We start from the raw sequence: 62,244 nt of genomic DNA, 5'->3' as shown, positions 1-62,244 counted from the left end.
TTAATTCGTGAAGCAAACACCTCTCCAACGTGCTAGACGCCATCGAGCGCAAGCATTTGCCCACGCAAGTCGGTTACGACGAAGAACTGCAGTCAGGTTGAGACCCCGATGAGAACAACGAGCATGCAGATGAGCTTCCCTGAGACTGTTTCTCGTAATTTGTGCAGAAATCTTTTGGTTATGCAAACCAATTGTTGCAGCAGCTGTCTGGGTGGCTGGTCTCAGATGATCACGGAGGTGCACCTGCTCGATGTGGAGGTCCTGGGCTGGTGTGGTTACACGTGGACTGTGGTTGTGCCAAATTTTCTGAAAACGCCTTTGGAGATGACTTATGGTAGAGAAATGAACATTCAATTCATGGGCAACAGCTCTGGTGGACATTCATGCAGTCAGCATGCAACTACATGCTCCATCAAAAATTGCGACATCTGTTGCATTGTGCTGTGTGATAAAACTGCACATTTCATTGTGGGCAACCTAAGGCACACCTGTACAATAATCATGCTGTTTAATCAGCATATTGATATGCCACACCTGTGAGGTGGGATGGATTATCTTGGTAAAGAGGAAGTGCTCACTAACACAGAGTTGTGCACAATATTTGAGAGGAGTAGGTCTTTTGTGTATAAAGTTACAGTTTTAGATCTTTGAGTTCAACTTGTGAAAAATGGGAGCAAAAACAAAAGTGTTGCATTTATGTTTTTGTTCAGTGTATGTGTACAGGTAAAAGCCAGTAAATTAGAATATTTTGAAAAACTTGATTTATTTCAGTAATTGCATTCAAAAGGTGTAACTTGTATATATATATGATCTACAAAACCAATGAAGTTGGCACGTTGTGTAAATCGTAAATAAAAACGGAATACAATTATTTGTAAATCCTTTTCAATTTATATTCAATTGAATAAATGACAAAAAAAAATTATTCCCATAATACATCCCTTTTCTACTGCTATGCTAGTCTTTCTCGGGGTCGCAGGGGTGCTGTAAAGATGAAAATATGTGATGCATGCAGAAGGTCTGGGCAGCACGGTGGAAGAGGGGTTAGTGCGTCTGCCTCACAATACGAATGTCCTGGGTTCGATCCTGCGCTCGGGATCTTTCTGTGTGGAGTTTGCATGTTCTCCCCGTGACTGCGTGGGTTCCCACCGGGTACTCCGGCTTCCTCCCACCTCCAAAGACATGCACCTGGGGATAGGTTGATTGGCAACACTAAATTGGCCCTAGTGTGTGAATGTGAGTGTGAATGTTGTCTGTCTATCTGTGTTGGCCCTGCAATGAGGTGGCGACTTGTCCAGGGTGTAGCCCGCCTTCTGCCCGAATGCAGCTGGGATAGGCTACAGCACCCCCGCGACCCCGAACGGGACAAGCGGTAGAAATGGATGGATGGATGGATGCAGAAAGTCTGAGGAAAGTTAGATCATCCAAATTCACAATTCTGGTTGTGGCTTGAGGAGGATCCTCTTAAGGTGGGGTCTTCCTCGACCGCAAGGGCAGGTTTTTGGGTCTGCTGCAAACCCCGAATTTGGCCAGGGCCAATAAAACCCATTAGCTGGCTCTCCCTTCATGCATTTTGCTTAAAAATAGTAAAAGACACAATAGTGTTGATTTGAGGTGGGGGAAATAATCGATTTTTAGATGCATCGCAATTCGGACATGGACGATTATAAAATCAATTAGTATATGTCAACAATCAATTTATTTATTGTAAATAAAGTAATTTAGACAGTTCTAAAATTTGGCTGAATGCAGCGAGCCTAATCACAGACCCGACCAGCTCCTTTTTTATACGGCACTTATGTTCAAAATGCAAATGAAAATGCACTGTTTTTAAAAGTTGCAAGTGATAAATGCTTATGTAGTGAAACGAAAATAAATGTAAAACTGTATCAATATACATAAATTAAAGGTGCATTAATAATCGATTTTTATCGAGTCGTAGCTCCTGAATCGTAATCTTAATCGAATCGTTAGGCGGCCAAAGTCTCCCACCGCTAGTGTTGAGGATTACTACTGAAATTGACTGAAAGGTTCACCTGTCAAACTTCACGCAGATTTGAGCTTTGTAGTGTAGGAAAGGGTAAGGGGGTCTGAAGTAGGGATGCCAACCTTACCTTGAAAGACTGAATAGTCCCATATTTAGAAACAAAAGTACGCTTTCCGTATTGAACTGTCAAGGGACGCACTTTGAGTCATATTTTTTTATTACTGTAAGAATGAAAAATAGTCATACACACTACAAAAGACGTCCTAGAATACGCTCAAGATGTCTTGACTCAGTGATGAGGACCGTAGAAATGATAATGGTAATGATAATGGGTTGTACTTGTATAGCGCTTTTCTACCTTCAAGGTACTCAAAGCGCTTTGACACTACTTCCACATTTACCCATTCACACACACATTCACACACTGATGGAGGGAGCTGCCATGCAAGGCGCTACCAGCACCCATCAAGAGCAAGGGTGAAGTGTCTTGCTCAGGACACAACGGACATGACGAGGTTGGTACTAGGTGGGGATTGAACCAGGGACCCTCGGGTCGCGCACGGCCACTCTTCCACTGCGCCACGCCGTCCCCACATAAACAGTGACGATGAAGGCTTCCCCAGATCACTCTTTTATCAGATGGTTGACTGTCTGATAGTTGAGTTGAATAGGTGTTTTTCAAAGAAAAGTTGTGAGATTCTGTAAGCTATGCATGCAGTCTCTGAACCCAAACTTCCTTAATGATGAGACTCTGTTTGCATTGATTAATTTGGAAAACATTCTGCTACTTCATACGGCAACAGAAGAATTATGCTTTTCTGAACCTGTATAAGGGAGTTAGACCGTCTCTGCTCATAATGTGCCTCACTATGTCCCACTTAGGCATATACTGTATAGAGTTTGGTAGTCAGATAGTACCTAGTTAAAACCTGCTCTTGTTCCTCATGTCTAAATGATGTCCAATTGTTGCTCAATAGATGTGTTTTAATTGATGTTTAAGTAAGAGTAACTGAGTGCATTTTCCTGTATGTAGAAGTGGTTATTAAAATGTTCTCAATTGTTTTTGTACATTAAAAAAACTGCTAAATACATACACATATCATCCCCTGTGTACTTACATATACTGAATGTCAACATTTACAGACTCCAATTGCAATTTGTTGTTCAAGAAACCTACTAATTGTCATAGTCGGTGCACCAACTGAAAAAGCTTTGGCTACCCTTTTGGCAAACCCATACATTTTTAAATTTACCAAAGTTTGTGTTGTAAGTTGGATGTTTTATTTTCATCCTTTCAATAAACCCATGTAAAACTAGAGAAGCACTCCACGCCAGGCTCTACATCCCAATAGAAAAAAAAAAGGTCACGAGTCCAGACAGCGATCTAAACACCCCCAAAATTTAGGATAAATATGAAACAAGTGGGGCAGCACGGTGGAAGAGGGGTTAGTGCATCTGCCTCACAATACGAAGGTCCTGAGTAGTCTTGGGTTCAATCCCAGGCTTGGGATCTTTCTGTGTGGAGTTTGCATGTTCTCCCCGTGACTGCGTGGGTTCCCTCCGGGTACTACGGCTTCCTCCCACTTCCAAAGACATGCACCTGGGGATAGGTTGATTGGCAACACTAAATTGGCCCTAGTGTGTGGATGTGAGTGTGAATGTTGTCTATCTGTCTTGGCCCTGTGATGAGGTGGCAACTTGTCCAGGGTGTACGCAGCCTTCAGCCCGATTGCAGCTGAGATAGGCTCCAGCGCCCCCCACGACCCCAAAGGGAATAAGCGGTAGAAAATGGATGGATGGATGAAACAAGTGATGAAATCATCACTTGATCCTTATCCCATTTCTGAAATTTACTGAACATGTGTTATCTAAACTGATCCAGATCCGAACCTAAATGTAATGACTTGCTTCTGTTCCCATTTTGGACATTTAGTGAAAGTTTCTAACTACCTGACAAACAAATGGCAATGATTAACATCCTGGTGGAGGTAATAATGAATGAAAGTGACTCGAAAAAGGAATAGTTGTGATATTTTAATCTTATAAAGTACAAATATTATAAATACGGTATATACACTATTTGACTTATTTATCAATTACAAATACAAATTAATATTGTACAGAGCAGTTTGAGGAAAATACAAGTTCAACTTTAAATTGTAAGGTACTTGCATCCTATTTTGACTTTTTGCATTATAGTAAATTGACTCAATAAAATGTTAATGTAGTGAATTGACTAAATAAAATGTTAATGTAGTAATCACTGTATTAGCATGTGTGGTTTACTTGATAGACAATTGTTCACATCAGTTGCTTTCCACTATTGTGTGTGTGTGTGTCACTCATTAAAAGTAAAATAATGCCAACCTTGATTAGTTTAATACACTCAAATCAAAACCAAATATTTATTTATATTCCCTTGAAAGTGACGTGATTTAAAAAAAGATAACTTTTTCCAAATTAAACTCCAGTGATAGACAAGTGGCATAAAATGTTTCACTTCCAAAATGTACATTCAGTTAAATAAAATCAGTTTAATGAAATGAAAACACAATACTGCAGTTACTTGCTATGGCTTACAAATGACTGTTATCTTAAAAATAATTGCTGCAATTACATTTGTTATAGTTTTTAGATTAGGAGAGCTCAATCAAATAAAGTAATGAAACAAAGAGGCAGACTGAGTTAATGTTGAAATCTTTCAAATAATGTTCCTAGAAAGGATTTCAGCATTGTGGTTAGTCTCAACTAAAATTCTGACTTTACTCCTATATAAATGTAAAGGAAAATAAAACTGTTTAATAGTCAAGAGTTTTAATTTATGGACCTAACTACAAATTAAGAAACAGCATTCTTTATAAAATGCATGTTGACATATTTCTCTTTACCAGCTGCCAAAATGCACATCAAGTACTTGCCCTTGAGAGAGTTTGACCAACAAAAGGTCCGCAAATTCGGGACAGCAGCAGAACTTGAAGCTGGAACCGGGACTTTATGGAGTGTTGTGTGCTCCCAGTCCACATAAAGTTGCAGTGGCAGTGGCCTCCACGCACCTCTTAGCACAGATCCAGGACGGACTTGTTGATCACCGGGTTGGTCCAGTCGTTCCTGAGGTCATCCAAGTGATTGTCAAAATCAATCAAGTCCTCGTAGGACCTTCCCTCTAAAAGAGCCGATGTGATCTTCTGGGCTTCGCTCCAGTCCTCGAAGGAGTCGCTGGAAAGATGACAGAGTTGTTTAAAACTAATTTGAGCCAAATGTTAACAACAAAAGAGGGAATTATCTGAAAAATATGAAATACTTACACAGTGACATCTCTGCTTTTCCATTTATCTTCATGATGATCATAAATAATTACAATGGACTCCTGGCAACTCATTCTTAACCTGCTGCTGTCCACCTGACAACAAACATTGATGTCATGTGGATATATACACTGGAAACTGTGAAAACCACAGCGCATTGAATGCATCAGTTGCAACCCACTAAATTACAATGGAGGAACCAGTGTCCTTTATTTACTTCTTGTCAATGGTAAAAACTAATTGTATTCATAAGAAGACTTAGGGAAGCAACAAAATGGATATTTGTGACAAAGCTGAGACTGTAGAAAAAGTGGAGCCTTAGTTTACAAACCGCTCATTGTATGACCTTTTCGATTTACGAACCACAGACCACAAATGTGCTTTGGTGTACGAACCTTGTCTCAATGTACGTATGTTTCAGACACCTATTGTTTGCCTGCAGCACAGCCATTTTGTGCCCGGCAGCACAGCCATTTTGTGCCCGGCTGCACATCTATTGGGAGTGGGCTGATCGATCTCCGGTGCTTATTCAGTCAGCATAGCAGTCTGTCGTTCGGTACTCTGTGACCTTTTTAAAATGAGTTTTTTTTTAGCCTTTTTATATGTTTTCCAAGTTTTGCTAGCTAAATATGAGTCCAAAGAAAGCAACGGACAAGCGATTTGTGGTTTGAAACATTCAGGAAGTATCAGCGTTTTCGACATTGCTGCCTCCCCCTATTCCCCTCCCTTCCACTGCACACAAAGAAGATTAACCAACAAGGTTAAGTGGATTTATTGTTGGGTTCCTAATCATTGTATTCCTAACCCTTAACTGTGAAAGTTAAGGTTTTTTGTGATTTAGATTGTGAGTGGCGGCTGAATAGGAAGTGGACAGTTGAGCTATTTGTTGTTGTTTTAGATTTGTTATTAAATAGAAAATTGATCCCTCACCCCCTTGTTATGGTTATTTGATATACCGTACTGTAAAGCGCTTTATACTGAGTTCAAAATGTACAAACCTTTACTAAAATATGGACTTTTGTCGAGGCTGAAACTTATATTTACTTTGTTTCGTATGGAGAAAAATTGTGAACTTATACAAACCTTTTTATTTATGAACCCTGTTCAAGAACCAATTCAATTTGTAAATCAATGTTCCACTGTATAATACTTAATACTTTCCTTACCACACAGTAATTACTTTCTACTGGGCAGCATTGACAAATAAATGTTTGTTTAAATTGGGTAATCCAGTTAAAAATGTTTCTTTACCATAACAATCGCAGCATCACTGAAACTCTCAGAAATCCTTGCTGCCACTTTTTCCGCAACCTGGTTGGGTCTACAAAGTAGAGGATGTGGGGGAAAAACAACATTTAACATATGAATCCTGAAAAACTACCGTATTGACTCAAATAGAAGACAATCATGTATATAAGAACATTTTTTACCAAGACTTTGTTGAGTGAAGCTCTGACTCGCTTAGGGAGAAGTTGATTAGTGATGGTTTGCATGTACAGTGGTACTCCTCCTTACGAATAATTTGAGATAAGAGTTGTCTCCTGGCTTTTTGTTTTGCTTCAGTCACGAGCGTAATTACAGTTACCAGCCCCATCTATTGTCAGTTGAATTGTAATTGTTCACAACCTAGGCCTGGGCTGATTATGAATTTTGCTGAGTACCGGTAATGTATTGTCCAACAAATTATTGCCGATAAACAATATTATTGTCAGCAATATTTAGACCAAATTGTAATCATAATATTTAATAATCAAAATAATGCAAGTATTCCACAATAAACACTATAAACTTTTGATTTCTCAGTAGGTTTTATTTTAATCATTGTAATTCAAATGTTACTAACTTTTAATTCAACAATAAAAATAAAATGTACTCTCAAACTTTGTTATCAAAAATTGCACATTGAACAGGAAACATTTTGAAGTGAAGTTTTTGGATTTGGTTTTCGGTCATGTTTTTTTGTTGTTGTTGCTATCACTTTCTAATACATTGGGCATACTTGCTCATTCGTTTGAAGCCAAAGTATTTCCCACACCTGACATTTGGCTTTGCAATCATCTTTTATCCTCCTAAATTGTGTTACCTTGTGGTGCTTCTTACTGGGCCTGGCGAGTTGTAACTCCTGTGTGGGTAAGCTAGCTGTCCCGTCTCTGCCCACGGATACAAAGATTTTGGATGACTGGCAAGAGGGTTCACTCTGTTCATTTATTTCTGCTATCTAATAAATGCGCTTAGGTGCTGAGAGAGATACACAGAGTAAATCCTCTTGCATCTTGTTTGAAAGCAAGAGACGAAAAAAACTAACACACACAGACATGGCAATTTATCGATGAAAGCAAAGTTATCAAGTTAATTTTCATTTATCCTTTGATTATTAATGTATTTGCTATTGGCCCAGGCCTACCACAGCCTACAGCCAGAGATTGACACAATCCTTCCCTCCAATCACTGGAACTGACAGTGCATAGAAGAAGAAGCGGAAGACCGAATTAGAGAAACAAACCGTTAAAAACATGTCCCACTATTTAGCAGTCATACAGCAGTTCAGTCTACATCAAACAAGCTGCAGCCACAAACGGTGGACATTAGTCCATTATAAATATACAGAAGCTGCTGATGCTGTATTAGACATATTTAAGTTGGTTTTTAACTTGACGGTTGAGCATTACTTTTGGTACACAGACACAGCTTTCTGTCAACTCTGACCTCTCCGGTCCCTCACTCAAATACAATATGGCTGCACGATTAATCGACATTGAGGTTTTAATTAGTGCGATTACATAAACGCAAAAGGCTGAGTTTTTGGGTTTGTTTTTCCCCCGCCGTCATCAGCCTTTGAGTGACAGACATATTTGCCAATCAGTATTGTTGAGCCTCACGTTTTTCAAACCGGGAAAAAGACCTCTCTCTCTTTGCATCACTCTGAGCGTGTTTATTTAACAACTAAATTAACTGATCGCATTGATCCCTCTTTTCACTCATTAGCAATCTTTGTCTCGTTGGTGGGCGGAGAGTGGGGCGTCAGCTTTACACACACAGATAGCACGTACAGACAGCTTCCCTACTCGCGCCACGCCGCAGAGTAACAAAAATGTCATCCATCCATCCATTTCTTACCGCTTGTCCCACTCGGGGTAGCGGGGTGGCTGGAGTCTACCCAGCTGCACTTGGGCGAAAGGCAAAATTAGGGGAAAAAAAATATGATTACAAAGCCAAAAGACCCTTTGTGGCAATAGTTCAGCTTCATATCGTATAGAGGTGGGAATCTTTGGCCACCTCACAATTCGATTATGATTACAATTCAGGAGCTACGATTCGATTAAAAATCGATAATTGATTCTTTGATTAATTCCCATATTTTTGAAACTAATGAAAATGTTTGCAAAACTGGAACATAAGTGACCTGTATTAAAGGAGCTGATCCGATCTCTCGATGAGGTGGCTCACTGCAGTCAGGCAAATCTTAGAACTGTCTGCATAACTTTATTTACAATAAATAAATCGACTGACATTTACTAATCGATTCTATAAACATCCATGCCCAAATTTCAATGTACCGGTATCTAAAAATCTATTATTTCCCCCACCTGTAATATCGGATGGGCGTTATTAGCCCATCATCATGAAAAAACGAGCGAAAATGCCGTGATCAGGTGATGGCAACAAAACAAGACAAGGTCCGACCTAGTTTTTCTAACTGGGAAAAAGATGCACTTTAAGATGTTCAATATTTATTTAAGTAACATTTTTGCTTACAGAAATTAATCTATTTTATTTTGTTTGTTTATTTATTTAAGATAACATAACAAAGTTGTTTACCTTCCAATTACTGTAAATTGATAAAAAAATATATATATACAGTAATGAGCAATAAAAGTTTATATCATTTTAAATGGTTACTTGCATTATTATATTCTATGATTACATTACATTATAAACACTTGTTTTTATCGATTATTTATTCAGTCAAGGAGCATGGTGTAGACAAAAGCTTTGAGTCTGCCTGCATAAAGCCAAACATTTTTGAAAGTAAATTATTGAATATTGTTCTATCTAATGTGTGGCACCTTGAGGCAAGAATATGTTGATTGACAGTCTAAAAGTAACATGTCTTCCTTCACTTATGTTCACAGTTTTACTGCATTTTTATTTATAAAATATAAAAAGCGCAAATCAAATCGCCATTGCATTTTTGAGAGAAAAATCGCAACTAGGTTTTTCTCAAAATCGTGCAGCCCTAGTGTGCAACATAAACAACGATTTCCGAGTTCCTATTATTACATTTTTAATTATTATTGTGATGGGGAAGCAGCTTAAATGAGACGCCTACAAAATTCTGCTCCCCAAGGTAAATGCTGAACAATATTACATCATTTAATAAAACTACTCTAGTTGTTTGTAGTAAATGCTATTGTAATGTTTTTCATACAGAATTATCTTAAGTTTGTTTTTCTTTTTTAAAATGCATATAACATTCTTATATTTAACTTTTTTTACTCTATTCTGTATATAGTCAATTATTTTGTATATTTTATTCAACTTAAGTTATTGCTATTTTGGCTTTATTTCTCATGGTAGAATTGATTTAGGTTACAAGTGTTTTGGGCTAAGAGCTCGGTCGTAAGCAGAGGTATCATTGTATTAATATTTTAATGCCAAATATAACAATATAAATAAAAACTCAAATAAAATACTAAAAAAAATAATATCTTATATCCGGGGTCAATACGGTACTACTGTATATACAAGTTTTCACTGGTTGTTTTATCAAAACCCGTCCGCGTCTCAAATATCGTTACCTTGGATCCTTGATGCATTCGTTGGCTTGATAGTAAGCGACAATAACGTAATTATTTTCCTTACACCAAGTATCAATCTGTAAAGCACAAAGGCATTGAGAAGTCAGCATTAAATGACAGACACAGTAGTCATGTAGAAACATATATATTATGTAATTAGTAATTACAGTCTTGTTGTTTTCCCATCTCTGGGTTCTCCAACTAGATTATATCAGGTTCTGTTGTCTTCCACACTATCAAACCACATCTTCAACTCACATTTTACAGAAAATATACAGTGGTACAATAAATCCTTCACTGCATGTTAAATAATATTAAAAATAACTGAACACATCAGTAGAAGCATTTAAGTCCCATCTTAAAACTAATTTGTATACTCCAGCCTTTAACCTACTCAGTGGCATAGTGGTTAGAGTGTCCGTCCTGAGATCGGTAGGTTGTGAGTTCAAATCCCGGCCGAGTCATATTGGCACTCAGCATCAAGGGTTGGAATTGGGGGTTAAATCACCAAAATGATTCCCGGGCGCGGCCACCGCTGCTGCCCACTGCTCCCCTCACCTCCCAGGGGGTGATCAAGGGTGATGGGTCAAATGCAGAGAATAATTTCGCCACACCTAGTGTGTGTGTGACAATCATTGGTACTTTAACTTTAACTTTAACTTTAAATAGACCCCGCTTTTAGACCAGTTGATCTGCCGTTTCTTTTCTGCTCTGCCCCCCTCTCCTTCGTGGAGAGGGGACGGCACAGATTAGGTGACCACAGATGACGCGCTAGCTGTTCAGCATGTTCAAAGTCGGGACCCGGGGTGGACCACTCCTCTGTGCATCAGTTAGGGACGTCTCTGCGCTGCTGACCTGTCTCCACCTAAAATGATCCCCTGCTGGCCCCACTATAGACTGGACTCTCACACTATTAACTAGATCCACTCGACCACCATCATCATCGTTGGTCACTCTAACGAGTATGGTGATCCTCCTGGTAGGGGTGTATCCCTTTATGGAGGATGCCTGTGCGTGACTTAGTTTAATGTGGGGATACTGGTGCACAGACAAGTCACCACACGATCCTTGACAGAATCGGGTCAGGGTCCAGTGGCATGGAGTCCAAGACGACTGGGGACTCTTTTCTGCTGCAGCCTTCTTCCGCCATCGCAGCCGTTGTGGTCGTTCTTAAATCTACCGTCTTCCGCCTGCTCCGCCGTTGAGGTCTTCACCGTATCCCTGGCTAGGGGGCAGTCAGGTACTAGGCCTTTGCCAAGGGCCACCTGGGGTAACAGTAGTAAAGGGGTTAACCTCCTTGTGCCCCAAGACCCCATAGAGGAGCCTCCACTGCCGGATGCACTTTAACGTCATGCCTAGGGCACACACTCGACGTCCATTGCACCGGTCGTCCCCACATCTGCGGTCCCCTCCAAGGTTTCTCATTGTAGCCCAATGGGTTGAGTTTTTTCCTTGCCCTGATGTGGGATCTGAGCCGAGGATGTCGTTGTGGCTTGTGCCGCCCTTTGAGACACTTGTGATTTAGGGCTATATAAATAAACTTTGATTGATTGATCCATCCATCCATTTTCTACTGCTTGTCCCTTTCGGGGTCGCGGGGGGTGCTGGAGCCTATCTCAGCTGCATTCGGGCAGAAGGCGGGGTACACCCTGGACAAGTCGCCACCTCATCGCAGGGCCAACACAGATAGACAGACAACATTCACACTCACATTCACACACTCGGGCCGATTTAGTGTTGCCAATCAACCTATCCCCAGGTGCATGTCTTTGGAGGTGGGAGGAAGCTGGAGAACATGCAAACACCACACAGAAAGATCCCGAGCCCGGGATTGAACTCTGGACCTTCGTATTGTGAGGCAAATGAACTAACCCCTGTGCCACCGTGCTGCCTAACAGAGCACATATATTTTTTAGGTAACGGTTGTTAACACAGACTACATTAGGTTTCCACTATGCATGGTAATAGTGAGCGAAATCGACTCACCAGTGTTAAAGCAACTTCCAGCATGGGTGCCAGAGCCAGAGTGCAGTGGAAGAGCGGTACACAGTCCACACACAAGACAGGGTCGTGGGGGTGACTTTCTTTCTTTTTCTCCTTGCCTTTTTCTGCCACCAGTAAGCCATTCACGGCGTTATGAGGATACTTGGCAGCGTGTAAGATCATTTTACAGTACGCCTGACTTGTCAGCTGAATAGGCATGATGGCGAGAGGAATATGCCAGACGCGATTTTTAACAAGTTAGCTAATATTGTATATCATGCCGGTGATAAAAGTCGTACCTCGGTTATTACGTTAGAGAAAGAACATGAGCTTGACGCTAAACATCCACACGAATATTACATGTAACTACGATAAAGGGATGTCCTTATTTGCATCGTCAAAAATGAGCCGAGTAAGACGATGCGATTGTCAACTTATCTTCCTTTTTTCTTTACGAACTCGTCCACTGCCGAACCGGCGCTAACGTAAACCGTAACGATGTTACCGTCAATTGTGTCGTAAAGGCGTGACCTACTTCTGAAGTACTTCCGGCCTGTGTCACACTTCCTTTCTGAGTATCTGTAGACGGCAGCAAGGACGACACAGTAAGCTATTTAATTGTTTATTTACGGTGTCTTGTCGGTATTTGTCAGAATTTAAGAGTTGTCATAACATTATACTTGCATATCCGAATAATACACGTTTTTCTGACAATTTAAGCCGAATTCCTTTGAGATGAACCGAGTGACTTTGTCCAAGCCGTTCAAAGCTAGCTTTAACTAACTGTTGCCTAGCAAGCTGTCGTTAGCTTAACACAAGATGGATGTTTGTGTGTTTTCCTTTAGGGCTTTTCTTCAATTGTCTATTTGAAACAGATTTGCCACCAGCGACCCAAGTGCTGAATAACACAACCTACAGCAATACTCATCAATTGCGTTTTACCGGGGCGCTATGACCTTGCGTGTGCAGCTAATGCTAAAGCTAGCCAAGAACTGCTGCGAACACAGACTATGCCAGACGTCAGGTTTTGATACTTTGATCGACTTATGTACGTCAAGTATCAGATTTAATATCGGTGCTGTAAAATTAAGTAACTGTGGTTTGACAGTTATCGGGGTCAGTACGTTATGACATTTGAAAAGGCGCCTTCGAATGCAATCTGGTCAGGAGGAGGTTTTATTACAAATTTAATGCATGCAATCAACATACCGTATTTTTCGGATTATAATTCGCAGTTTTCTTCATAGTTTTATACTCTGGAGCGATTTATGTGTGAAATTATTAACACATTACCGTAAAATATTAAATAATATTATTTATCTCATTCACGTAAGAGACTAGGCGTATATCAGCGGGACAGATTGTTTAGTAAACGTATAGCATGTTCTATATGTTATAGTTATTTGAATGACTCTTACCATAATATGTTACGTTAACATACCAGGCACGTTCTCAGTTGGTTATTTATGCGTCATATAACGTACACTTATTCAGCCTGTTGTTCACTGTTCTTATGTATTTTAAATTGCCTTTCAAATGTCTATTCTTGGTGTTGGATTTTATCAAATACCCAGAAAAGTGACTTATACTCTAGTGCAACTTATGTATGTTTTTTTCCTTCTTTATTATGCATTTTCGGTCGGTGCGACTTATACTCCGGATTGATTTATTATCCGAAAAATACGGTATGTCTTCGAGAAGTGTCGATGAATTAGTCAACCTTCAAACTCTGTGTAATGAAGCGCATCATTTTCTTTGTAAATGTTTGCGAGAAACTGAGTACTTAGTTTCATATTTCTCAGGATGATTGATCAAAGCAGTCTAACGGTGTTTGTATCTTACAGCAAAATTTTGTTTCATAATTTTTATTTGTCATTCGAATTATGTTTGGATAATGAATGTTTCTTTTTTTCCCCACAGAATGCTGGCGACCAGAGCCCTGAGTCTTGTTGGCAAACGTGCCATTTCCACAGCTGTGTGCCTACGTGGAAGTCATGGTGAATATTGTAGACAAGGAAAAACAAAGGAAGCAACATGTAACCCCTTTTGTTTAGACATTTGTGTTTTTGAGTTTGCTGATGTATCAGCAATTCAACGTCAAATGTAAACATAATATGTGAATATTATACAACTCATTTTCGAAGTGCGATATTTTGATCATAATGGCTTACAGTTTTTGAAAACTCGAAATCGTCGTCTTTGTCAAACACACATTGCTTGCACGGCAGACATGGCATCAATAAAGCTCAAGTTTACAGTGGAGAAAAGGCTGTTAAAGATTGGCCTGGAAATTAATAACACATAAACAAAGGGATAATTTGATGTATGATGATTTGTAAATGATTAAGTTAGTGTGCACAGCTTCACAGTAAGCATACTGTACATGTTCACATACCGTATATGTCTTAATTTCAGACGTTATTATTGTCTCTGTGTTCTAGCAGGTGTCGCAAAGGTGGAGGCCTATACTCTCCCTGCCTACTTTGACAGTGTGGACACCCCCCTCCCAGAGGTCCGCTATGTGCAGGACCTGAGTGCAGAACAGAAATCCCTCAAGGATAAGGAGATGGGTTCATGGGCTACACTCTCCAATGAGGAGAAGATAGCATGTGAGCATTGGCTACAGTGTTTTGTGTTGTTCTGGTAGACCTTATTACAATACAGTTACCATATTTTATAGACCGTAGGGCGCACTGCCGATGAGCGGTTCTATTCAGCTTTATTTGTATACAAAAGCCGCATTAAACGGGTCATATATTTTTTCCTACATTTAAAACACTTTCTTGTGGTCTATGTAACATGAAACAATGATTTTTTTGGTCAATATGTTGCATGGATTATGTTTTAAAGACCATCTTCAATCTTCTTTCTGACCGTCTCTTCAAGATGTGCCGTTTTATGGGCGGTCTTATGTAAGTGGCCCACTTCAACAGCGTTGTCTCCTCGTCATCTTTGTTGTATTAGTAGTTTTTAGCGCTTCCACAGCGAGTCTACTGACAGATTAAATTAAACTTTATGCTACTTTATATTAGAAATGGCAGCAGCGGAGGATGAATGCCCCACAACAAGAGGTTAGAGAAATATAAAGAACTTGTTGACGACTGCGTGGACGACAATGGCGGCCACGCTCTAATTTTCTGGATTTATGCAGATCTCAAATACACATTAGAAAGTGCCAATAGGTAAGACAAGTAGGTTTTGCATATTGTTGTGAAACAAAACGCTAGATAATGATGTATCCTAAAAGGTGCCATTTCGGGTTCCTTAAACACACACGCACTCGCACCATAACAATACCCGTATGTTGAAGCACATTACGTCTGACTACAGAAGCCGTAATCGTTCCATCAAGCTGTGCGGCTTCCTAGCTTATCAAAGTCAAACAACCAGTGTGACAGATGTTTAAACGCTGTGTGTATATTCTTAATGAAACATAAAAGTTTTGGCGTTGTTTGCTTACTTGTTAGCGTAATTTATTGACCAGGCAAACTTGCATTCCACATGTACCTCTTGTGATTGCCATCTACTGGTCACACTTATCATCACACCATGTATTAAATAAAATTGCCTTAAGTACAACCATAATTGATAAGTACATTAGGCGCACCGGGTTATAAGGTGCAATAACGATTTTTGAGAAAATGAAAGGATTTTAAATGCACCCTACAGTCCGAAAAATATGGTAAATAATGCATACACTACATTTCTAAACCTTTAATTAACTAAATTTGTGCTCAACCATTCTCTGCCCATTCAGTGTATCGCATTAGCTTCAATGAGAGCTTTGCTGAGATGAACCGGGCATCTTCTGAGTGGAAGTCTGTGACTGGCGGAGTGTTGTTCTTTTTTGGCTTGACCGGTCTGGTGGTGCTTTGGCAGAGGAAGTATGGTAAGTTCTTGCAGTATATATTGCTATATTTGATCAAAGTTTGTTTAGATCAATGTAAAAATGCAATTCTTGAGGATTACATTGTTGCTTTCAAGCAGCCAAAATAGGTTGAACGTCTGTCTATCTTTCCAGTGTATGGACCAGTTCCTCACACATTTGATGATGAGTACAAAGCAAAAGAGCTGCAAAGGATGCTGGACATGAAAATGAACCCTGTGCAAGGCTTGTCTTTTAACTGGGACTACGAAAACAAGCAGTGGAAGAAGTAAAGTTACAAGCGGACCATGTCACACACTTGAAAACAAAAAGCAGACCAATTCAAAGATCCAGAAATAACTGCATTACTGTATTTATCCTTTGCCCACTTTACCTCAGTGTGATTATTATGGAAGACCTCTTCCTCTTATGTTCATTGTACATTAGAGAAATAAAATAAAACATCAATCAAAAATGTGCTGTTTGACTGGGGTTTGCAAAGAAAAGGTGCTGAAATGCCAATTAGTAATATTGTAAAAACAGGCATTTAACTGTACGATGCTTTTTAATACATTCAATGTTAAATAATAGACTTCTTTATGATCACAGTATCACAGTACTTCAACTTGACAATGAGGAAAACGTAGGTAACATGGTACACGCTTACAAATTTTATCTGGACCAAATGTCGCCCATACTCATCTGGCAAAGTGCTTCACTGCAGTCTGTTATGATACGTTCAATAACACTCGGGTGTAACCTCTCCCAATACAAAATGTTTTTCAGTTTGATCCAACAGTAAGATTACGTCATGGAACTTAAATTTTGAGGATATAATACAAAATTCCCTTTTCTGTTGCTTTTTCTTTTACGATACTGCCATCTGGCAACCCTCACGTGACGTCACTTCCCGGATAAGCAACTTGTTCCGGTCTAAGCTACCCGGAAAACGACACAACATGTCGGAACTGCTGGATTCTCGTAAAGTCACAGCAAGTTAAGGTCTATTTAAACATCACCAAACAGACAATACATAGCAATGTGTTTTTATCGTCAGCCGTATGTAATTTAAGAATCCAAACTGTAGTCCAGCTTCCTGTTTTCGAGCCTTCGTCATTTTAAGAAACTTGTTAGTTTCATATCACACAAAAAGACATGGGCAATGGAATGAATAAGGTAGGTTCTGATATGTACTTTTTGTGTCGTGTTCTCTTGTTGCAGAGGAATTGTAACAGGGGTCTTTACTCCGTGCTTACGAATCACAACACATGTGGACAGTTTGCGTTAGAGTTGGACCTTATTGTATGATTTGTGTTAAAGTAATTGAGTGTTTTATTATGTCTCCTTGCGTTGACACGAGCCAAAATCATTTAACAAATAACTAGGGTGTCTAGATACAACTAGCGTATATATAAATCATACTTTTTTTGTTCATTTGTAGTGTGGACTGATAAAAGGTTTGATCAAGTGATATTACTTAAACAGAGAGCAATAGTATGTATGAATAACACTAACCTATTTATTAATAACCACCTGGAAATGACTTATGTTGTCTTTATGTAGAAGTAGAGTGTTAATTGGCAACATCTAGTGCCCACAATAATTAAATACGTTAAGCTCATGTAGCAGTAAGTTTAATGATGCGGACACGTCTGTTACTTTCTGGTACACCCCTGCCTTGGGTAGTTTGTATATGTAAGTAATATGCAACACATGTCATGTTTTAGACTACTACAGCCATCCATTTTCTACCGCTTGTCCCTTTTTGGGTCACGGGGGGTGCTGGAGCCTATCTCAGCTGCATTCGGGCGGAAGGCGGTGTACACCCTGGACAAGTCGCCACCTCATCGCAGGGCCAAAACAGATAGACAACATTCACACACTAGGGCCAATTTAGTGTTGCCAATCAACTTATCCCCAGGTGCATGTTTTTGGCGGTGGGAGGAAGCCGGAGTACCCGGAGGGAACCCACGCAGTCACGGGGAGAACATGCAAACTCCAAGTCGCCACCTCATCGCAGGGCCAAAACAGATAGACAACATTCACACACTAGGGCCAATTTAGTGTTGCCAATCAACTTATCCCCAGGTGCATGTTTTTGGCGGTGGGAGGAAGCCGGAGTACCCGGAGGGAACCCACGCAGTCACGGGGAGAACATGCAAACTCCACACAGGGATTGAACTCAGGACTACTAAGGACCTTCGTATTGTGAGGCACATGCACTAACCCTGTTCCACCGTGCTGCCTAGACTACTATATTCAAATTCAATTAAGGACGTGTATTGTGTATGTCTAGCTTGTGTGCTATTGTGTGCTTAGCTGCTGCGTGGCTGCTAGTTCCTTGCAGCCTTTAGCCTCCCGTGTAGTTTTTGTAAATTACTTCACTAAAATGCAAGCAAAGACCAACATTGTGTGCTTATTGAACTACATTTAAATGTCAAATGGCTGTCCAGCTTTGGAAACAAAGACTGCACAAAACTGCTTGTATCATAGCGCTTATATTGGACATTTTAGATCCAAGCCGGTATATTACGATACTTGTTTTTTTGATAATATCGGACCAATATTAATGTTGGATTGGGACACACCTACGAGTAAGAGATGAGTGTCAATAAATACTGTAAGAAATCAAGCGACAACCAAGTGACACAGTATCTTTTTAGATGGTTTGTACCAAGACATTTGGACTTTGCTTACTCTACTTTTGACAATGTGATTCAGCAAGAAACAAAGTCTAAAGACAGTTTGTCTGACCTCTGACCCTTGAACACATAGTCAGACTGTGGGATCCAATTTGTATTGTATTTCCTCTCCTGACAATCATGCTAACATTATGTACAGTTGTGTTAAAAAGTATTTCAGCAGTGCATAGTTTGACCAGAAAGAGCACATACTCCTTGCCAGTCATCGCTTTCTTCTTTGGGATGACGCATCAGTGCTTCAGGCCTTGTATGTCCCTGGGAAATGTTGCCTGAGCTGGGCTTGGTGCTTCTTAAGCCTTAAGCCTCAAATCCAATCAGGCTCAAGTCAGGACAGATTTGCTCCTTTTTAGGGGAACTTTTTTGAAGCCGCACTAGAAACTAACAAGAGCACAACATGTCTGTGACTTCTGCTTCACAGGTTGTTGACGGCCTTTACCTTGGGAATATAAGAGGTAGGACGATATTTATGGTATTTATCTGTTTTTTTATTGGCACACACTGAATTCCACTACTGAAAACATAAACATTAAAACAGTAAGTAAATAGGACAAATGCAATTATTAACTTAGTCATTACTTTATTATACTAATGAACATAGTATAATTTATTTATAGTACTTGTCTAATTGTATTATTGTATTATCAGTATTATCTGATAAATCTTGTACTTTTTGAACAACCCTGTTATTCTTAAGAATTAAATTAATTGTTTGTGTTCTCATTTATTTGACTGCTTTAATTACTGGTGAAAACAATTTTTGGGTATAGATACCTTGTTATTCTAGCCCGTCTTTTGTTATTTCCACCACCATCAGTCTTATAGCTTACTCAGTGAAGGTGACATGACCCAATAATTGTAGAATTATGGTATTAACAGTGTCTAATTTTTTCCACATTACTCACTAAATTACTGTCAATGTGCTCGTCACTGCATGGCCCATTTAAGACGGCATTTGAAGTGTTCTTATTTTAGCCGCTGTGCAGGTGGCATGAACACAAAGTGCCCATGGATGGAACTGTCAATTCGGTCATCAGACTGTCTCCTTTCAAATTCTCTGACAGTATTTTTTTTTTTATACCTAGATTCAGAAAACCGCCAAAGCCTCTCACAGAATGGCATCACCCATATCCTATCTGTGTACAACAACGCAAGGCCTGTGTTTGAGGTTAGTGTATTAAAATGATGTTAGTGTATTAAAAATAATTGTCATCTTCTGGGAACAGTACACACCAAGTAACCAACTTCAAGTATCTTGGGTCTTATATAATGGATGTTGCAAAAGATGCCGCAAAGCCTCAGCATGGACAGCCTGCAATAAGCTGCATAAGTTATGGAACTCGATAATCTGTAATGAGATGAAAATGTGCACCTTTAGAACGCTGATAAAGCCTATTCTCCTCTATTGCGCAGAAACATGCACTCTCACCACATAACAACAGAAGCGCCTGGACGTAGCTTACACCAACTTGTTCAAACATGTCCAAAACATCCACTGGTCCGAGCATGCTACCTTAGAGCGTATATACGGCGATAGTATGCCACTATCTCAGAAGGTAACAACAAATATTTAAGAAGCACTGCTGTAATACCGGTATTTGTTTTCTAATTGTTATCTTCGAAGTGTTCAGTGAGTCTTTATTATTGTGGTGTTTGTTGTTAGCCAGCAGAGGGCAGTGATGCATTACACTTGGTTCAAGAGTGTCCTTGAAGTGTAAATGATCCTGTTTTTTTATGAAGGCAAATCATATATTTGCAATGTGCAGTCATCTCAATGATAGGTTAGGAATAGAATAGAATATAATAGAAAGTACTTTATTGATCCCTGGGGGAAATTCAGCACCACCGTTCGCTCACAATAGACAATAATAATAATATAATATATATAATATATTATATATATGATGTATAATATATGAATAATATAAATATATTCTACATTTAAGTGCAGTCAAGAAGGAACATATGCATTATACAGTCTGATGGCTGTCGGTATAAAGGACCTCCTGTGTCGTTCCGTGTAGCATTTTGGGAGTCTGAGCCTTCCACTGAACGTGCTCATTCTCTCCGCAATGTCCGAGTGTAGTGGGTGAGAGGTGTTGTCCATAATGGCTAGGAGTTTTGCTAGACTTCTCCTCTCTGACACCACCGCCAGAGAGTCTAGCTCAACTCCCACCACGTTACTGGCCTTGTTTACCAGCTTGTCCAGTCTGTTTGCGTCCCTCGCTCTCAGCCCGCTTCCCCAGCAGGCCACGGCGTACAAGAAGGCGCCCGCCACCACCGACTCGTAGAACATCTTCAACATCTTTGTACAGACGTTGAAGGATCCTAGCCTCCTGAGGAAGTAGATGCGGCTCTGTCCCTTCTTGTAGAGTGCCTCAGCGTGTTTTGACCCATTCAGCTTGTTGTCGATGTGTACACCGAGATATTTATAATCCTCAACCATGTCCACATCGACCCCCCTGATGCAAACAGGGGTCGCCGGAGTACTCCTCCTCCTTCCCAGGTCCACAACCAGCTCCTTGGTCTTCGTCACATTGAGCTGGAGATGGTTCTTCCCACACCATGTGACAAAGTCCTCCACCAGTGCCCTGTATTCCTCATCATCACCATCCTCAATACACTCCACTATCGCAAGACATCAGAAAACTTCTGAAGGTGGCAGGACTCTGAGTGATAGTGGAAATTGGTGGTGTGGATGGTGAAGAGGAAGGGGGAGAGGACTGTGCCCTTCGGGGCCCCGGTGTTGCTGACCAGCCTGTCAGACACATAGTCCTGCAGTCGCATGTACTGTGGTCTGTCAGTCAGGTAATCAACAACCCAGGACACCAAGGGGGCCTCCACCTGCATCGTCTTCAACTTCACACCCAGTAGCCCAGGCCGTATGGTATTGAAAGCACTGGAGAAGTAAAAAAACATGACCCTCACACTGCTCGCAGGCTTGTCTAGGTGGGTGTCGGCTCGGTTCAGCAGGTAGATGACTGCGTCCTCCACTCCCAGTCGGGGCTGGTAGGAGAATTGGAGTGGGTCCAGGTGGGACTTGACTGTAGGGTGGAGTTGTTCCAGGACCAACCTCTCCATGGTCTTCATGATATGGGAGGTTAGAGCCACCGACCTGTAGTCCTTCGACGTGCTGTGTTGCGTGCACTTAGGGAAGGGGACCACGCATGAGGTTTTCCACAGTGTGGGGATTTTCTGTAGCCTAAGGCTCATGTTGAAGATGTGCTGGAGCACACCACACAGCTGTGGGGCGCAGGCTTTGAGCACCCTGGGGCTCACACCGTCAGGACCCGCGGCCTTGCCTGTTTGTAACTTATTTAGCTGTGCATTCACCTGTTCTGCAGACAGACACACTGGGGGGTCATCAAGCTGAGGGTGAGGTGTTAAGTGGGGGGAGGTAGTCATTGGAGTTGGGGGGCTGTGAGGAGGGGAGGGGAGGGGGGGGGGGATGGATTGGTTCGCTGAAGTTGTCAGGGAGCCGGCTGGCATGTCTTAGGTGGGGCAGGAGCTTGTCGGAGCCACTGTGTCAAACCTGTTAAAGAACTGGTTTAGCTCATTGGCCCTCTCTTTGTCTCCGTCCACCCCGCTACCCCCGACGGTTTGAGGCCGGAGTAGTTGTAGCTCCGTTTGTAAGCACTATAAGGGCTTTGCAACTGGAAGTCACACTAAATATTAAAAATGTGGCAACTTTTATAAATTTTCCTCAGCAGATGCAATATTTTCTGGTGTCAGTCAATTCAAATTTGAAATGAACCCTGTATGTTGCCCCATGAGCCGCTAATAATGCGTTGGTTTTTTTTATGTGTGTTGTGCAGGACAAGACCTACCTTTGTATTCACGCAGCGGATGCGTCCAGTGAGAATCTGTGAGTATTAACACACATGCAACCTCTGACATTCAGGGATGTGAGCACACTTTTAGGAAGATTGAGAATAAAAAAGGAACATTTCTATCAGCACAAAGTGCTGCCATGCAAACTCCAAAATGCAATTTTGAAAATCAAGACTACATTTCCTGCAACTGGGTGCATTTCTACCCTATAATTTACCTTTAGGTTTATTCTCATCTACCAATGTCTTGTGGCTGTCTATTTGACACTTTCATGTCCCATGTAATGTACAACATAATTTTTTTGGCCAGATGATTTATTAACATTAATATAATTGAAAATGTAAAGTAATATTATATAACATGCATGCAAAGAATTCAGAAAAAGTTTCCCATTCGGCAACTGTATGCTGTAGCCACACCTATTCTGGTAATACACTTCCGGTGTTGTGACTTCTGTTTACAATATGTCACTTCAAAAGTATACCTTTTCGCTGGCTACTAATAAATACTCTAGCGCTACATCTGGATCTAACAGTGTACGAATTGTATCATCCAAATATGATTAGCGGCTAAGTGGACATCCGTCAACGTTGTGGCTCGGGGAGCGAGCGGAGGCGACAACAAGTAAGCTAGCTAGATGGTTCGCTACTAGCTAGCTTGTTTCAGTGCTCCTGAACGTCTCCCCATCCTGCAGCTCTGCGCTGCATTTTCGCAAAAATTCCACATGCCTGGACATTAATACCATGTGACATATTCCCCAAATCGTACCTGAAAGTTAACATTTGCGTGAGTCACACCATGAAATGTGTTATTATTGTACAGAACAACATATCATTTTTGACCTAAAATGTGTCTAATAGTTATCCATCACCTGCTAGCACAGTATATAGACAAAAGTAGTGCTTCTGCAATGTATGTATTTTTCTAAATCTTTGATTGCATGATTAATAATGGTACAGAGATAGCGTATATTCCATGTGTCTTATTCCCTCCAGGATTTTGCTGTCTTTTTTTGTGATTGTTGCGGCCTAAAATGCCTGTATTTGCAGCAGCTTTTTCATAATGTTGCGGAAAAAGTTTTCAGTAACATTGAATCAAATTATGATTTTATAATTTTGCTATTGGTGTTTTAAGTGTTCCTTGTAACCTTAACCTAAAACAGCACAGGATTGCAACAGAAATTTAAAAACAAATACTGGATTTGTTTGTATTTGTTTATTTGAATTACAATCTGCAGTTAAATTAAGAAAATTGCTGCACCAGATTTAGCACCATGCTAATTTCCATCTGTAGTCCATTTATGGTGCATCTAACATCCACAATTAAATTACACAGGATTGAAAATACACAACAATATTGAAAATACATAATGATAAACAATTTAAAATATAAGTACAATACATAAAGGGTATGTGAATTACAAATCAGTGGGCGGTCAAGTTACAGTATTTTAGCAGCTTCATTTAAAGTGCAGAAGTGTATAAAGTGCAGCAGTTTTGATCAAAGTCCACATACAGTGCAGTAGCCTTCAGATGATTAGGGTATCATTAAATAGCCATATACCCCATTGGTATTGCATACGTAAAAAAGGTTGCGATGTTACAAGATTGGAATGGTACTCTGGTGGCCATTAGACTGCTCCTGCCAGGGTATCATCTGATGGTCAACTACCTGCCTGGTATTGATAATGTGAGCAGGACTGGTGGTCTAAAAGCCAGTCTTTGACTGCTTGTGAGAAGCTGTGAAAACTAGAGTTGTTCTTTAGATTGTCTGGGAGTCCATTCCATTCTTTGATGGCTTGGTATGAAAAGGCAGATTGGGAGAAGGCAGACTTTCTTTTTGGAACATTACAGTCACCCCTGGATACAGACCTTAACACTCTACTTGTTAATTGCGAGCGTAGCTGTACGTATGTTTTTAAGGGAGGAGGAGCTGCATCATTTAAGATCTTATGTACCAGGCGGATATTGGAGAACCTGATCAGGTTTTCAAAGCTAAGTATACCGTATTTGTCAAGTGTGTTACAATAGTGGTATCGCCGAGGCCTTTTATCAGAGCCGAGGATGTCGTTGTGGCTTGTGCAGCCCTTTGAAACACTCGTGATTTAGGACTATACAAATAAACTTTGATTGGTTGATTGTGTATCGAGGATTTTCAGTGCTTGATTATGTAATGATCTGAGAGAATTTAAAACAGTCTGTTTGGCTTGAGACCATGATGACATACAGTACAAGATATGTGATATGATCATTGCATTGAAAAACGATTTACAGTAGCTGCTTCCAATGATAAAAAAAACTCCTGATGTGCTGGAAGTTGGCGATGTTATATTTCAGAACGTGACATACCGGTACCTTTTTAACATGATTTTTAAAATTTAAGTGTGGGATCCAGTATCACGCCTAGGTATTTAACTTCCTCAGCATTACTGATCATGTAACTATTCACAGATGTTTGGGATTGTTTATTGATGTTTTAATCATTTTATATCACACATACTTAAAAGTAGACCCTAGGTGGCAGTAAAAGCACATAACTGGAGCTCATTGCCAAATAACGGAGCTGTTGTAGGCATAACTAATAATAGTAATAATTAATTGTAATTAAAGACAGAATGTGGTGTCTGCTCTGCTCTGTCGTCCACAGGTTGTTGACATATTCCATTTTTAATTTTCGTTCAAAAAGTGTTTGTCCATCTTAAACATTAATTTATGTTACAACACAGTTAGCCCCGCACATTAAAAAAAATGTGTGAACTGTAGAGAGCGATATAAAATGGTATTTTTTTTAGTAAATGAGAGCCAATGAGAGATTATCATTACACTTCAACATCTTTGTTGTGTAAAGATCTCTTGTGCACTTGAACGCCGCTCCGAGACAAATTTGATTGGCCAAAATTACGCTAATTGGCCAAAATGTGCGGGAAAATGGTAGACAATAGATGAAGTCGCAAGGCTGCGCATCATTTGCATAGATTAGTTAAATTTGAGTTAATAGCAAAATCCTGGAGGGACTGCGTATTTATTGTAAGCCTCATGAGCTGGCCTTCCACCCTAACAGCGGCCCCATGAGTCAGAGTGTTTATGTTCTGTGTTGCGTGTAGCTTCTGTTTATTCAACTCTAGCGTTACACATTTTAGACCAAACACGCAAGACACTTTCAGAGCGTCCTCCAAAAGTGTCAGTTACAGGATTAATGTCAGTGACCACTTGCTTGCTAGATATTCAAGCCAGTGGAGGGCGACACTGCAGCCTCCCATTGGTCAGACAAGGTTGATGCATCATGAATATAAAATTACCTTCATTGTCGCATTAGGGGTTTCGTGTACCTTTTAATCCTTTAAATAAGTAACTCTGGTTGCCTCATAAAGTAACTGTAAATATATGAAAAGAGGAGGTCTGTTGCTGATTGGGGTGGAGAGGTCTGACCCCCAGTGTTGCAATCAGGCACCTTCCCTCAGGCAGCAGAGGAAGGAAACTTCAGTGACATCTGGCTGTTGCCTTTGACCACCCAGTGTTTTAATGATCCAGACTCTGTCACAATCTCCTTTCTGACTGAGTGGCGAGGCTAACCGCCGTTCAAATCCAGCTCTGGGGCCCCTGCTGGTCTGAGGGCCTCTTCCATTCCGTGAGGTCCACAGCAAAAACTATGATTCCTACAGCTGCAGGGGTGGCACATATAGCTGTAAGGAGTTTCTTCCAGCCCCTAACTACTATCATATTATGGTGTGGATGCAATGTCAGCATGTCTTTACCACTATAACACAGTAGATACATACAATTAGTAGTAAAAGAAAGTTACATTACAGCAATATCTTTAAAAAGAAAATCATAATGACAAAAAAAGTTTTAAAGTTATTAATTTTTGTGGAGTTTGAATATTTGTACATTTTGATGAGTGCCTTGTCAATAAAATGTCATTATTTTATGGGATATATATATATATATATATATATATATATATATATATATATATATATATATATGATCGGATATATATATATATATCCGATCAAATAATGACAGGTTGCAATTCATATATATATATATATATATATATATATATATATATATATATATATATCCCATCAAATAATGACAGGATTGATATATATATATATATATATATCAATTGATGTATATATATCAATCCTGTCATTATTTTATGGGATATCTATATATATATATATATATATATATATATATATATATATATATATTATATATATACACACACACATACATATATATATATATATATATATATATATATATATATATATATATATATATATATATATATACACATATATATATACACACACATACATATATATATATACACATATATGTGTATATGTATATATGTGTGTGTGTGTGTATATATATATATATATATATATATATATATATTTAAAACATTTTTTTTGGAAGGTTTGTGTTTTATAGTTTTTTGTGGTTTTCATGAGTAATTAAGTTTCCGTTTCCATTACACCTTTATTTCCACAGTGTCTTTTAACGAATGGTTTGCTTCTGTACATTTCACCAGATTCAGCTGATTTTAACTTAAATACACTACAAAATTTCTGCATATTAAACAAGATGAGCGGAAGCGTCGGTTGCTGGGAGGACGCAACAAAGTGCTGAAGAGACAAGTTCTGAACTTTGGGTCTCAGGAAGAAATGTTGGTGGAGTCTATTTTAGCCAGAGACTGTTACTGTGTCTGCTGTTGAGTAACAGCAGCTGGTCCCAGGAGTCTGCTATCTGCCTCTTACTTCTTGATTATGTGAAATACTATCAGTGTTTCCCAACTGCTTGCAAGGAGAATTCATGTCCACTAATTGTGTTTGCATGCCTTTTGTCGCAGTGGTTTACTGACTGTTTTATTTTTGTTTTTTTAGGTTAGTATGAATTTATCCAGAGAAACGTGTGTCCGTACCTCGACATGACATTTACCTTCTTTGTGGTCCCCCACACAGTCTCTGCATGAGCAGAACTGTTGGACCTAACCTGGCACATCCATTTATTTAAAAAAGTAGCTTATTTATCATAAGGCACTTTACCTTATATGAGTCATTTGCATATTAGGCTTGTATCAGATCCCAATTCATCAAGCCACAAACAGAAAGTGTGGGCCACATTCTTGTAGTTTCAATTCAACATGCCTTTTCTCAATTCCTATAATTTTTTTAAATGTATTTTTAGTTTTACAACCTTTTAAGCAACTCTGACAAGTAACATATTTCATGAGTAGTACAGTCATTATTTTGTGTGTGTTGATTTGTTTTACAGGTTGCAACATTTTAAAGAGTGCATCCGCTTCATCCATGAATGTCGCCTGAATGGAGGAGCTTGTCTTGTTCACTGGTAGGTGAACAAGTTACATTAGAATATGTACGATGTCAATCAATCAATCAAAGTTTATTTATATAGCCCTTTATCAAAAGCCACAACGACATGCTCGCTTTAGATCCCACATCAGGGCAAGAAAAAACAACCCCAATGGACTGGACTTTCACATATTACCCTTACACAATCTAATGTGATCCAGTACAAGAGCAGTATCAAAATATATATATTTTTTTTACAAACACTGGTGGACATTGTCAGTTATGTTAATTAAAATGTGTTTGGTGTTGTACTGTAGTTTGCAGTACACTGCATCATACAGAGAGCCATATGTAGTAATATCTTGCCCCTTGTGATATTTGAGAAATACTGTACCATAAACCGTACTCATAGGATGCGGCGCAGTTCTACGCTACTGCAAACTGCAGCTACATGCACACAGATAGTTTTTTTGTTTTTTTTCAAACATTTGTTAATTGGGTTTTTGACATATGCAGTCCAGAAATACAATTAAACACCTTGGAAACACCTTAATCCGACCGTGTTTGGCTTTTGAAAAGTCGGACTAACACACCTAGATCATGCGGTTGGACACCTGATCTCTCGAGGAGGTGTGTGTGACCGTAGAGGACCCTTCGTAATCAGGCATGCACCAGTCTGAATGCGCGGGATACAACTCTGAAGCAGATATCATTCAATAAAAATGTCGTAACCACTGCAATGAAGAGGATACTTTTTTTTTTCTTCACAAATTAAAATAAAATATTCATTTAGGAAGGTACTTAAAGAAATGTAAAATGCTGATGAAAGTCAATGAAGCAGGTAAATTAAAGTGTACACACACCTCATGCTGCATTTGTGCACTCCAAACTGATTAACAATAATTTTGTATTCCACACAACGGGATAGTCCAGAACAATAGCAACCTTCATCTGGAACAGTATCAGTCGGGGCACAAACTGTCTTTTCCTTCTGATTTAAAACTCCCTCCATCAATCCAAAGAGACTTTTGAATAATCTCAGAAAAATTTAAAGGTTTTGTTTCCATGTCTCTTGTTAAAAAATGTATTCGAAAAAACTCTGCCACAGGTCTTTCTTTGCTTTGAACCTGCATCTGCCCCGTTACATTCTTGGCAGTCGCGCCATGTTCATAGCACAATCCAAGATAATTTCTTGATGCTGTCTACTATTTAACATCAGCATAGCCATTAGAGACGTAATATTTGTAATATGTGCCAATATTCTGAATCAGAATCAGAAACTTAAAAGTTGTAAGGATCCACAGATGGCTAGTTTGATGTCATAGGTCAACCGGAAAAGGAATTATTTTATTCGCGCTAAAATGAAATAAGCTCTCCCCAGTGTACAGGAGGCACATGGCGTATGACCAATAGTCGCATTAGAGAGTGTGCATGGACACCTGGACTTCACACGTAGGTATGAAAATACAAAAAACACGAACTATTTGAGAAAACAGACTAACACTGTTAAGAGTAGGCACTTTATACAATACATTGAAAAGACAACAAATATTAGAAAAGGAGTGCCTATTCTGAATGAACCCAGTTTGATCTGCATTATTAATAGGAGGGAGAATAGTATCCAGCTGTAAAGCCAGCAGTTTGGATAATAATCTAATGACATGAAGTTATACGAGGTGCATGACAAAGGGTCCTTGCCTTTTTTCAAAAGGAGAGAAATTGAAGCTGAGTTGAGCGTTTGCGGGAGGCGGCCAGATTTACATGATTCAATGTACATGTCCAATAATGGGGGGGCTAATTTATGCCAAACATTTTTTTTAATTCGGGAGATTAACCATCTGGTTCCGGGGATTTTCTGATTTGTAGTGATAATGCTGCAACATTTAATTTCCGCAGCTGTAATTTGTCTCTAACTACCACAACCGAGGGGATGTCTAGATTGGCAAAAAAATTATCACGCTCAGGCGTAGAACAATGAGAAGATGAATAGAGGGATGCATATGCGGAATAGAATGAGATACCGATATCTGGCGTAGTTTATGAGTTTATAGTTTACCAGCTTTATCGCCATGTTCATAAAACTGAGATCTTGAACAAAGTATTTTTTCAGTAGCACGGTCTGTCGCAAGGACATCAAGTTCTGCCTGTAGAGAGAGCCTTTCCTTAAAAGTGTCTGGGTTTTGAGAGTTAGAGTACAAGTTATCTAACAGAGATATGTGTTGTGTCAAACTAGTCAATTTATTCTGCCTGAGTTTTTTTCTCATAACTTGTATCGCATATTCTCTCCCCTCTGATGTATGCCTTCAGCGCCTCCCAGAGTACAGAGGCCGTTGTCCCTGTAGTCTTTTTCAAGAGCACAAAAAAATGTATTTGACGCGAAACAAAATCTACAAAGTCCTCATTGAAAAGTAATTGTATATTTAGTCGCCACACGTGCGTGTGGTTGTCAGGTTTTTAAAGAGTAAATCTATTGAAATTGGAGCATGATCAGAGATAACAATTGCATCGTACACATTGTTAAATGAATACATCAAAACTGCACATCATTTATATTGGTAAAGGTATTTTTTATGATACAGTTCCTGTATTAGATCTCATTAGATTGTGCAAGTGGTATGAAACGCATGGTCACAAAACATGGACAATTCTTTGTGCCCATACAGCCTTGCAGGTGTTTCGCGCAGCACCACCATGGTGGTGGCCTACCTGATGACCGTCACCCACTACAGCTGGGAGGAGTGTCTCACTGCAGTCAAGGCTGTGCGCTCTTTTGTCGGCCCCAACTCTGGCTTCCAGGAGCAGCTGCGGGATTACCAGACAACGCAAGTGTCAGAGGTACAAACAAGTTAATATTCGGGGTGGCGTGGCTTTTGGTAGAGCGGCCGTGCCAGAATCAAATACAATAGATGCAAGAATAAATTACACAAAAACAAATATGGGCAACAAGTGACTACAACCTGTTTAGTTTTACCGTGGCATCCATCCATCCATCCATTTTCTACCGCTTATTCCCTCTGGGGTCGCGGGGGGTGCTGGAGCCTATCTCAGCTACAATCGGGCGGAAGGCGGGGTACACCCTGGACAAGTCGCCACCTCATCGCAGTTGAGACAAAACTGCATTTGCACCGTTTTATCTCAGCTCTTGGGAGGCAACGGGGGAAAAGATTTAAAAATGTTTAATTATCCGTTTGGTGGCTGCGTGGCTCAGATGGTAGAGCGGCTTTCCAGCAACTTGAGGATTCCTGATTTGAACCCAGCTTCCACCATCCTAGTCACAGCTGTTGTGTCCTTGGTGGGCAAGACATTTCACTGACTTTGCTTACAGTGCCACTCACACTGGTGTGTGAACATGAATTAATTTTGGTGGTGGTCAGAGGGGCCATAGCTGTGAATTGGCAGCAAGGTTTCTGTCTGTCTACCCCAGGGTATCTCTGCCTACAAAGGTAGCTTACCACGATTATTGTGGAGTAAATAAATCGGGGGTCCCCATACGGCCCGCTAGCGTTTAGAATCCGGCCCGCGGTAGGTACCATCTTAGAATAAGGCGACAATAACCTTTGTCTGATTGCAATGACATTGATGTCATCTGATGGAATAAATCAGTATTGTTAGTCATTGCATTGACCGTGACCAATTGTGCGTTACATTGTCATGTAGGTGCCATTCAGACAGCCTTTCCCAACCATGGTCTGATTAATTAAAAAAATGAAAATAAAAAAAACACAAAAAGTTCATACATGTCGTACGAAACTTTCCCACTGAACTATGATGAAATTATTAAAACTGTCTAATTGCCACACACAATTAAAAATTATACCCATTTAAATCCATTACCAAACATTATGGATAAAATGCACAACACTGTCGACATGTTTAACACATTTTTGCTGATTGATATTTCTGATGGATTACAAAACTTTAAGGAGATGGCCAGGGAACAATTAAGGTGGAAGTAGTTCACATTCTCTTAAAGGGGAACTGCACTTTTTTTGGAATTTTGACGATCGTTCACAATCATTATGAAAGACATGACGATGGATTTTATTTTTTAATGCATTTTAATTATTAAATAAATTCGATTAAAAGTCTGCTTACAATGGAGCGTATGGGAGCCGTTCAGTTCTGCCTATAGAGCCCCTAAAAAACATCCAAACACTTCCATTAGTGTTTTATATACAACATGTAAGTATAAATGTAACAAGCACATTTATAATAACATTTAATATTTACGTATTTTTATCATTTTAAGCATATGCAGCGCATTAATTTCAAAAGTGCATCACGTTTGCTTTTTTTCTTTTCTTCATCATTGATTTCTGCTCTTTGCAGACTTCAATAGAGCCAACAAACATAATAAAACATCACTTACTGTGCAAGGTCCGCTGTCATTAGGATGCCGACTGCAAGGATGTTCATACATTCCCATTTAGATGGAAAATGTCTTATCCTCACGAAGAAACAGAAATATATATATTTGATTTTTAAATTTAATATATATTATTTTAAATATATTATATATTATATTATATTATGTTATAATATTTTATTATATATATGTATATATACATATTCTTTTAACCCAATGTGACCACCGAGTCAAAAAAGTTTAGGGACCCCTGGAATAAATGATGGGTTCTCAATTTCCTGTGAAGCGCTTTAAGTGCCTAGAAAAGCACTATAAAAATCGTATCCATCATTATTAATAATACATTTTATTCTGTACAATTACAGTATTTTAAAAACTATAAGCCGCACCAGTATAAAAGCCGCACCCACTAAGTTTTAGAAGAAAAAAAATATTTTTCATATAATAGCCACACCAAACTCACAGCCGCAGATATATATCGATACGTTTTGAAATGAGATATTTACGTTGAAAGATTTTGTAAATGTTTAATTACATCTCAATTGTTTCCAAATGGTGCCTGTAACACGTAAGTCAAACGGCTGATCAAACAAAACAGAGAAGTCATTGATGTGTTTATTCATCTTTCATGATGAATACGATTTTCTCCTTTTCTATTATGGTCAAGATGTTGCTGAGGGTTCTTCTTCTTTGTACTTTGTAAACACTTTGAGTTTGAACAATTTCTTAACGTGAATCATTTTAGTACGTTCTTTGATTTATTTGCTTAGTCCATTCCACAATTCAGCTGTTAGCAAATAATAATCCATAGAGTAGCCAGACTTTTGCATAAGCTGCAGAGTTAAATACTTGGCAAAAAAAGTAGCGTCTTATAGTCCGGAAAATACGGTAATTATGTTATCTAATCTAATATTTATGTAATGATAAACTAGGGCTGGGCGGTATATCGAGTTTGTAAGATATATCAATATATTTTTAAACAAGATATGAATTAATATCGATATAATTTATTTCACGTTAAAATGACCAAACACCACTTATTTGTTGTGTTCCTTGATTTTCCCTCGCTCCCCACTCCCTCTCAACACTCCATGGCCTACTTAACCCCTCCCCTTCCTCCTTCCAAGACGTGCTTGCACTATAAGAACATCCATGATTGGTTGGTTGTTCACTATGATGAGTCACGATTGGTTGAGATTAGAGCAAAACATTAGGGACAGGCCAATCGGAGGCAAGATAGGGCGGGTCATGGAACCAGGAAGGGAAATCACAACAGACATACCAAATGACGACAAGAGAGTCGTAGAAGAAGATTCAAGCGGGCGATTTATGTATAAAAAAACTAGTGGAAGATGGCAGAGGGATTCTCTTGTTTAGATTTTTCTTTTAGCGATATAGACGATATAAATCCACAATGCGTCTCATTTGGCCACATTTGGACAAATGTATGCGTGTGGATAAAACATTAATTTGAGTTGTTTACCATGTAATCCCAAATCAAAACTGTTCTCGAGTTGCCAAGCCGGGCATATTTCGCACAAAAAATGCTGCCAAAAATGTATGCCGAAGTGAGAAAGATCATAGCCTCACAATTAAGTAAAGTCACTTCTCGGCGCTGACCAGAACCGTACGTGTGTGACAGTCCATTACAACGTCGACTGGGAATTAAAAAGTGCCTGCCTGTAATTGTACTTTTTTGTCTGAGTTTGATGCATTTTGTATCATTTGCACAGCTATGTTATTTATTTTACATAGAAAGAATATTTTTCAGGTTTTTTTTCTGTTATGTAATTCTGTGCTACTTAAACAGTTTCTTTTCTGTGCTGTTAATACCCATCTTGACTAACTGGGTTAATAAATGTACCACTGACTGTTTACAGTACAGTTGTCATTCAGTTCAATTTCAGTGAATCTCGCTCAAAAATGAATATCTTTATATGTATACTTTCACCGGAAAATATATCGAGGTACTGTATATATTGAATATCAAGTTTAAGTAAAAATATATCGAGATATACTTTTTCGTCCATATCGCCCAGCTCTATGATAAACAACAATAATGCCTTCTCAGTGACAAGTGGTCAGAACAGGGTTATCAATTTGTAAAGTGCTGGGATAAAAGGCTTGAAATTAAAACTATTTGTTTTACAGTAAATTTGCTGGTTCGATTAAGAAATACATAACATGGTGTCGTATCAACTAAGCCGTGTGCATACTGCTATTCAACTTTTACCGCCATCTCTTTTATTCTAATAAAGAATAATGCACAGTACTGTATGAAGCTGTTAGAAACGGTTTCCTTAAGTTACAGCTACGACCACAATAAACATGTTGTTTTCTTAGTAACTTTCTGACAGTGTCATGCAAAACTCATCTTTGCGAGGCCAATGCAGAGTTTTGGCAGGTCTTGCAATAGATCACATTAGCTTGTGTAGGTGTTCCTATTGTGACTAATAAGTAGTATTTTCCCAGCAGCAGATATTCATTATATGACTATTCTTATGTACGTTTTCCATGTACCCCATTTCAAACTGTCACACTTCAGATGTGTTTGCCATTTTCAATTGTTTCACATTTAGTTGGAAATATGCAGTGTGTGTGTGTGTATGTGTTGGCTGCCATGACACTAGCACTGACCAAGCCACAGGGAAGGGGAACCGCAGCGGGTTGGGTGGTTGCTGGGATTGCATTAGCTCGGTACTGCTCATCACGTGTTTTGCATTGCCGTCAGCATCTTGCAAAATGTTTGCATGCATTGATTTTGAGGATTTGACCGGAAATCACACATCTGCATGTACATTTTCCCACATCTTCCAGCGACAGACAGTGAGAATCCGGATTCAAACACTTTAGTGGGCATTTTCACATCCTGACAATGTATCTTGTCTGTGGAAGCTAAGAAGAGGAATGACAAATATAGCATAATACTCACTGTGTTTATAATTGTCAATGCACCGTACCGTCACTCCCCCCAAAAAAAGAAATATATATTTTATATATATGTATATGTATACACTATATACATACATAGATATATACACATGCATATATATACATAAATATATACATGCATATGTATGCATACATATACTGTATACATGCATATATATATATATATACATACAGTACATATATACATTCATATATGTATACATATATATATATATATATATATATATATATACATCCTTACATATACCGTATTTTTCGTACTATAAGTCACAGTTTTTTTCATAGTTTGGCCGGGCTCCAGTGCGATTTATATATGTTTATTTCCTTCTTTATTATACATTTTCGGCAGGTGCGACTTATGCTCCGGTGCGACTTATACTCCGAAAAATACGGTACATATATACACACATATACATACAAATATACATATATACTGTATATATCTATTAGGGCTGTCAAAGTTAACGCGATAATGCGTTAACTAGTTAACTATAAATTCCTTTAACGGCGATCATTTTTTAAATGCACGATAAACATTTTTCAGCCTTGGCCTGTTTTGTAGCTTGGGGAAAAGTGTAATGCCGTCCGGTTACTGTGGAGCCAAAGGCTCGGAAATAGCTCGCAGAACTGCACAAAGAAAGGGGGACTTGATGGAAATCTCAGACCTAAAGCCATGGCAAGTTGTTCTCTGGACATGACAAGACAATTTTACCTTCAATCGCCGTGAGATGACATCTTTGGAGTGAATGTTGAGCGTTCATTGCTGCATGGAATGAGGAGAAGCTTCACATCCATGTTTGGATTACAGTTAAGTGCATTAAAAACATGACATTTAGATTGTTACTCAAACTGCTTTAGTAAGATGGAATACAAACTCAGTAGAAACAAAGACGTTAAGTAGGAAGTCTAAAGTCACTCTTATGGGAGATTTTCGTCAAAAAATATCAAGTATTTTCTCATATCAATCACCTTGATCGGAACATCCTTAATGAATGAGGGAAAAACGGAAATTTCAGTTTTTGGTCCGGCCCTCACTGACTTGGGACCATTGCAAAATTATGTGCGTCCCAAAGTCACCAGCCTTGGCGTCACTATAGACAGCGATTTTAAACTTGACAAACAAGTCAATGGCGTTTTAAAATCGTGTTTTTATAATCTTCATCTTTTAGTAAAGGTAAAACCGTTTTTATCTTTTAACCTTTTTGAACAAGTCGTGCATGCTTTTATTTCAAGTCGCCTGGACGACTGCAATGCACTTTATGCTGGCATTAGCCAAAAAGCTCTCTCCCGGTTGCAGTTTGTCCAGAACGCGGCAGCACGACTTTTAACAGGGCCCAGGAAACGCGAGCATATAACCCCAATTCTTGAGAGTTTGCACTGGCTCCCTGTTCATTTTAGAATTGATTTTAAAACATCGCTGTTTTTTTTTAAAGCTTTACATGGACTGGCACCTCAGTATATCTCGGACCTCATCCAAATTTACACTCCTGCGCGCGCTCTGAGGTCCGAGAGCCACCTCCAGCTCGTGGTGCCCAAGACGAGACTTAAAACCAGGGGAGATATGACCTTCTCTGTGGTTGGCCATAAGCTCTGGAACACTCTGCCCCTCCATGTTCGAACTGCTTCCACAGTGGAGTGTTTTAAGTCTCGTCTTAAGACCCACTTTTATTCTTTGCCTTTTAGCACTACGTGAGTTGTGTGGTCTTCTGTCCTCTGTTGTCCTGTGTTTTTTTTTTAAAGAAATTTTGATTTCTATTTACTGTTTTAATTGGTTTTACCCTTAAAAATCGTTTTTAATCATATTTATTTTTATATTGTTTTTATATTGGTTTTATATTTATTTATTTTTTGTTTTTATTCAGTCATTGGTGGAGCATAATTGATTTTAATATTGTTTTTAACATGGCTGTGCAGTGCTTTGGAAACATTCTTGTTGTTTAAATGTGCTATATAAATAAAGTGGATTGGATTGGATTGATAATTAATACCTCTCATGGTTGCACCTCTTGTACTGAATGTTGTTACACTCTTTTAGATGTATATTTTTGGAATCTATGTCATGCATTATCTCCTCATGTGTGATGTTTTGGAGTCAAAGAAAGGGTAAAGTTTACAGTTACCTTTTATAAAAAATATACTGCACTCCCTTGAATTACGTGGCATGATCCATCAGATAAGGTGAATTACTTTCGTTAGCACCGACTTTTATTAGGATACACAAGGTTGGGCAGATTAAAGCCAAGTTTTATGAAACAATAACCTGAAATAATGCACCTTTAAATTGTGTGAACACAGGTAGTGTGGTGTGGCTCATTACAACCTTTGCTCAGCCTTTATCTTGGGCACCGGACACGTGTCTGTATTCTGCACAGTATAACGGTTTAAACCAAAAAAAATTTCAAGATACAGGTTGAGCTGTGTCTCTTGGAATTTCAGTTTCCCATATGAAACAATGGAAATGTATGTCTAAAATAATCCCTTTTTTCACATTCCTAACTGTCCGTAGATGATACGTGATGGCTAGTGTTTAACACTTCCTCTCCCAATAAAGAAAAATAGTATAGAGCCGCAAAATGTAACACAGCGTATGAACTTTTAAAAGTTTACATATTTTTATTTTACAGGGAAAGCAATCCATTGTCCATGTGAAGTTCAACTTTTTCATTTTCCCTTTTCTGTTTTGGAAAGTGTTCATGGTTAGCTTACCTCAAGGGGTTGCCCACTCAAGAAGCTAAACTGAACACACAGGCTTCCAGTCTCTTTTACTTGCCTTTCTTGCGCCTCAGGACTCTGCCTATGCACATTCACAGCCTCACAGTCAGTTGAAAATGATAAAACTCTTTTTAAAATTGCTAACTTTTTTCACACTTTGGATAAAAAAAATCCAGAGGAAGCCACAACAAGGAGGCAGAAGAGTCGTATGTGGTTCCAGACCCGCGGGTTGCAGACCCCTGTGACACTTTCCAGCCAGGCAATCCTTGAATCAACCTTAGGCGTGTGTGTTTTATTTATTCATAGGAGGCACACAAAACGATGAACAAGCCTGTATTTGTCTGCTTTGTTTAAAAAGGACCAATCAAACACTTATTTACATGATGAGGCGTTCAAGCGCACTGCGTAACTCTTGGGTGTTTTCGGTGACAGGGCTTTCAGATAGTCGCTGTGCTTTTTTTTATTGAGTACGGCTGCAAAATAGGGCCCCAAGAATCCAAAAATATTAAAAAAGAGGCTGCACTTGGATAAAGAAGGTGAACTACTAATGAATTCAAGAAAGAATGCGTTGCAAAAAGCCATGTCTCTCCCTTGAACTCATCACACTATTGTGGAATTATTTATATAGATGCTTAGTGAAATTTCGACTTCCTTTCTTGTGTGTGCAAATTTAGAGGTGTTCCCCTGCCCCCAGAACAAATATATTTTCTTAGCATCCCGCAGCATGTTTTGAGAATAAAATCACACGGCCTGGATTTGAACTTGAAGATGCTTAATTTGTTTGTGTTCCCACAGTATCGAGCTTGGCTGAAGTCCAGTTTCAATCCCAGTCCATTTAACGATCAGGAGCAGGTGGGCGTCCTTCTCGTCCAGTTCACGGAGCAACAGGAAAACCAGCAGCGAGGTGGAGACCAGCGCTGGCGAAACCAAGACATCAAAGGTTGCTCTGTGCCATCAACACCTCCTGAAGGCAGCAGTTAAGACAAGAGGCCAAGATATTTAATTTTTACTTCATGCTAATCCGTCTAGTAATGGGTTAATTTGGATGCAAGCTGTACATACCTCACTTTTAGTACCTCCTTGGTTCCTTCACCGAGCCCATCAGTGCTCAGACGCCTTACTCCCAAATGCCTCAGCACTTTAGCCATGATGACATCACCTGTGCTTCCATGTGGATTAACCTGTTGCAATAGCTCAGCAGCCTTAAAGATGTGCCATAGGTGCACGCTCGGTGATCAAATTGTGTCTTTGGACTACTGCTTTACTGATGTGGTATAAATTACTGTATTGACCTGAATATAAGAAAACTGTCCGAAAAAATTGTGATCTCAGAGATTTATACTGTACATGCAAACTAAGCAAGTGGCCCTTGACAAAACCCAAATTGGATGAAATGTGATGAATTATATGGCAGATATTGAAAACATGACCAAAATAGGTTTGTTTTATCTTTAGAAATGTTTTTCCAAAAAAAGACGGGATTGTCTTATATTTGGGTGTCTATGTTAATCTGTCTTCAAAGTTTCGACAAACCGGGTGTGTATGTTTGGGGGGAATCAATGCACATTTTCCTTGTGAGTAAATCATTAAAATCGCTCTAATGAAGGATCTCTGAAATCCAAACACTAATCTTTCTCATGTTAATGAATCTCCTGATTTTTTTCTTTTTAGTGTCAGGATTATTTTTGTCTCATTACTTCATCGGTACATTTGGTTGTTTTAATTGCACAAATGTGTCTTTTTTTTTTTTTAAATAAAATGCAATCACTGACAGTTACAGAAATATTTGTGTTCATGATGTTAACATATTAAATGGCTGTCATTGGATTAGCAGCCAATAATTAGCATAATACGGTATAATAAATAGTATCTAAAGTTATTTTAAATAACTAAATATTTAAATGTGTTGATATATTTTCTAAACTGCTCATGGCAAAGTTGGACCCTATATAGATAGTGATAACTTCATTGATAAGAATCAGAGTTTAGTCAAGTGGAAAATTACTGACCACGAATTATAATTTATAGTATATTGTTCTCAGAAGAGCGTGGCAAAAAGAAGGATCTGCAGAAATCCCCACGCAAGTTTACTTGTGACTCTACCTGCAAGGATTGCTGACGTGGGCAGCAACTTTATAGCCAGCCTGTATGTCAGCTCAGGCCATTTCTTGTAAATGCCCACAGTTAATAGAACTACACTTCCGGAGTGGGCGGGGCGTGACGTAGCCTGGACGACGATGATTGGCCAGCGTAGACAGGAGCTCGTCACGACCATTGACAACAAGACGTCAATAAACCTGACATGGATGAGTCTTGGCATCATTTGACTTCTGACAGCTCCGGCAACATATCATTGTAAGTACTTTTACTTTCGCTTTTGGGGGGACGTTCGTTGATATCGCTTTCTAAACAACACTTTCCTTTATTCAAAACTTTTTTTCCCCCCCTGCAGTAGAATTGGGTTTTAGGTGCCTTAAACGCGATGTCAAACTCGGGAGGTCGGAGACTGAAGCAGTGGCTGGTGGAGCAGATCCAGAGTACGCACTACTCCGGACTCCTCTGGGAGGATGAAAGTCACACCATGTTCCGAATTCCATGGAAGCACGCTGGGAAACAGGATTACAACCAAGAAGTAGACGCATCCATCTTTAAGGTTGGTACTTTACATATGAATGATGGTGTGGTACACCTTTAAGAAGGACCCCTTCAATGTGGCTGACTACAAATCATTGTTTTGACCTTTAAATATTTGATACAATGATTATATCCTATATATATATATATATATATATATATATATATTCCCCCCCTCCACACCCCGGATTGTAAATAATGTAAATAATTCAATGTGATTATCTTGTGTGATGACTGTATTATGATGATAGTATATATCTGATAGTATATATCTGTATCATGAATCAGTTTAAGTGGACCCCGACTTAAACAAGTTGAAAAACTTATTCGGGTGTTACCATTTAGTGGTCAATTGTACGGAATATGTACTTCACTGTGCAACTTACTAATAAAAAGTCTCAATCATATTGATAATAATAGTCTTAGATTAGTTCAATAGAAATGTGTTGTTTATATAATTTATAGCACAGGTGTCAAATTCAAGGTCTTGCACCCCACGTTAAAGCCTGGAAATAATGTGCGTCTTCATATTTCTTACTAAATGTATTCATTCTTTCGATGTTGCCTGAAAAAAAAACATGTATCGCATTAAACTACACACAATTTAAACCTTAATATTATCTGATTATGCAACATTTATTATATTCTCATATATTCACAAAAACATTTTAGTTAAAATAAATATTTACTTGGCATCTTGAATTATGATTTCAATGCAAGTTTATCCATCAATTCATACATAAAACATATAATAATCAAATGAAAGCGATCGATTATTCATAAATAGTCATATATATTCACTGTTACTAGTGGCCCTCTGAGAGCAGCCACAACTGCGATGGGGCCCTCAATAAAAAACAAAAAGTACCAATGATTGTCACACACACTAGGTGTGGTGAAATTAACCTCTGCATTTGACCCATCCCCTTGTGGAAATGATTTTGATGATTCAACCCCCAATTCCAAACATGAGTTTGACTCCCATGACTTATAGTAAAAATAATTATATATGTACAGTATTATTAGACCAATCAGACAATCTCGTAGCTGGTTTCCTCCAAAGTCTCACTCCTAATATTATTATACTGAACTAAATAATTACTATGATTATATACAGTAATGTTAATTGTACATTGCATATCCTTGTGTGAATTATAGATTGTTCAACAAAAGCTTGTTTACATGTTTATTTCAAGACTTAAATGATAGAAACAGTCATTTTTGAAAAGCAAGTAATTAAAGAGACATTTTTTTCAAAAGTATAAAAGGTGAATAGAAACAATGTGACACATGTATTTAAAAAAAAAAAGTTACATTAATTTAATTTAATAACACATGTCTTTCTGCAGGCATGGGCCGTGTTTAAAGGCAAATTTAAGGATGGTGACAAGGCAGAACCAGCAACTTGGAAGACCAGGCTGCGTTGTGCACTCAATAAAAGTCCTGACTTTGAGGAGGTGACAGAAAAGTCTCAGCTAGACATCTCTGAGCCATACAAAGTCTACCGAATCGTACCTGAAGACGAGCAGAAACGTAAGCTCTAGTCTGGAATGTGCATGTCCATACTGTTCAAATCTCTCATTATGCATCAGCAGGCATGTTGCAGTCATCTGTGACATTTGAATATCCTTCGTTTAGAATATGAAATTGTGTTTAAAGCATGCTCAGTTAGTGTGTCATGAGTACTTGTATTGTGGATGCACAGATGGAAGAAGCTCTGTGATGTTGGCACTGGCTGCCAGCAGCAGCTCTGGCGACATGATCGACATGGACTGCAGCCCTGCAGACATCGAGGGGCTCATTAAAGATGTAAAGCTTTTTCTTATTAGTCATTTTATGTCAAACTACTACTGTGTTAATAATATTTTATTTTTGCAGGAAGAAGGCTGCAGGTTTCAGGCCAGCCCAGAGTACTGGCCCCAGACTAGTGTCAGCAGTAAGAAAAAAAGCACACACATTTTCCGCCACCACAAAACATATTCATGGACTCGACTAGCTTGTCTGTTGTTTGCTTGATGCTGTGTCAAATCAAACGCTGCAGTGGAAGAATTGACTAACATCCTGTTAAACTTTGCTGACTAAGGCGATTGTTTGGTTGTATAAATATTTCTGATGAGAAGGCAAAGTAATGACACAACAGCGTGGTCAGAAGTCGTTGGGAATGTGCCTACAGTCTTAAGTCTTCTCTGTGATCCACAGCCTTCTCGCTGCATCAGGACCCATTACCCTCTGGCACACTCAGCTCAGGTAATTATTGGAACACACACAAATACAATTGTCAGATTTGCAAAAAGAAGGCCCCGTAACCCCTAATTTAAATGTTACAAAGTCTGCCTGATCAGAAACCGGAAGAATTTACATTTTTGAAGTTAACAAAACAGGAAACATGGGTATGGACTATTAGTCAAGTGAGAACACTCTTGAATATTGCATATTAAAAATGTAAACAAAACAAAACCAAAAAAACAGAACACAGACAAGGGAATTTAACTCAGTTATGCAGCTGAGATAGGCTCCAGCACCCCCCGCGACCCTGAAAGGGACAAGCGGTAGAAAATGGATGGATGGATGGATGGTTTCCTTTGAGTTGTTTTTTTTATGTGAAAAACATGAACACAAAAGTACTTAAATGAGCGAAAATAATTTGGTCTCCATATCAACACAACATTCCTTGCAGGCAAAGAATAGTTTAGAAGTATCATTTTATTATACAAGTGAAAATGCATTCATCGTTCATAAATAAATGAAAAACAAATCAAAAGTGCTGTACCTCTCTATTTCATATATATTCATATATATTCATATATATATGATATAATATATAAATCCTTCGACAGCACTAATTATACATACATACACATTCATATATATATATATATATATATATATATATATATATATGAATGTGTATGTATGTATAATTAGTGCTATATATATATATATATATATATATATATATACATATATATATATATGAATGTGTATGTATGTATAATTAGTGCTGTCGAAGGATTTTTTAATAACATTAATCACACTTTAAAAAAATATATAATTGTATATATATTTAATAACTTTTAAATTTGGATTAACCATGATTAATCACAGGTTATTACTTCCTTGCATAATTTAAATTAACAAAAAAAAAAGACCCCAATATTTTGACACAAATGCAATTGTATTGTCAAAATGTCATCCAGTAACATTTTTTAAAGGTTTTACTTGAATGCACGTCATTTATTTGCTAAAAAAAAAAAAGACAGTTTGACCAGTGAGCACACCAGATGGAATCTCCTCACTCATCTTTGCGCTAGCGCATGCTTTGACCTGATCACTGACCGTATAACACACACCATCTGCGGTTAAGTTAAAGGAGCACATACAGTCGAAATTAATTGTGTGATTAATCTGCATGTATACATGTTTAATGTCTTATTTTTTTTGTGATTAATCACATAAGTGAACTTGTTGTTTTGACAGCCCTGCCCCTAATACAATGTGATTAATATTTCTGATATACTGTATGTATTTACAGTGTTACCTCGGTTTTTTGTTAGCGATCTGTTCCAAAAGGTCAGCGGACGACCGAATTGTACGAAATACGAATACATTTTTCCCAGAATAAATGATGCAAAGTCTGGTATAGTAAACACTTGTTTTATCAATTTATTTATTCATTTTTATCGCTATTATTTGAGCTAAATGAAGTAGGAATTAGTAATTATACTTTGAATATTTTCATGACTCTAGCATTAAATACTTGTTAACAACATTCTAAATACAGTTTTTAACATTATGAGAGCCCACTAGACATGAAATAATACCTTCATATTCACCTTTACACTTGTTTGATCCAATATAATAATGTTCCCTGAGGCTGAATCCATCAGTGTCCACTGTACTGAACAACGAGCTCTGATTGGTTTGGGCCAATCTTGAGGCCAATACTACTGCAATATTGTTAATTCTAGATCATCAATGCTTAATTTTGGCCAAAAATACGCAGAATATGCTCTAAAATAAATTAGCGGTATTGAAGCTGCAAGCTTCAAAGGACTTTTAACATCACTTTTACTTTTTGGTGAAGATGGTGATGAGCGGAGAGCTTTGTACTTTGCTACGTGCTCTCTTTTGAATTTAATTGTGTTTCTCACTTTTTTTTAATCACAGTGCTGGCACTTGCGACTTTCTTTGGTCCAATGGTGGTTTATTTTGCAGCCTTTTTCTATAAAAATGTCACTAACGTGCGTGATTCTTTGTTTGGGAACTCGATTCCAAAAAATGATACGCATGCAAATAGTCTAGTAGTTAATTGAGTTGATTTTAATCTGAATCTAAAACACTTCCTTATGGTCTAGTTAATGTGTATTGAATATGCTTTAGTGTATATCATGCGTAAGTTTTGGTCCACAGTCACTTTTGTAACCCGTTTTTTGAGTTTGTCTGCAAGATGTTTCGTTTGTGGAGGCGTTCCTAGATTGAAAACGAAACCACGCCCCACCCTCTTCCAACGTATCTGTTTTTATCTTTTAAAAATGTGCACTGTTTAAATATGTATCCTGAAGTCGTCACCGCTATTTTTCTGTCCCAACAGCTGAAAATAAACTTCCTAAACATATATAGATTCACTCGATCACAACATTAGGTACACCTGCACACTCCCTAATAGATTCAAAGAGTGCCTGTACGTCGCATGTCTGTATTATTATGCGCATGCCAAGATTAGATGAAAAAAATACTTTCTACTACCTTTTATAGTAGGAGCCTCCGACCTCTTTTTTGGCTGAAAGGTTGACTAAATATCTAAATAGGTGCTTCCACCTCACGTTGATGTCACAACGTAGCCAGACTACAAAACCCTGTGAACCGAAGCGTTCAAAACTGCATGCAAGCTCACTCCAAAATGCATGACCTCATGATTTGCCACTTTGGCATTGTTTAACACGAATATTCATCATTGTAACAACATTTACAGAATAAGTCAGAAAAGACAAAAATCATCATATATCTCTTTTAAAGGGGACTTATTATGCAAACCACCTTTTCTTACCTATTAGTACCTGTTTTTGTGTATTTGGGATCTGCAGAACTCCCGAACATTTGAAATCAATCCACGGAGGCATGGCAGAGATATTTATAAAATAATCTTGCCTTCCTTTATACTTTCTCCAAATGAGCAGTTTGGAACTTGGCCAATTTGTGACGTTTTTCCAATTGGTGACGTCAGCAGATAGCTCAATATATGGTAACATTTTACCTGAAGAGCTTTGCGCGAGTCCGCCATTGTAGTCAACAAGTTCCTTCTTTTTCTCTATCCACTTGTTGTGGCGCGGACTGGCTCGTACATGCACATGCACCGTCCGCTGTTGTCATTTCTTATACAAGGTAGCATATTGTTCTAATTTATATCTGTCACAAGACTCCATATAGAAGCGCTAAAAACTACAACCTGGCTGACGGGGAGATGACTCAGTAGTAGTGAAGACACGTAAATAAGACCGCCCACAAAACGACGCATCCTGAAGAGACGGTCAGAAAGTGGCTTGAATATGGCCTGAAAACGAAATCTATCCCAGTAATTCTCAAAATGTGGTACGTGTACCACTAGTGGTAAGCGGGCTCAATCTAGTGGTACACCAAAGAATCACTTGATTAAAGTAAACTACTTTATTTTTTAATTTAAAAAAATGTTACTGTGTGTAATATTACAGTGGCACATATATTAAATATACATGCTAAATAAAACCTCTGCCTTGTTTAAAAAAAACTACTAAGGCCTACTGGCCATTATGGTACTTGGTGAAAAAAGTTTGAGAACCACTGATCTATGCAAAATTTTGACCAAAGAATCACCATTCCATGTTATTGTAGACCACAAGAAAGTGTTTTAAATGCAGAAGAAAAATCATAATATTATCTCTTAAAGTGTGCAGTGTTTGGACGTCTGAGTAGAAAAACACGACTCAGTCGGCTCAGCTTTTAGGACCTGCTCTGTAGCTTCGTGTTGGCTGGGAATCGAACCTGCGCTGTCTGCACGAAAGACAGCAGTGTGCACCACTATATAGGCTCAGTTATCCTACATTCCATGTGATTTATGAAGTTATTATTTATTGTTTATTGATCATTATTGTGACCTCCAGCCTTCTCCCAGATGATGATCTACTTCTACTATGGAGGCAAGCTGATGAGCAACACGCTGGTAACACATCCCGAAGGCTGTCGCATCTCGCCGTGCCAGCAGCACCCGGGCCGCGGCGCCCCCTACAGCTCAGACAGCATGCAGAGCGTTTATTTCCCGCCGCCGGGGCTCATCGAGTACGAACGCCAGCGCCACGTGACCCACAAGCTCCTGGGCCACTTGGAGCGAGGGCTGCTGCTGCGGGCCAACCAGGAGGGCATCTTCATCAAGAGGTTGTGCCAGAGCAGAGTGTTCTGGAGCGGAATGGCCGACGCGGGCTCGCATTACAGCTCCGTGCCTTGTAAACTGGAGAGGGATGCGGTGGTGAAGATTTTCGACACTGGGAGGTTCCTTCAAGGTGAGTCCTCCTTTGTCTCTGCTACTAAAGACTGCAAAGAGGTTTTAACCTTGTGTTTCATGTCGCAGCGCTGCAGCAGCACCAGGACGGTCAGATTCCCGCTCCCGATCCGACTGTGACTTTGTGCTTTGGGGAGGAGCTTCATGACCTCAACACCGCCAAGAACAAGCTGATCGTTGTGCAGGTGAGAAGCGACAAGCTCGGATATTTTCTTGCCAAGTTTTTTTCTTCACTTCAGTTGTGGATCTGTCGCAGATCACGGTGGTGAAGTGCCAACAGCTGCTGGAGGCCGTCAACTCGCGGCGCACTCAGACGTACTGCGCCAACATGGAGCTGTGTGAGGACTTCTCGGCGGAGCAGATGGCACGCCTTTACCAGGACCTGTGTAGCTACGGCAGTCCTCAAAGGTCCGGCTGCTACAGAGAAAACGTGCCCATCACGGCCTGAGCGTGCAGGAGAGCAACGTGAGACTCTTCGTTTTGGTGTGTGTGACGCTCTGCTTCATCACGATGTCTGAGCTTAGTGTATGCAAGATGGGAGCCATCTTTGTCAGTCCATTGGCTTGTAATAATACACTGAAACAAGCAAAATATTAGGCACACTCTACTGCTGAATCAAAAGATGATACTGTTTTGTCTGACACTGTCACATGAACTTAGCAGTATGTGCTGTATATTGTTGTACCTTGCAGTGGTGTTCAACCTGATTTAATCCAGCCAACAGATCTATTTTTGAATGTTTTTGTAAAGCAAATCCCTCTGGTGACATGTTTTTTTTTTTTATATCGTATTCACTGTGCATTGAATGTGAGATAGAAAATCACTGTTTTTTTTAATGTCATTTTGTAAAAAAATGTAAGTTTATAGGCTTTTATATGACAGATAGGTTTTACTATCATCTTTTTAAACCTTTTCAAATGTTTTAATCACTTCATTAATAAAAAAAAAACAGATTCCCTCTGACTTCCTCTTTTTGATTGTGATATTTGTTACTATTTAAACACGTACCTTACATTTTGACACACCTTACAGCAAAATGAGTCAACACAACTACATTATAAAACAAAGTAAATATACTTATGTTAAAATACCGGAATGGAAAATATTTAGTGTGGCATACATAGTCATATTAATCAATTCTGCAATTAATTTATACAATTGTATTTTTATTTTTTTAAACTCAACTTGTTTTTGTGAAAGTCATGCAAAATGCACACGTCACATCACACAATATGCTCTTCATTCACCGAGTATTTGTGTACGCGTGTGTGGTTACAGGGGAGTTTTCATTTAATTCTACAGAACTCTAGCATGTGTTGAGGTTGTCACAGGAAGCAAATTGACCACGAAGAACATCTGAGACTTGAGTCTTTAAAAATAAAATCAAGGATTATTTATTTATTCTATTAATCTACATAAATGTACAGAGTGAATGCAATAATTATTTGCACATAATACTTTTACAATAATATGAAGTACAAAGTGAAATCATGACTTAGGTTTTGTATTTATTATGTGTGTACACTATATTAATGCAATTTAGGTGGGAATGCATTATGAGCCTATACAATTGTAACTGTGTGCAGGAGTAAATAAGTTTAGCATATTGTTTTGATGCATTTTTTCCAGCTCCAACGTGTATTTATTAGAACGCTTACAGGGAGGGTGCGGCCTGAGGCAATCAGCACTTATTACCTCATTTTTATTGAAGATCACATCACAGAGAGGGCCACTTGTAACAGTGAATATACACCATATGAATATAATTGTATAATCACCTCATGTATTATTACACAATTACCTATGCATTTAATTATTATTTGTATGTACAATTTGATAGAAAACTTGCTTTGAAATCATAAATCAGGCAGTTATTTAAGAATTATATTCATTTTAACAAAAAAAAAAATCTGTGCGAAGCCACGTCCCTGCTAACCAGCTAGGGGCTAACTAATTGTGGCCTCCAAATAAACTATGTTTCTTACAAGTACGGATGAGGAATAGCTAAACATGTTACACTACACAACACCATAAGAGGACACAATAAGCCATACTAACCGCTAAGCTAGAACTCTTGAATGTAAACAGATTGGGCAGAGCAATACAAATATTGACTTTAACGAAGTAGAGTATTAGTATATGGTCAATACTACAGCGATTAGATCAATCATTTTTTGTTGTCTTTTTTTTGTTATTGTTTACAAATTCAGGAACTAAGTTCCAGGACACAGGAGGATTCTTAGGACAAAACCCAAATGTTTTAAATCAGAGCCAATAATATGTTCTGTTTAAGTTTAGTTATTTTGCACCATATATCACTTAAAATATTAAATGTAATAAAAGGTAATCATTTAAATATTTGATTAGTATTGTGACATCGGCATCCAGTGTTTTTGTCAGATTATAATTGTGATCAAAAATGTAAGCAGTCAATGATGTTACACCAGAAAGTAACCAGATATTAACAGTAAATTAGCAAATATATTAATAATAGTTTTAAGAAAATAATACAACCGTGAATGACATAACATGTTACAGCATACACCAGCAGCTCAATTTGGAGCTTTTGCAACATGTTTTGAAATGGTTCTATTATTATTTATATACCAAATAATATATTGTGATATATATCGTTACCGCAGGAGACTGTAATATATTTTGCGATATAAATTTTAGGCTATATAACCCAGCCCTACATTGAGTAAGAATGATAAAGTACTTTATTGACGCACATTATTTACAGGCTTTTGTGATCCTTTAAAATGGCCTGAAATCACTTTGATGGAATTTCAAGCCTTTTCAAAGATCAAGAAACTGGTTCTCGTAGGCGCTGTACTTGTTTTTAATTTGTTTTTAAATTGTTTTTTACTAAAACATAATTTTTTTTGCCTATTGTGTGTTTTTTAATGTTAATGTTGTAAGTATTTTATTTGTTTTTTTAAACATGTGAATTCTAATCACATTAATACTGTTGTTTTGTTGTTGTTATATTTATTATGAAACCTGTTTTGCTGACCAGCTTGGCCAGGTCACGCTTGTAAAATTATTTTACTCTAAATTAGTTTTTTACCTTGTTAAATAAAGGAAAAATGAATGAATATTAAATGATGTGGAAGGCCAGATCTGGGCCTCGGGCCTTGACTTTTACACCTGTGCATTCAGGTGTGCAGATTTATTGGGCAGCTTCCTTTCCTCAGGCAAAATGGCCAAAAAAGACATTTAACGGACTGTGAAAAGTCAAAATGTGTAAAAACAAAATATTTAAAAAAATAGATAAATGGAGCGTGCAGACTAACTACATAACTAACCAATTAACTAACAAATTAACTAACAAATTAACTAACCAACCAACTAACTAACTAACTAACTAACTAACTAACTAACTAACATGTTTGTGCCTCTTTGTAGAACCAGCTAATAAATATATACAGTATACAGGACTGTCTCAGAAAATTAGAATATTGTGATAAAGTCCTTTATTTTGTGTAATGCAACTAAAAACATGAAAATGTCATACATTCTGGATTCATTACACATCAACTGAAATATTGCAAGCCTTTTATTATTTTAATATTGCTGATTATGGCATACAGCTTAAGAAAACTCAAAAATCCTATCTCAAAAAATTACAATATTTCCTCAGACCAAGTAAAAAATAAAGATTTATAACAGCAAAACAAAAATCAAACATTTGAAAATGTCAATTAATGCACTCAGTACTTGGTTGGGAATCCTTTGCACGGATTACTGCATCAATGCGGCGTGGCATGGAGGCAATCAACCTGTGGCATTGCTGAGGTGTTATGGATGCCCAGGATGCTTCAATAGCGGCCTTTAGCTCATTTGCATTATTGGGTCTGGTGTTTTTCAGCTTCTTCTTCACAATACCCCACAAATTCTCCATGGGGTTCAGGTCAGGGGAGTTGGCAGGCCAATCGAGGAAAGTAGTGCCATGGTCAGTACACCAGTTACTGGTGGTTTTGACACTGTGGGCAGGTGCCAGATCATGCTGGAAAATGAAATCATCATCTCCATAGAGCTTTTCAACAGATGGAAGCATGTAGCCGTATTCCCATGGTCAAGCCACTCCTGAACTCAAGACAACGGAAGAAGCGTCTTACTTTGGCTATGGAAAAGAAGCACTGGACAGTTGCAGAGTGGTCCAGAGTCCAAGTTTTGTATTTCATTTGGAAGTCAAGGCGCTAGAGTCTGGAGGAAGGCTGGAGAGGAGCAAAATCCAAGTTGCTTGAAATCCAGTGTGAAGTTCCCACAGTCAGCAATGGTTTGGGGAGCCATGTCAGCTGCTGGTGTTGGTCCACTTTGTTTCATCAAGTCCAGAGTCAATGCAGCTGTGTACCAAGAGATTTTAGAGCACTACATGCTTCCATCTGTTGAAAAGCTCTATGGAGATGATGATTTCATTTTCCAGCATGATCCAGCAGTACCAAAACCACCAGTAACCGGTGTACTGACCATGGCATTACTGTCCTCGATTGGCCTGCCAACTCTCCTGACCTGAACCCCATAGAGAATATGTGGGGTATTGTGAAGAAGAAGCTGAAAGACACCAGACCCAATAATGCAAATGAGCTAAAGGCCGCTATTGAAGCATCCTGGGCATCCATAACACCTCAGCAATGCCACAGGCTGATTTCCTCCATGCCACGCCGCATTGATGCAGTAATCCGTGCAAAAGGATTCCCAATCAAGTACTGAGTGCATTAATTGTTATTTTCAAATGTTTGATTTTGTTTTGCTGTTATAAATCTTTATTTTTTACTTGGTCTGAGGAAATATTCTAATTTTTTGAGATGGGATTTTTGACTTTTCTTAAGCTAAATGCCATAATCAGCAATATTAGAATAATAAAAGGCTTGCAATATTTCAGTTGATGTGTAATGAATCCAGAATGTATGACATTTTCATGTTTTTAATTGCATTACAGAAAATAAAGGACTTTATCACAATATTCTAATTTTCTGAGACAGTCCTGTATATGAAATGAATGCTTTCCATGCATTCATACATTACACAGAACAATTTTTGTAGCATTTTGTTATTTTTACAGGAGAAAATATTTTTTATTATTATTACATTTCCACCCCAAAAACAATTCTGAGGACCCCCTGGCACCTCAAACAAGGAACTGTAGGCTGTAGGCTTCTTAAGACCTCACAGCTGTGTTTGTACGCTCATATCTCTTAAAAACTAAAGGAAGTTGACCCTAGCCGACCTTTTTGTTCTCCTTTTTTCCAAATGAGAATTGATAGAGAACCCAATAGTTAAGCAGAATCGAATAGAATCAGAATTGTAAAAATCGTATCGATTTCCGTCCCTACTCACAACCCAATCCCAGTTTTGAAAACCTAACCACAAGAGGTAACGGGGTCGATTCCCGTGTTCTCCAAATTCTTTCTTGTGGATTGTCAATAAAAAGCTTCCTCTTTCTCAAAAATAAGATACTTTTAATAGACCCTAACTGGAAACCCTAACATGAAAGTCCAACGCCAGTCAAAATGTTATTTGAAATTCCAACCTTTGCTTTAAAACCCAAACCAAAAACAGTGCAAGAAAGACGGAGCATAAAACAAGAGCATAATAGATATAATAAAACAATAAAAACAATACAAAATGTTGTTTGGGGGAATTTTGCCTATCCTCAATCCCAATATCAGACTTACTGTAATATGTACAGGAAATACGTTAAAAAAACGCTAGCAAAAGGTGGCTAACAATGCAGGTAATGGGGATTAGATCTATACCCTCTACAAACCAACAACATTTTACATGCCGTAAGTATACTGTATATGTGACGTAGTCATACTTGCCAACCTTGAGACCTCCGATTTCGGGAGGTGGGGGCGTGGTCGAGGGTGGGGCAGGGCGTGGTTGGGGGCGTGGTTAAGAGGGGAGGAGTATATTGACAGCTAGAATTCACCAAGTCAAGTATTTCATACAAGTTCGTACATCCACACGCACATTCAATATACAAACATACACATACTGTACCGTACATATACACTTACTGTACAAACACATATACACACTCTGTACATATACATTCACTGTACAAACACATATATACATTCTGTACACATACATTCATTGTACAAACACATATACACATTCTGTACATATACAAGTATGCATACTTACACTCATGCACATAATCACGTTTCATCAAACATATATTAACGTTGTTGCCCTAGGGTAAACTGGGTGTAACACATGGCACACTGACAAAGCTTAACCTATTGTTACTATAACAATCTACAAGGTTAATGTAGGTTACTTCTCTTTCTCCCCCTCTATTTTTCTGCATTCTTTCGTATCTCAAGTTATCATTACGTATATGTATTGTTGCATTTAAACAACTGTATTGTTGATAATAAAGGTAAATTATTGGTATTGTTCATTATCAATAGCGCTATTTCTATTGGTATTTGTATTGATCCATTTGTAGTGTAATAATGCTCATTGTCATTTCTGTATTATTTTTTATTTTTCGCTGACTGCTTATTTGCTATTACTTTTACCATCATATTTGTACATGTCGTATTTGCTGATGTTGCTCTATTGTTGTTGTTGTTGTTGTTTGCTGTTGTTGTTTTTGTCTCTCTGTCTAATCCCCCTCTTGTCCCCACAATTTCCCCCTCTGTCTTCTTTTTTCTCTCTTTCTATCCCCTCCTGCTCCGGCCCGGCTGCACTAAATGATAATATAAATACATTTAATAAAGTCAAATACAAATAAGGCAACAAGAGAAGTATTCTTCACTTCTCTTTTGTAAAGTAAATCTGAACAGCCGACATGGGCATCTACATCAACTATATGATTTGCCTGAGAAGCTGGACAGGACACAAAAAAAAAATATATATATATATATATATTTCATATATATATATATATATATATATATATATATATATATATATATATATATATATATATATATATATATATATATATATATATATCCTAAAAATATGCAAACAAAACTGTGTTTAGATAATTGATACTTCAAACTTGCATACATAAATCTTAAGGAATATAACATAACTTGGCTTCTGAGAGCTTCAAAATGTAATTAATAAAATGCTAAAGTTGTTGATAAACAAGCAGTTATTTTAAAAATTAAATATGGTCATTTTAAATGAATTATTATGATAATTTAAAATTAATTATTTCAAATATGTTTATTTTAATGTATAATTCTAATGCCTGGATGTAATAAGGAGTCAGAAAAAATACAAATAAAAATACAATTAATTTTGATGTTTTTAGCAAAATATAGTAAAAATTTATTTAGTTTTTCTTTTTTTCTAAATTAATAAATATCTTTATTTTTAGGTAAGATAAACATAATAATACAATTTATCTCTAGTCTGGATGATTTAGTTCGTGTCACCCTGTTGTCCTCCCATCGTGAAAAAAGGCTGTCCTCACTCAGGTCCGCATGGAGCTGGAGGGGGCGTGGCCTCCAGCTCCGGCTGAAAATCGGGAGATTTTCGGGAGAATATTTGTCCCGGGAGGTTTTCGGGAGAGGCGCTGAATTTCGGGAGTCTCCCGGAAAATTCGGGAGGGTTGGCAAGTATGGACGTAGTAATAGGCACATTTATAATAACAATAACAATAATAATAATAATAATAATAATAATTTATTCTTTACCATGATTTAGTCATTCTAAGCGTTTTCGTAACATTGTTTTGGGCATATTGATTTCACAGACATTTGCTATTTCCTTTAACAACAACAACTACAACTAATAATGGCAGACTTCATGAGAGTCAACAAAGACTACTTTGGGACAAATGATGATGCAGAAGAACCTTATATTTTGAGCCTGACAATAAAGAGGATGAGCTCCAAACATTAGCAGTTGTATGATAACCAGCTTTAGTGTAACACTGAGCATCTTGAAGCAGTATTCCTAAGTGCTAAACAAGAAATACAAATCATGAACATAATAAAACAATCACTTACTGTACAATGTCCGCTCTCTATCTCTCTCTTTTTTTTTCTTTTAACATGTCCTGTCCATTTAATTTCTAATGCTCTCTTAATCTAACTGGATCTCAAAGTGCTACAAAGTTAAAAGTTAAAAAAGAGAGGAGACAAAACATACTCAGTAAAAACAAAAAGACAAGGTTATGATTTGTCATATTGATACTTAGCAATCATATGCTTTTCTGAATAAAAAGGTTTGTGATAGTCCAGACTTTGAAAAGCCCTCAGCTGAATTGTTCCAAAGGCGGGGACTTGGACGAGCACAGTGTTTTTTTAATCAGAGGGTGCGGTTTGTGGATTTGTTGGAATATCTACTCAGCCTTCTTCTGTCCAGGTGAGATGTATGATTTATGATCTAGAATAAACTTACACACACACACACGGTAGTGATCACGGCGCCGCTATAAATAGTTTGTTTGCTTTAGCGCTTATAATAACAATATCACTATCCATCCATCCATCCATTTTCTATCGCATGTCCCTTTTAGGGTGGTGGGGGGTGCTGGGATTGGTTAATATTCAAGTCACAAAATGTAAATGGTGTATTGTTGATGCTTTTTGTATGGTTATTCATTTGATTTTATGGGCGAAATACAGGAGCTCCCAGCAGACTTTTGTTTCCTTTTATTTACAAGTTAGAATGCATAATTTTTATTTTTTTCAATCCATCCGTCGTCATGTCTTTCATAATGATTGTGAACGATAAGCAAAATTCCCAAAAAAGTGCAGTTCCCCTTTTAGTATTAGCAGGGTTTTTTTATATATATACTGTATATATAATGAACAAAAAAGAGAAAGACGTGTCTTTTTCTCTCAAATAAGGAATGTGAATGATAGGCAAAAATCCCCCCAAAGTGCAGAAGATTAGTGTAATGCTCTTGCTCAAATGGTAAAGCGTTCACTTTGCATGCAAGAGGTGATAGGATGGAGGCGTGTGTTCTCGAAATTGTGTGTTATGGATAATTTTCTGTTAACAAAAAGTCTTCTTCTGTCTCAAAATAAAAAATACTGAAACTATTTTAATAAACCCGAGCCACACTTTGACACCCATATATAAAACCACAACCCTAGTTTAAAACCTGATGTAAAAGCCCAACTCTAAGTGAAAAGCCTAAAGGAAAATCCTGACTCTAACATGGAACACCAACCTTATCTTGACACAAATGTGAAGCATATCCCTAACTACAGTTTGAAACCGTTATGTTTGCCCTAACTGCAAACCCCAACGGCAAATCCTAGTTTTGAATCCTAATCCACAAAGGGTGGCCACCCAAATATTTAAACCATATCATTTTACGGTAAACTATATATTAATTGCAACATTTTTAACATGATTGTGGAGTTTGCATGTTCTCCCCGTGACTGCGTGGGTTCCCTCCGGGTACTCCGGCTTCCTCCCACCTCCAAAGACATGCACCTGGGGATAGGTTGATTGGCAACACTAAATGGTCCCTAGTGTGTGAATGTGAGTGTGAATGTTGTCTGTCTATCTGTGTTGGCCCTGTGATGAGGTGGCGACTTGTCCAGGGTGTACCCCGCCTTCCGCTTGTCCCGAAAGGGAACATAAATGGATGAATGGCTGGATATCTTACAGTAATGCAGTGTTTCTTAATTATTTTCTGTCATGGCCCCTTCCCTCCCCTACCTGGTTCCCCACTGAACTGAATTACTATTGAGAACATGATAATATGTAGTTATTTATCCATACAGCACACAGTGTGAGTTACATATTTTAGATATGCCACTGACAACGACTCATTTTTATTATTATTCCCTTCTCCATCTCTTTGCTGTACAGTTTTGTGTATTGTTCAAGCATGAATACTAGAGTATAGACACAAATAACGGAAATGTAACTTGCCGCTCGCGGCCCCCCTGACACTTCACTGCAACCCCCAAGGGGGCCCTCCCCCAAATAAATCTGAGCATGATCTATTATTATTGTTTTTTATTTAAATTTGATTTGTCTTATTTAAATGTTGCGCACATTGTATATAAATAAATAATATATATACATATCTGGTTTTATTGCATTATTTAAATTGTATGTACTTTGTAAATACAGTATATATATATATATATATATATATATATATATATATATATATATATATATATATATATATATATATATATATATATATATATATATATATATATATATATATACATACAGTATATATACAGTATATATATATATATATATATATATATATATATATATATATGTCTTAATAAGGTTATCCAAAAAATAGTGCTCGATACCGTAGTAGAGCGCAATATATGTATGTGTGGGGAAAAAAAATCACAAGACTATTTCATCTCTACAGGCCTGTTTCATGAGGGGGGTACCCTCAATCGTCAGGAGATTTTGTCTTGTGATTTTTTTTCCCCACACATACATATATATATATATATATATATATATATATATATATATATATATATATATATATATATATATATATATATATATATATATACACAGTATCTGTTGAGAATAAATCTAGCTCTTAGACAAATGTAATTAAGCACTAAACTGAATATAAATATACAGTACATACAGTAGGTTAATAAACAAATAACATGCTCTATAAAAGATGTGACGATGTCTTTACTTGTACCTTAAATGTATGTTGTTATCTTTTGACCATTAAGGGAAATGATTAAATCCATCATTTTCTCAGATACATTTGGGTTCCTAGGGACATCTTTTAACGCGGCATCACATTACATTCAAACTACCATATTGAGTTCCTTGACAACAACAGGAAGCGAAGGAGCCACATGCTCTTCCAGGTTTCTGCTCACAGCGTCTCTTTTGTGCACACGTCCAGTGTCTGCAGTGTGGTTGTCGCCATGTTGCAACATCTCTTTGCGGCGTCTGAGGCTTCCCACAATTAACCATTAGAGACGAGCAACAAACAGAAGTGATGTTGACATCCATTGCCATCTGCTAGGTGCTGTGCTCCGGGAGGAGGCAGATCCTCTCTCTTGAGAAATTATGTGATTCTAGGAAGTACAGTCAACCTTTGCTTTTTTTACAGTGTGAAGACCCTGTGCATTGTGCATATTACAGTAATGTTTATATTAAAGTTAAAGTACCAATGATTGTCACACACACACTCGGTGTGGCGAAAATATTCTCTGCATTTGACCCATCACCCTTGATCACCCCCTGGGGGGTGAGGGGAGCAGTGAGCAGCAGCGGTGGCCGCGCCTGGGAATCATTTTTGGTGATTTAACCCCCAATTCCAACCCTTGATGCTGAATGCCAAGCAGGGAGGTAATGGGTCCCATTTTTATAGTCTTTGTTATGACTCGACCGGGGTTTGGACTCACGACCTACCAATCTCAGGGCGGACACTCTAACCCAGGGGTCCCCAAACTACGGCCTGCAGGCCGGATCCGGCCAATCAGCATCCAAAATCCGGCCCACAGGAAAACCCAAGTTAAAAAAAAAGTATTTTATTTTAAATTTTTTTAATTTTTAATTTTTTTAATCTTTCCTTTCTAATCCATTGTCTACCGCTTGTTAGTCTTGGTGTCTCCTAGCCGCTCAGGCAAATCATATTGTCTAAAAATGAATTTTCCCATTGATAACGTGACAATGTTAAATGTTGATGAACATCAATGTTAATTGATGTTAAATGACAAATAGATAGATAGATAGTACTTTATTGATTCCCTCGGGAGAGTTCTCTCAGAAAAATTAAAACGGATTATAAAGAAAGTTTGGGGACCCCCGCTCTAACCACTAGGCCACTGAGCTCTCAATATCATTTTAATTAATTGCACTTTTGAATTTGGATTAATCACAATTGCGGTAAATAATTTTCTTGCCCAATTTGTATTAACTTAAAAAACATGCCTTCATTTTCACAGCTTTAATTCAATAACCTAGATCAGGGGTGTCAAACTCATTTTAGATCGGGGCCCACTTGAAGAAAAATCTACTCCCCAGTTGGCCAGACTGGTAAAATCCCGGCACGATAACTTAAAACTAAAGACTACTTCAGATTGTTTTCTGTGTTTAAAAATAGAACAAGCACATTTTGAAATTGTACAAATCATAATGTTGTCGTTGTTTTTTTTTGTTTTTTTTTACAATTACCTGTTGCGGTTAATAGTATATACATGATAATGATAAATGGGTTGTACTTGTATAGCGCTTTTCTACCTTCAAGGTACTCAAAGCGCTTTGACACTACTTCCACATTTACCCATTCACACACACATTCACACACTGATGGAGGGAGCTGCCATGCAAGGCGCTAACCAGCACCCATCAGGAGCAAGGGTGAAGTGTCTTGCTCAGGACACAACGGACATGACGAGGTTGGTACTAGGTGGGGATTGAACCAGGGACACTCGGGTCGCGCACGGCCATTCTTCCACTGCGCCACGCCGTAAAAGGTAGTTCCCTGACCGGGAATCGAACCCGGGCCGCGGCGGTGAGAGCGCCGAATCCTAACCACTAGACCACCATACTTTATTTGTCGTTATTTATATTTTCTGAATAAATTACGTGATTATGTGTTCATCAGTCAACTCATTGGTGTTCATTTTCAATCTATTAAGATGAAAAAATTATATCAAAATCAAATCATTTGGGGCGGCATGGCGTAGTGGGTAGAGCAACCGTGCCAGAAACCTGAGGGTTGCAGTTTCGCTCCCCGCCTCTTACCATCCAAAAAATCGCTGCCGTTGTGTCCTTGGGCGGGACACTTCACCCTTTGCCCCCGGTGCCACTCACACCGGTGAATTGAATGATGAATGATAGGTGGTGGTCGGAGGGGCCGTTGGCGCAAATTGCAGCCATGCTTCCCCAGGGCAGCTGTGGCTATGAAAGTAGCTTACCAACACCAGGTGTGAATGATTGATGGGTTCTACATGTAAAGCGACTTTGGGTACTTAGAAAAGCGCTATATAAATCCCAGTTATTATTATTATCATTATTATTATTATTATTATGAAATCACAGTATGTTATTTATGTAGTTTGATCATTTTCCTTGACTGATGTACTAACATCATGTAGTTTTTTTTGTACATATGTAGCATCATCTACAAAGATACAAATAATTGCTATTGCGACATCCAGTGGACACATTTAGAACAGCAGTTTCTTTCATTCAAACATTTTAGGTTCATTATTATACTTGGCAAACTCATCCTGCGGGCCGGATAAAACCTGTTTGCTGGCTGTACGTTTGACAGCCCTGACCTATATTATACTGAAGAAATTGTTTTCCCTTTATCTTATGATCAGAAATGTTTGGACTTTTCAAGTAGGATAGAATAGACTTTATTTATCCACACCTGCAGGAGAGAATCGCTGCGATGGAGCTAAGTGCAAGTTAAAATAAGACCGGCAACTTATTTGGGAAAGTACATTTCTCTGCTAACTAGTTATCTATTCAGGTAAAACCTGAAACGCCAGCATCGCTACGACGGTGTTTTGATGGGAGAAGACGCCTGCTGCTGAAGAAGCTGCCCCAAAGCCTGAAAGAAAGTGTGCACAAACTACAATTAAATCTACAATTGAAAAATAATACATATAAATAAGCTAATCGGCTGTCATCTTTGGTCTTCAGATGCAGGAAGTTATCTGTATCGGTATCGGCTTGAACAAAAAAGCATCATGCATCCCTAATTTTTAGGTCAATATTTTAACTTTTTTCCGTTATTTTACACCCATTTGCTCTTTTATTCCACTTTGTGATTTTTTTTTTGTTATAGTATTTTCAAAATGTACAGCAGGCCATTAAAAAAAATTGCTGCGGGCTCCCCCCCCACTAAAATCATTTGTATTTAATCGGAGGTCAGATCAAAGACAAAAAAAAACATTTAATTTTTTAAAAGTAACAAAAAATTTCAAGTTTTCCTCCAAATAGGAATCTAACTTGGCAGCGAATATGCTGTTTAGGGGAAGTTGTGAAGCCGCAGGTCAGGTTGTGTCACAAGAATACTGGTCAGGTCTCTGGGGATTCAACTGGTTTAGAACAGAGAGGAACTGGAGGTGTACAAAGGAGACACAGGTGGACAGAGAGCCCACATCCTCGAAAGCAGGGAGAAAGACACACACACACACGTACACACACACACACACACACACACACACACACACACACACACACACACACACACACACACACACACACACACACACACACACACACACACACACACACACACACAGATCAAGCTTCATATCCTCTAACTAGTATCAGTTGAAACTTAAAGTTGTTCTCGTTTCACCCCTCACCTTTCTTCGGTTTCTTCCAGGTGTCTTATTTTGCTGGATTGAAACTTGTAAATTATGCGACACATGCAAAACCTATTCACACAATCACGATCATTTCACACACACACACACACACACACACACACACACACACACACACACACACACACACACACACACACACGCACGCACGCACGCACGCACGCACGCACGCGCACGCACGCACGCACGCACGCACGCACGCACGCACACACACACACACACACACACACACACACACACACGATTATCATTGACAATTTCTTAATGATAATGACAATTATTCTTAATAACACTTTAAAGAGGAACTACACTTGTTTTGGAATGTTGCCTGTCATTCCCAATCCTTATGAATGACAAGAACACATATGTCTTCTTATATTCATTCTTACTGAAGTCATCTTACAATTAAGCTAATGGGAGTCATGACGTCACTGTGTCTACTGCACACATAGAACCCACTCAAAAAAACATCCAGAAAGTACTCCATTAACATTTCATGACCAGAATATTAACCAAATATTAGCAATATTGTTATTATTGATCACAAAGAGGTAACTTCCCCTATGCTGCTGTATTGACATCATGAGCTGGTGAGCTGCTCTCTCGCCTCTGAGTTGGTGAAAGTTTATTCTAGATTATAAATCATGCCTCTCACCTGGATAGTAGATTATTGTTGCCATAAACCGAAACGTTTGTCAACTCGGACGTTCAACTTTGACTCGAAAATGGCGAAAAAGACATGAAAAGACTCGTTGGAACCCACCCTTTTTTTTTTAACCCTTCGCGGGGATTATGATCCTTTTCTTAATCCACATGGCAATATATGAACATCCCATCAGTCGGCATCCCAGTGAGAGCAGACTTTGTACAGTAAGTGATGTTTTATTTGAAGGAAAAAGCGATGTGATGCATTTGTGAAATTACTGGAATGCGCCACCTTATACCTAAAATGATCA

At 38.4% G+C, this 62,244-nt stretch overlaps 4 protein-coding genes and 1 non-coding gene across 8 annotated transcripts; 3 read left to right on the top strand and 2 right to left on the bottom strand.

Annotated features, from left to right (window-relative positions):
- Positions 1-4,045: 4,045 nt before the first annotated feature.
- Positions 4,046-12,998, bottom strand: emc8 (ER membrane protein complex subunit 8). The gene is made up of 5 exons (XM_061964185.2): positions 12,078-12,998; positions 10,092-10,168; positions 6,544-6,613; positions 5,293-5,387; positions 4,046-5,203 (listed from the first exon to the last, which is right to left on the bottom strand). The coding sequence occupies exons 1-5, from the start codon at positions 12,291-12,293 to the stop codon at positions 5,044-5,046; spliced, it is 618 nt and encodes a 205-aa protein (XP_061820169.1). The 5' UTR covers positions 12,294-12,998; the 3' UTR covers positions 4,046-5,043.
- Positions 12,593-16,414, top strand: cox4i1 (cytochrome c oxidase subunit 4I1). Of its 4 annotated transcripts, none has more exons than XM_061964186.2 (5): positions 12,593-12,679; positions 13,995-14,071; positions 14,516-14,683; positions 15,832-15,963; positions 16,096-16,414. In XM_061964186.2, exons 2-5 carry the CDS (start codon positions 13,996-13,998, stop codon positions 16,230-16,232), a joined length of 513 nt encoding a protein of 170 aa, XP_061820170.1. In that variant the 5' UTR covers positions 12,593-12,679; position 13,995; the 3' UTR covers positions 16,233-16,414. The 4 variants fall into 4 exon arrangements, with proteins under 4 accessions (XP_061820170.1, XP_061820172.1, XP_061820173.1 ...); XM_061964188.2 differs by having other exon boundaries at positions 12,594-12,679; positions 14,519-14,683; XM_061964189.2 differs by lacking the exon at positions 12,593-12,679 and adding an exon at positions 13,218-13,236 and having other exon boundaries at positions 14,519-14,683.
- A 420-nt stretch (positions 16,415-16,834) lies between these two features.
- On the top strand, positions 16,835-39,445 carry dusp22a (dual specificity phosphatase 22a). The gene is made up of 7 exons (XM_061964184.2): positions 16,835-17,115; positions 19,060-19,093; positions 19,724-19,806; positions 22,454-22,503; positions 27,761-27,835; positions 30,462-30,633; positions 38,624-39,445. The coding sequence occupies exons 1-7, from the start codon at positions 17,095-17,097 to the stop codon at positions 38,807-38,809; spliced, it is 621 nt and encodes a 206-aa protein (XP_061820168.1). The 5' UTR covers positions 16,835-17,094; the 3' UTR covers positions 38,810-39,445.
- Positions 39,446-39,592: 147 nt separating this feature from the next.
- Positions 39,593-47,775, top strand: irf8 (interferon regulatory factor 8). Its single transcript, XM_061964183.2, has 9 exons — positions 39,593-40,183; positions 40,281-40,481; positions 41,812-41,995; positions 42,168-42,271; positions 42,341-42,398; positions 42,662-42,709; positions 46,600-46,995; positions 47,064-47,179; positions 47,251-47,775. The coding sequence occupies exons 2-9, from the start codon at positions 40,311-40,313 to the stop codon at positions 47,440-47,442; spliced, it is 1,269 nt and encodes a 422-aa protein (XP_061820167.1). The 5' UTR covers positions 39,593-40,183; positions 40,281-40,310; the 3' UTR covers positions 47,443-47,775.
- An 11,642-nt stretch (positions 47,776-59,417) lies between these two features.
- On the bottom strand, positions 59,418-59,492 carry trnae-cuc (transfer RNA glutamic acid (anticodon CUC)). The gene has a single exon. It is a non-coding gene; the product is annotated as a tRNA-Glu (tRNA).
- Between the last annotated feature and the right edge of the window lie 2,752 nt (positions 59,493-62,244).

The sequence above is a fragment of the Nerophis lumbriciformis genome, linkage group LG06, assembly GCF_033978685.3.
Source record: "Nerophis lumbriciformis linkage group LG06, RoL_Nlum_v2.1, whole genome shotgun sequence".
NCBI lineage: Eukaryota > Metazoa > Chordata > Actinopteri > Syngnathiformes > Syngnathidae > Nerophis > Nerophis lumbriciformis.
Note: the sequence above shows the minus strand (reverse complement) of the source record. Positions and strands in the feature narration are given on the sequence as shown.

Excerpts from the sequence above, each read along its gene's own strand:
- cox4i1 (XM_061964186.2), top strand. The coding sequence starts at position 13,996 with ATGCTGGCGACCAGAGCCCTGAGTCTTGTTGGCAAACGTGCCATTTCC. Across the intron at positions 14,072-14,515 it reads GTGCCTACGTGGAAGTCATG|CAGGTGTCGCAAAGGTGGAG; the intron begins GTGAATATTGTA and ends TCTGTGTTCTAG. Across the intron at positions 15,964-16,095 it reads GCTTTGGCAGAGGAAGTATG|TGTATGGACCAGTTCCTCAC; the intron begins GTAAGTTCTTGC and ends CTATCTTTCCAG.
- emc8 (XM_061964185.2), bottom strand. The coding sequence starts at position 12,293 with ATGCCTATTCAGCTGACAAGTCAGGCGTACTGTAAAATGATCTTACAC. Across the intron at positions 6,614-10,091 it reads GAATGCATCAAGGATCCAAG|ACCCAACCAGGTTGCGGAAA; the intron begins GTAACGATATTT and ends TCTACTTTGTAG. Across the intron at positions 5,388-6,543 it reads GTGATGCTGCGATTGTTATG|GTGGACAGCAGCAGGTTAAG; the intron begins GTAAAGAAACAT and ends GTTTGTTGTCAG.
- irf8 (XM_061964183.2), top strand. The coding sequence starts at position 40,311 with ATGTCAAACTCGGGAGGTCGGAGACTGAAGCAGTGGCTGGTGGAGCAG. Across the intron at positions 40,482-41,811 it reads TAGACGCATCCATCTTTAAG|GCATGGGCCGTGTTTAAAGG; the intron begins GTTGGTACTTTA and ends GTCTTTCTGCAG. Across the intron at positions 41,996-42,167 it reads ACCTGAAGACGAGCAGAAAC|ATGGAAGAAGCTCTGTGATG; the intron begins GTAAGCTCTAGT and ends GTGGATGCACAG.
- dusp22a (XM_061964184.2), top strand. The coding sequence starts at position 17,095 with ATGGGCAATGGAATGAATAAG. Across the intron at positions 17,116-19,059 it reads TGGGCAATGGAATGAATAAG|GTTGTTGACGGCCTTTACCT; the intron begins GTAGGTTCTGAT and ends TCTGCTTCACAG. Across the intron at positions 27,836-30,461 it reads GGAGCTTGTCTTGTTCACTG|CCTTGCAGGTGTTTCGCGCA; the intron begins GTAGGTGAACAA and ends GTGCCCATACAG.